This window comes from Dipteris shenzhenensis, chromosome 23 (genome assembly GCF_047967505.1).
Source record: "Dipteris shenzhenensis isolate YYH24624 ecotype China chromosome 23, Dip_SZ_1.0, whole genome shotgun sequence".
Lineage (NCBI taxonomy): Eukaryota > Viridiplantae > Streptophyta > Polypodiopsida > Gleicheniales > Dipteridaceae > Dipteris > Dipteris shenzhenensis.
In genome coordinates, this window is record NC_141618.1 from 48,568,262 (window position 1) to 48,640,350 (window position 72,089).

Genomic DNA, 72,089 nt, shown 5'->3' on the forward strand with positions numbered 1-72,089 from the left:
TGGGAGGCTAGTTGGAACTCCGATCTAGATCCAGGTTCCCTTGGATCCCCATGTAAAGGGGGGACTCTTTTGTCATTTTTTAAAGAATTAAAATAGCATTTGTTGCATGCATCATTGAAAGAATCTTTTTTGCATTGAAAATTATTAGATTTTGAATCGATGCATGATCATTCATTTGCATTTCATGTAATTAAAAAAAATTAAAGAATGCATAGGGTGGGTATGCAAGATATTAGAGTTGATAGATAGTTGTTAGTTATTGTCACATGCCTACTTGCTCACTACTATGTGGCAAAATTTAGCTCTTTGATGGTGGTAAGCATTCAAGCTTTTTGCACACATAGTAAGATATGCTTGAAAGCATGGCCCCAACCATCGAGACTAAGCAAAAAGTAGGAGAAGAGTTGAGTAAGAGCCAATTCAAAAGAGTGATGAAAAGCATCTAAAATGCCTTTTACGATTAGGTTGTGCAATATGGAGAAGAGTGAGATGGAGTCAACCATGTCTAGTCTAGAGCGAATCAGTACTATGAATAGGGGGATTCTTCATGATGCTAAGAAACACTATATTAGAGAATTTGGGAAAATCCCAATTCCCACGAAACAAAATATAGTCACTTCAAAAGTAAATTTTGATATTTTTTATTGAAACATTAGCTCCATTGAGGACCCAAGTTTCAGTTATGTTGGGGGAGACTAGACCATGCACAATACTTTCCCAATTCCTAGAACCCAAGCAACAAGCTTCCATATGTTGCTATGGCAAAGGCCCTTAATAGATGTGAACATGGTCCCATGGCCAAAACATTTGTTGATTTGCTAGTGAAAGAAAGATGTTTGTTGTTTCATATACATCAAAACCACAAACAAAAGCCAATTTATAGATGTTGCGTTAGGAAGATTCATTGGAGTAGATTAAATTGCAGTATTGATATATGCAATAGGATTGTTATAGAGCTTTGACATCCATCATATAAATGTGTGTTCAAAAACAAAATTAAACTTGCAACCAGTTTTCATTTGGTATATTAGATGTATCAAATTAATGCCATATGCATATGTTTATATGTTGATAAATTGCACTATTGACATATGCAATAGGATTATGGTAGAGCTTTGACATCCATCATATAAATGTGGTGTTCAAAAACACCGTTCCATCACAATAGAGCTCTGAAACTCTCCATCACAATAGAGCTCATGAAACTCAGAGACATGGTCTTGATAAAAACCTTTTTTTTAATTTCATCAAAGCCATTGACACATAGCCAAATTTGCAACTAAATTTTGCATCACATCATTTAACATAATCATTAACAATTCCATACTAGTATTCATACTCACAAAGTAGCTCATCTCCGAAGGAGATATCCTTTATGGTTTGCACACTAATGTAGCCATGGGCACTCAAATCTCCTTGTGACTTTTGAGCCCAAGGTGGTAGCTTAGGGATGTATACAAATATAACATTTGTTCTTTCTTTATAATACATTGAGCTATTTATATATCCAGCAATGTTTCCATACAATACATCTCCCACAATTTATTTAACATCTGTCAATGGCTCAATGAATGGATCTTCAAACATTCCATAAGTCTTCATCCTTGGGAAAAACTTGAGGAGAGATCTCCAAGTATCATAATCATACTTTGGACCATTGTATACCATCAAATCTTGTTTCTTCTTGATGCTCGTATGTACAAAAAGACCATATCCTGCCCCAGGTATTGTTGATTTCTTTACTTCATAATGGATGCCATTCATTTCGAACACGTGCTCAATGGGTATGGGCAATTCATGTTTCCATAAACCATTGGATGCAGGATCAAAATTTGTAATAAGATAGCTCTTCAACTTTTTAGGACAATCTGCAACAGCTATCATATGTTTAAAATCAAAGAATCATTCTTTTAGTGGAGGAATACAAACTGACACCGCTAAGAATGCCCTTGCAGCATCAGCAGTGATTCCCCTTTCCTTGCATCCAAGAACCATAGCAAAGCGTTTTGCCTCACTATCTTTCAACGGCCCCATTTTGCCAATTTTTCCTAGCATGCATTCTTCCTCTTCATTCAATGTAACATGTTGAGCATGCACCATACTTCTTGTAGTAGGACAAGTCCCTCTCACTCTAGTTTTGGTTATAGGTGAAGCAATACCTTTCTCTGTGTCTTTTTTTAAACTACGAGTAGACATATGAGATTCGACATTCATCCTTTCGAGCACTTCTTTGTGTTTTTCTTTGAATTCAAGGATCACTGGTTGAAAATAATAGAACATATCATGCCCTTCGACAATCGGAGCTTGACCAAATCTGTTAGAAGAGATGGCACTGCGCACATCTACTGCATCATCTAGCATCTGTAGGTACGGCAATAACTCATGAAGAAAAATAGAATCACCACAATCTATATCAAATTTTGTAGGGAAAATGCAATTTTCTGCTAGATTAACACAACCCGTGTAAGCTGAAACGTCAATGAACACTGTTCTTGCTGGTTTGCATTCCTCTTTGAAACAACACCACACTCTCATTAATGGTTTAAACTCTGTTTCCACATTCATCCTATCTGGTCGAATGATTCTACTCTTTGTATGCTTGTGGCATGCCATCGCACCCCAAACCATGAAGAAATGTAACTTTCTGTTAACATGATGCTCCAAAGTGTCTAGCATGTGTTGCACCATGCCCTTTTCTCCTCCAGTGGACCAAATGCCAACATGGCAGTGATTGAGCAACCATTGTAGAAACTCTAAACACCCAGGACGGAGAACAAGCCAATGCTTCCCATTGTGCAAGCTCACATGTTTGTTTGACTTCGAAAAACAACGCTCGAGCAATAACCCTTTCAAATCTATTACTACTGCTAGTCTTATTTTTGTTATCACCTAGTCTTTTGACATTATTTCTGAGGGTGACATTATGTCTTCTCCTTTATCTTCTAAGATTTCTTCTTGTACCTTGGCTTCATACAATGACATTGCATCTTCTCCTTTACCTTATAAGCTTGCATCCACATTTGTCAATGGAAAATTAACTCCAGACATTGCATCCTCAACATTTTCAATCAACCATGTTGAGCTTGGAACTTGCATGCTAATGTTCAAATTAGGCACATAATGAATCATTAGATCAGGTGTCACGTATACAGGCAATGCTTCTAGCGATGTGAAATTGAGATGGCCAAGATCTGTTGATAAACAAGGAAATGAAATTCATAAGTAGAAACAAACTGAAGATTGAGTTGGAAAACCAAATTGTCAAACTTTAGGTTGTGTGCTCTCAATGAAATTTGTTTGAGTGAAAGCAGTCATGTTTTTATTTTTCAAAACAAAATTGGATTACTAAAAAAAAGAAAGCATATGCATAGTATATCCCTAAAGTTATTGAATCTATACCCATTCAAGTTATTTTAATCCCCAAAACTACATATCCTTACAATGCCAAAAACCTTTGCATAATAGATAGAGTGGAGTCCAACATTATCTAGCATTGCCCAAGTGTTCCCACTAAGAGAAGATTTGGCCAAGCGACCAAAACATAATTGAGCATTCATATGAAGTGAATAAGGATAGAAACAACAATTTACACTAATTCATTCATCACGAAACATATTCAAGAATACATATGTTCATGTTTGAATTATGGCAATGAGATAGAAGAAATTTCCAAGTAATATTAAAAGATCCTTGGAACAAAATTAATACATCATATGGAGAATATAGCAAGATAACATATGGAAAACATGAACACCATATAAAAGGACAATTTCAAGGACCTATTGCTTCCTCTTCTGTTTCCCAAAACTTTGAAGCGTGTTTTTGTAAATGCTCACATTGCTCTTCATTGAAGGGTTGAAGCTCTTTTTGTCCTGGTATGGTATCAATTTCTTTATTCCCTCCACCTTCAGTTGTATCATCTTCTTTGGGTACCCCCTCTATTGCCAATATTGGTTCTTGCAAGCCAGTCCATTGTCGAATTTCATGATTACTGTAAGCATACGTGCAACAAATACTTTCCACCTTTGCTAACTCCTCATAAGTCTCAACAACTAAAACAACATGCCTCTTACAAGAAAGAGACTCTATTGCAGCAAGCCCCTCAGAGAACAAGTCCAATACATACTCATCTTCTCGATAGAAACCCATGATCATGTCTTTCATGATACTTGAACGTTTTCTTTTCAAGGACAATTCAATGTCAAATTCATCATCATCATCCTCGTCATCATCATCCTCATCACCTGATTCTTCTCCACCACTTGATTTTTCATATTTTTCATCTGCAACATATATTGATGGCTTACATTGTGCATTGGTATAGCACTCAATATCGTTGAAATGCTTTTCCTTGCTTACCAGTACACAGGCAATTAAGCCATCCATAGATCCAGTGACAAATATATCTGCAGTTTCAAAATTAAGGCAACCAAAGTGTATTTTATATTGTCCGCATGTCTTATTTAATGCATTCTTCAAACATGATACATGATCCATGATCAAGAACACTACAAGAAGGAATTGCACTGGGGGAGAAGCGATTGTCATCAAGCTTTTCACAACAAACACTCAAAGTGATCCTCGTTCCAATTTCTACTTGATGGGATATCTCAAGGTGTATGCCTCAGGCACACCTTATGTTTCTATGTGTGAGTGCTAGAGGCACAGTTAGGTGCCCACAAGCACAGTTAGGTGGTGGAGAGCCACATAGGATGATTGAGAGAATCTAGGAGCAGATTGAGGAGATGATTGTGGAGCTCTGAAGTCATCAGTGATGTCAGTGAGCATGTATGAGGTGCCTACTTAAGGACCTCACTCTTCTTCATTCTACAATGGAAGTAATGCAAGTATTCTGAGTTTGTGTCCACTCTACTCTTTTCCTTCAGTTTTCCAACATGGTATCAGAGCCATTTGATCCCCCTTGAGCCCATTTCTGCCACATCATCATCATCATCATCTTCTTCTTCTTCACCATCTCTCCCTCTTCTTCCCAAAATTTTCTTAAGCCTGTTCTCCTCAGGTTCTCAACCATTTCCCACGCCCTTCTTGTTGGAGATCCATCTTGAAGGGGTGAACTTCCGGCTGCAAGGAATTGAAGAACCTCCATCTCTGCTGGTCGCCATTACACGATTTTTGTCGATTTCTCTTCCTGCATTTTCTCTGTGCCTGCTCCTTCTTTATCTAATTCCTTTCAGGGGAAGCTTCTCCATACCTTGGGCTACCTTGTGCTGAAATCTGAGTAGCAATGGCTGCATATTGAAGGAGAAAACAAAGAAAAACCAGTCAACTTTGTAGAAGGAAGAGAAGGCGACCTGACGTGTTTTTGCACCTCTTCTTCCCAGAGGATCTACTGTGGTATACCAGATTTCTTTTGCCTTAGAAAGCCCCCTTTCTTTTGCTTTGAAGAGTGAGCTATAAACCCTCCAAGTTCAGCTCTTTAGGTTTGATAGTTTTGATAAGCTTTTGAAGATGATGCTACATAAAATGCTACTCTAGCATTTTTTGTCTTTTGAAGCTTTCAATAACTTCAGTACAAGTGTGGCTTCAGTTTTGTTTTGAATTGCTAGACCTGGTATTGATTGGAAAGTATTCATTTTAGCCACTTCTATGAAGCATGTAAGTGAAAGCATCATTGTTTGAAATTTGGTCACAAGACTTTGCTACATTAAATGCTTATATTTTGAAGCATTTCAGTTGTTATTCTAAGCCCTGTAAGAGAGAAGACACTACCCAATACCTGGGTTAGAGCCTCTCATGGCTTGCTTATGCAAAATATGTGAAAAGCCAAAACATAAAGCAATGTCTTGTTATGCTACAAAGGATGAAAATGCCAACCTGACTTCCTTGTTGAAGATTGCCAAGACAATGGTTGCCAAAAAGAAAGCAACTACAGAGATCTACCCTCTCATGGCACTTTTATTTGACTCCAAGTACAAGAAAAAGATGAAGGTTAGATACCTAAGATATGCTTCTCTACACAACTATGGAGACGACAAGATAATTGTTCTCTTGAAGGATATGATTTTCAGATCCACTTGTTCTATCATAGTACCATCTTATAAGGCATTAGACACTGCCCATGTGGTAAGACCTTGCCTTGACATGGATATTTTGCCTCCACAAGATGAGGCATCCCATGAAGATTATGCATTTTAAATCATCTCTATGTATGCTCCAGATCTCTCTTTTTATGTCAAGGTACTCAGCCTGGATAGTCCTCCAAAATGAATGAAAATAAATTATTGTGTTTTGTGTGTTTTGTAAACACCTCTGGTCACCTTATGATGTAGGCCATGTGTATGTTTTGCTCCATGGTACCTCCTGCAGACATTGTGTGCATGTACATGCAGGGGAGATAACCATTGGAAGGTCTTTTTGTATCCCTTTTTGTTTACCTTACACCCATGGGAACCCTTGCTAGCATGAGAACCTAGCCATAGATTTATCCTTGACCACCATGAGATGGCATGAGAAACTATGAGACTAGATGTATCCTTGACATAGCCTGAGGCATTCCCTTGAGGGGGGGTTTGATGGGATATCTCAAGGTGTATGCCTCAGGCACACCTTATGTTTCTATGTGTGAGTGCTAGAGGCACAGTTAGGTGCCCACAAGCACAGTTAGGTGGTGGAGAGCCACATAGGATGATTGAGAGAATCTAGGAGCAAATTGAGGAGATGATTGTGGAGCTCTGAAGTCATCAGTGATGTCAGTGAGCATGTATGAGGTGCCTACTTAAGGACCTCACTCTTCTTCATTCTACAATGGAAGTAATGCAAGTATTCTGAGTTTGTGTCCACTCTACTCTTTTCCTTCAGTTTTCCAACACTACTTCTGCTTGGTTCATACATTACGTCCAAAAAAGCAACCCCTATTGCCATTGGCTCTTGGTACACATTATGTATAAATTCCATTCCCTCCATGTTTGAACCGACTGTGTAGAACCTCCAAGGTCGGGTGGAATTCGGTCCATGACTTGAACCTTCACTTTGTCCCATAATCCACCTTAGATACCCCTTTGCAGCATCAGGCAATGGTGGAGTTTCCTTGCCCTGCTGAAGCTTCAGTTTTAACCATGAATCAGAGCAACCACGAATCCGATGATACAATTTTGGAGTAATTTTAAAATGTAATTTGCACTCATCCCAATTTTTTAACATTAAAGAAGGCCGTTCTGCCGATATAAACATATAAAGTTCTTCTTGTAGTGCAGCATCTCTCTTGATCTGCATAGCTCATCCTTCAATATCAAGAATCATGGCATCAATCTTTGTTTTAGTTATGACTACTCTACCTTCCTTAATGTCATTTTGAATTTGACCAATTTGATCATCACTCAATCCACGCAAGCATCTAAACATTGAGGCTGTGGGTTGCCTACAACATTTTCCATCTTGTGAATATTTGCCTGCAATGTAATCCTCAAGGATGGAGATCCAACCATCATAAATGGCATCGCTTGTATATGTACATCCTTCGTGGCAAAGCTATTGCCCAATGTTACCTTGCCAGTGTCAATGAAAGCCTACAAGATATATGAATCCATTAGAATGCAATAATTAAGAAAACATTCTTGTAAAAAATGATTCATAATTAAAATATGTACTTACATCCCAATTCTCACGATCTGGATGTCCTTTTGCAAGACCTTGTTGTGCTTTCTTGGGTTTGTTAAAGAGAATCCATTGTCCCCTCACCTGCTTAAGTATATCAATGTATGGAGATTGTCTCAAGATATTTTGAGACTCTAGGTTTGCCATCTTTGATATCTCCACACAAAAGCATGCGGGACAATTCACTACAATCCTCGCCTGACGGGTTTGGTAGTAGTTCTTTCTTTGGGCCGTGCTGTTATCATCATTAGATGTGAATATTTTAGCAACATATATTGAATGTTGTCTAGATAGTATCCAATAGTGGCACTTGGTTAATCCTTTTTATCTACCCTTTCTAGGGGTTGCTTTGTTTCAGGATTGAAAGGCATTAAGTCCGCTACAGCAGCAGGAGGCCTAGAGTTATAACCGAAGTCTGTAGCAAGCTTCTCCACATGCTCTTTGTTCAACCCTCTATATACATAGCTTGGAGGAGCTTTTTGACATCTTGCAACTGGAATTGGAAATGTTGCATGCAACCCGAATGGGTAGTATTTTTCATATTCCACCAAGCCTGATGGTTTCTTTTGCCCTTTTTTTCCTATGACCTTTCCACTTGGCTCCAATTCACTACCACTGCTTCTTTGCACAACTGCTAGCATACCCTCTAGAGGTGTTCCTTCCTCTGGTACATCAATTATAGTGTGCTTTCCTTTCTTTGCCCCTTCTCCACTACCACCTGGTGCTTGAACCATAGTCAACTTTCCTTTCTTTGTTCCTTCCCCACTATCTTCCCCACTCTTGCGCTTCTTTAATGTTGCTGAAACTTTGCGATATGATTCAATGATTGTTGTCACTGTGTTGATTTCATTTCCATCAATTGATTCAACACTTATCCAGCCTCTTGAGTACATGTTGTCATCTACATCAGACTTCATACGAGATGCTTCATAATCACTAGGATCCAAGAGAAATTTCTTATTTTGATTTATAATGATTAACAATCCAATATCTCCCTCTTTTCCAACCACATCTTCTGTGATTTGATGTACCGATCCAACACAAGTGTATGCACTTTTGTTAGGTAACAAAACAAATAAGTGAACTCGTGTCAACTGTGCTCCCTCAATACTGTATATGTCAAAGTACCATGGTATGCTTTTTTCTCCAAATCCACTTACAACTTTCGCAACCTTCTTCACATTTGTGTCTTTCCTATAAAAAATCCAAGCAATATACAAACTATCATCTTTATAATCTTTAATGTTAGACAAAACACATTATCAATAAACATATCTGAAATAGAATCGAGAATTAACAGCAAACATAGTGGTAGATTTAAGAAAGCACCAAGGTCTAGGGAGATTTCTTATGGGCTTCTTACAGAGCACTGGAAAGGGAGGCTTGGACATGTGGCAAAATCTTATGGGCTTCTTTCAAAGCACCAAAGTTTTGGGAGATTAGCCTTGTGGCCAGATCTTGTGGGCTTCTTTCAAAGCACTAGGTCTGGAGAGATTTGGCCGTGCAGCCAAATCTTACTAGCTTCTTTCAAATCGGTCAAATCTTTCTAGCTTCTTTTAAATCATTGGGTCTAAGAAGATTTGGCCATGTGGCCAAATCTTGCTAGCTTCTTTCAAATCAGTCAAATCTTTCTAGCTTCTTTTAAATCATCTGGTCTAAGGAGATTTGGTCATGTGGCCAAATCTTGCTAGCTTCTTTCTAATCACAAGGGTTTATGGAGATTTGGCCGTGCGGCCAAATATTTTCAAAGCAGCAGGGTTTGGGGAGATTTGGCCGTGCAGCCAAATCTTTTCAAAGCACTAAGGTTTGGGGAGATTTGGCTATGCGGCCAAATCTTGCTAAATTCTTTCTAATTAGGAGTGTCTAGGGAGATTTGGCCATGTGGCCAAATCTTTTGAAAGTAGCAAGGTTTGGGGAGTTTTGGCTGTGGTGCCAAATCTTCCTAGCTTGTTTCTAATCACGAATGTCTAGGGAGATTTGGCCGTGTGGCCAAATCTTTTTAAAGCAGCAAGGTTTAGGGAGATTTAGCTGTGGTGCCAAATCTTCCTAGCTTCTTTCAAATCACCAAGGTCTAGGGAGATTTGGCCGTGTGGCCAAATCTTTTTAAAGTAGCAAGGTTTAGGGACATTTATTTGTGGTGCCAAATATGCCTAGCTTATTTCTAATCACGAGTTTCTAGGGAGATTTGGCCGTGTGGCCAAATCTTTTTAAAGCAGCAAGGTTTAGGGAGATTTAGCTATGGTGCCAAATCTTCCTAGCTTCTTTCAAATCACCAAGGTCTAGGGAGATTTGGCCGTGTGGCCAAATCTTTTTAAAGTAGCAAGGTTTAGGGAGATTTATTTGTGGTGCCAAATCTTCCTAGCTTGTTTCTAATCACGAGTGTCTAGGGAGATTTGGCCATGTGGCCAAATCTTTTTAAAGTAGCAAGGTTTAGGGAGATTTAGCTGTGGTGCCAAATCTTCCTAGCTTCTTTCAAATCACCAAGGTCTAAGGAGATTTAGCCGTGTGGCCAAATCTTTTTAAAGCAGCAAGGTTTAGGGAGATTTAGCTGTGGTGCCAAATCTTCCTAGCTTATTTCAAATCACCAAGGTCTAAGGAGATTTAGCCGTGTGGCCAAATCTTTTTAAAGCAGCAAGGTTTAGGGAGATTTAGCTGTGATGCCAAATCTTCCTAGCTTCTTTCAAATCACCAAGGTCTAGCGAGATTTGGCCGTGTGGCCAAATCCTTTTAAAGCAGCAAGGTTTAGGGAGATTTAGCTATGGTGCCAAATCTTCCTAGCTTCTTTCAAATCACCAAGGTCTAGGGAGATTTGGCCGTGTGGCCAAATCTTTTTAAAGTAGCAAGATTTAGGGAGAATTAGCTGTGGTGCTAAATCTTCCTAGCTTCTTTCAAATCACCAAGGTCTAGGGAGATTTGGCCGTGTGGCCAAATCTTTTCAAAGCAGCAAGGTTTAGGGAGATTTAGATGTGGTGCCAAATCTTCCTAGCTTCTTTCAAATCACCAAGGTCTAGGGAGATTTGGCCGTGTGGCCAAATCTTTTTAAAGCAGCAAGGTTTAGGGAGATTGAGCTGTGGTGCCAAATCTTCCTAGCTTCTTTCAAATCACCAAGGTCTAGGGAGATTTGGCCACATGGCCAAATCTTTTTAAAGTAGCAAGGTTTAGGGAGAATTAGTTGTGGTGCTAAATCTTCCTAGCTTCTTTCAAATCACCAAGGTCTAGGGAGATTTGGCCGTGTGGCCAAATCTTTTCAAAGCAGCAAGGTTTAGGGAGATTTAGCTGTGGTGCCAAATCTTCCTAGCTTCTTTCAAATCACCAAGGTCTAGGGAGATTTGGCCGTGTGGCCAAATCTTTTTAAAGCAGCAAGGTTTAGGGAGATTTAGCTGTGGTGCCAAATCTTCCTAGCTTCTTTCAAATCACCAAGGTCTAGGGAGATTTGGCCGTGTGGCGAAATCTTTTTAAAGTAGCAAGGTTTAGGGACATTTAGTTGTGGTGCCAAATCTTCCTAGCTTGTTTCTAATCATGAGTGTCTAGGGAGATTTGGCCATGTGGCCAAATCTTTTTAAAGCAGCAAGGTTTAGGGAGATTTAGCTGTGGTGCCAAATCTTCCTAGATTCTTTCAAATCAGCAAGGTCTAGGGAGATTTTGCCGTGCAGCCAAATCTTGTATGTTTTGAAAGAAGCTAGGAAGATTTGGCCATGCGGCCAAATCTCCCCATTTAAAATTCAAAATTCAAATCTTAAGATTCAAATTTCAAATCCAAAAATTCAAAATCTTAGATTCAAAATTTAAAATTCAAAATTGAAAATTTGAATCTTAGATACAAAATTCAAATTTCAAATTTCAAGATCTGAAAGTCAAATCATATACTAAAGACCCTACTTTCAAATCACACTTTGAGATTCGTACTTTTAGAACTCTTGCTTTCAAATCATGGTGTTTTGAAATGGAAAAGATGGAGAACATGCAAGAGTCAGGTACACTTTCTATTTCCTTCGTTTTCTTACTTGGATGATTGAGTAGCCATTGTTGTTCATGAGCTTGGGTTGGATTTCAAGCAGGCACAGGATTGTGCTTCTGTGAAAAGCTAGGGGATTGTGCTTCCGTTTGGATGGTCGTAGTTCTAGAAACTTAGAGAAAAAGTTTCATCCCCTAGTAGGGTGGCCAAGATCCACTCGTGGAAGTAGAGATGCCAGTGATGGAAGGAGAAGAAAAGCCACGATCCGTGCACTTAGAACAATAGCTTCTCCAACGGAAGGAGCCGAGAAGTAGCTTTCGATGGAGATTATGGTTATTGCATTACAATAGCTTCTCCAATGGAAGGAGCTGAGAGGCGTAGTAGTGGAAAGGAGGGAGGGGCATAGTAGTTGAAGGAAGGGGCGAGGGACGCAACAGTGGAAAGGAGGGAGGGGCGCAGCAGTTGAAGGGAGGGACGCAGTAGCGAAAGGGAGGGAGGGGCGTGCAGGCAGCAGTCATGCAGAGAAGGCTCTGCGACGATGACGATGGGCAGCAGCACAACGACAGGGCACGGCAGTGGAAAGGAGGGAGGGGCGCAGCAGATGAAGGGGGGCGTCTGCGATGATGATGATGGGCGGCAGCGCGACGGTGGGGCACGGCAGTGGAAAGAAGGGAGGGGTGCTGCAATCGAAGGGAAGGACGCAGTAGTGGAAGGGAGGGAGGGGAGCACAGCAGCCGTGTGGAGAAGGAGACAGCCATGTGGAGAAGGAGACGACGATGACGAGGAGGAGAAGCATTCACCCAAATAGCATGTAGAGCGAAAACGATGAGGATGAGGATGAGGGTTAAAAGGATGAGGATGAGAGGGAAAAGGAGGGGGTGGTGGGGAAGGAGGAATCCCCCAAAAAAGCATGCACCTCCCAAATAGCATGTAGAGGGGGGAAAAAAAAAAGACCTCTTTCTAATCCAACTATTGAGTGTGGAACCTATGGAATGTTTAATTGGTTATGGAATTTTAAAATCTACATAGTTAAGTGCACATTGTTAGGACAAATCTAGGATGGGGAACCTCCCGGGACCTCTCATTTTGACATAGTTTTGAATTTTTTTGCTTGCAATTAGCTAAACAAGGGTGGAGGAGTGTTTTCCAAGAGCTACCCCATCTAAAACATTGTCCTAAGGCTCTCAAACCACCCTAGTTACACATTTGAGATCTAGGAAGGGAGAGAACAAGGTGAGCCTAGCACTTGATCCCCATGAAGATGAATTCAATTCCTTCTCATAGTTTTACTTTTTATGCTTGGTTTAAAAGGTTTGTTTAGCTTTGCCTTTTAAAGTTTTGGTTTTTTAATAGTTTTAGATTTTTAGGTTTGCTTTTAAAGTAAAAGTATGATTTTAAAGTGTAATAGCATGAATCATGAAAAGCATGTACGATGTTTTTGAAAGTAGGATCTCTAGATACTAATTTCAAAATTTGAAACTTGAAACTTGAAATTTGAATTTTAAAATTTAAAATTTAAAATTTGAATTTTGAACTTTAAATTTTAAATTTTAAAATTAAATTTAATGTTTGAATGTTTGAAGATTTGGCCATGTGGCCAAATCTTCCTACTGATTTGAAAGAAGCTAGCAACATTTGGCAGCATGCCAAAATTTTCCCAAACCCTGGTGCTTTGAAAGATTCGGCCACATAGCCAAATCTCCTAGAACCTGGTGATTTGAAAGAAGCATGCAAGATTTGGTTGCACGGCCAAAATTCCCCATACCCTAGTGCTTTGAAAGAAGCCTACAAGATTTGGCCACATGACCAAATATCCCCAAGTTTGAAAGAATGCCACAACCAAATCTTCTCAGTGCTTTGAAAGAAGTCACCAAGTCTCAAAGGATTTGGCCATGCATCCAAATCTTGCTAGCTTCTTTGAAAGCACCAAGGCCTGAGTAGATTTGGCCATGTGGCCAAATCTTATTGCTTCTATCAAAGCACTAGTGTCTTAGAGATTTGGCCATGTTGCCAACTCTTGTTGGCTCCTTTCAGAGCACCAGGGTATGGGGTATGTGGAGATTTGGCTTCTTTCAAACCACCAAGGTCTAAGTAGATTTGGTTGTGTGGATAAATCTTGATGGTTTCTTGAAAGCACTAGTGTCTTGAGAGATTTGGTTGTGTAGACAAATCTTGCTATCTCCCTTTCAAAGCACCATGGTCTGTGAAGATTTGGCCATGTAGCCAGATTTTGCTGGCTAAAATTCAAAGCACCAAGGTTTAGGAAGATTTGGTCATGTAGTGAAATCTTGTAAAGCATTTTCATCCTAAGTCACACCATCAGATATCAATATTGAACTATAACAAATGTTATGTATGCAGGTGCCACATTGAAAGTGGGGGTTAAAGTCAACTTGCTTGTCAGTGGAAAGATTGTTGCCATTGGGACAATATTCTCTACATCACATGATGACATGTGCCAAGGTGTGCCCTTGGGAGAAAACAATGTATCAGTTGCGATCGATATTTGTATGGATGAAAGTGCACTTCTTCCATTTCCTACAATGGATGCGTTCTTAGTCTATGAGGCTTTGGGTAGTGTTGTTCGTTGGAAAGCACGATCAATGAGTTGTGTGGAAAATGTCAATGGAGCTATTTCACCAATGAATGATATAACATCAGATACCATTGATGTTGAACCTCTATGTGAATATGATGAGTTTTCCATTCGAGAATCATGGAAGGACAAGAAAGTTTTAATATGGGATGAGCAGAAAACCAAGAGCATTGCTGAGGGTGTTGTTTTGTATGTCTACCCATTTGAACCTATAAACTTTGAGATGCTTGGTGAAGGTAATTTGGGTGTGGGAATTGAAAAGTATCATAGTGATGTATCAGGCATCGATACCATCCACTTAATAAAATGGCCCATTGCACAAATAACCTTTTTAGATGGAACTTCATTAAGAATCGATGACACCATGAATTTTCCAAGTGGTTCTAGGCAAAAGCACATGGAAGATGAGGACCCAAATGAAAAATCCACAAAAAAGAGGCGTTACTGCATGATAAAGAGGAAAGCTAAAAAACATGGCATGACATTAGCATCATCTAGACTCACAAGGGATGCAGTCACAAAAGTATCTATGATTGATTGTTGTAAAAAAAATTGTTGTCAATTAGCTAATCGTCAAATGATATCCAAATTACGCATAGAGTATTGGGGCCAAAGTTTGGAGGCTCGCACCAATTATGTATATGACACTCTTGGGGTTGCTTGTCGAAAAGATGACAATGGGTAGTTCAAATATGTCTTTTCATTGAATGGTATTCAAGTTTGTTGTAGAGCATGGTATGAAATGCATGGTATTCCAAAAACAACATTTTATTGATACAGGGAGCAATTTGAAATTGGTATATGAAGGTGCATGCGTGGTAATAAAGGAATCGTGCGGAGAGGTTGGGACCACACAGAACTGGGTAGAGCCATAATCCAAGATTTTGTGGATAACAATTCTAAGCGTATGCCACACAAAAGTAGAACACTTCAAGATGGATCAAGGGAAACATAGCTGGTGATACCGGATGTATACAAGCAAGTTGATATTCTCTATGAGGTTAACATGCAATTAAAGCATAGTTTGGGTTGTAAGGAGATGTCAACTTCCACATTCAACTGTATATGGAACTCTAAATTCAAGCATGTAACTTTGTCAAAAACAAGTGAATTCTCTATGTGGTTTATGTAGTGCAATCAAGGCTCAGCTTGCAGTGACAAAATGCCAAAATGAACATAATAAGTTGATGGAAGATAGAAGAAAGGACATGTTACAACAAAAAAGTTGTAGAAATGTGTACTACACTTGGCGCAAATTTTCTAAAATGTATCCTCAGACATACTTGTGCATTATCCATGATAAGATGGACCAAAAGAAGACAGCCATCCCTAGATTATGCAATCGTTCAAAGGACACAGACAAATCCTTTTAGCTCCCAGTGGCTTTGACTGTCATGATAACACATGGACATGGTCAAGGACGTTATGGTCACTTTTCTTTATCCTTGTGGCCATCGGATCCTAACTTCACAATCAGTTCATTGGCTTTGTGTTTGAGAAATCTTGAAAGATTTGATAACCATGCACTTGGAGATTTGGTACATGATGGGATGCCAAGGTCTGATAACGCTCTGCTAAATGCACTAACCTCAAGACAAGCATTGGATTCTCACTATGTTTCTAATGAAAAGAAACAACTTCATCTTGGAGCAGTGGGTGGGACATTCAAAGACCTTGGACTTGGAAGTTCCCATCAAGAAAGTCCTTATAAGAAGCTACCCGAACACCTATTGTTGCAGTTGGATAATTGTGGTTCTGAAAACAAGAATAGGTACTTGTTTGCTTACCTATCATTACTTGTTGCTCGAGGGATTTTCAAGTCAATTCAATTGGGATTCTTGATGGTTGGGCATACACATGAGGATATTGATGCAATGTTCAGCAGGTTTTCAAAGAGGTTAAGAACTAGCCAAACATTGACATTTGCACATCTCATGGATACTTTTAGACAATGTGAGGAGTCTTCTCCAACGCCACTTTTGGTAACGGAAGTCCCTGATTTCAAGAGCTATGTTGATGGATGCCTATGCAATGGGCAAGATGCTTTAGTGGGACACTCAAAGCCTCTCCAATTTCAGTTCTTTATGCGAAATGAAGTTCCTATCATGCAATATAAAGTGCATCCACGATCATTAGATTGGCAACCAAGTGAAGGTGGCATTGAGTTGTGGAAGAGACATCCGGATGGTCATCCAATGCTACCAAGTGGAGAGCCACCTTGTGTACCCATGTTCGAGTATGTGAAGGATCACTCACATGTGATAATTGGTATCAAGGAGTATGTACACTTTTGGGAAAAATGGGCACACCTGCAAGGTCCAGAAGCATCTTTCACAAAGTTTTACAAGTCGGTAGTGAAGTACTAGAAGAACATGATTGATGAGCTTCATAAACCAAACAATAGTGTAGAGGGTATGTACGAGAGATTTTGGCCAAAGACGCAACATATTGATTGTGTGCAAGTAGTTGATAATGAAAACGATGAGTTTCAAGGAATTGAAGAGTTGAATGATCACTATTGTGGACCTCAAAGAAAAAAGCAAAAACAATCATTTGATCCAATGATTGATGTACAGAAAGGAGACTTTCTTTTGGTCCGCCGACCAGCAGAAAAAATTTACCCAATTTGGCTAGGCATTGCTCAAACTGATGTACAAAACTATAATAAATCTAAAAATTTCAAGAAGGTTTTCATACAATATTGGGCACCTATATGCAAAAGACGTAATGCACAAATTGAGGAGGTGTATGCAGATTGTTGGACCAAGATTTGGATGTGCAATAAAAGTGATCCTCCACATTGGGAATCTGTTGATGCTATTGTATGGTCATGGGTTCCAAAAGGTAACCTCTCAAAGAAGGTTTCCTCAAAGAGTAGCAACCTCCCCATCAAGGTGAAGATACCAACCATTGCATGCAAGCAAGCTTTATCTAGTTTGTCTCATAGTACAGATTCCAACTCTGATGTTGACTCCACAATGGAGTGAAGATACTTGAAAAGCTTGACTTTTTTTCCTTGCACAATGATAATTTAATTGAATACTGACAAATATTTGGAAGGTATGACATTGATCTTTTTTCTTTATCTTTTTTGTTTGTAGACCATTGCTTTGTGGTTGCAAGTTATGCACACTTGACAAAATATCAAGGACTAGTGTTGCATTCTTACTTTTTCTCCAACTAAACTAAAATGGTGTTTTTGAACACCATCTTTTTTCGAGAAGAGACAAACCATGCTTCGTTGAACTCAAACATATGATGTTTTTTTCTCGGCTAATGTAGAACATTCACACTCCAAACTGTGAGTTTTATATACACGGCCAAATCCAATGAGAAAGTCAATGGAGTGCACTCAATGCATTGTAATTGCAACCCCTCAAAAACTACCATGCATTGGTTGAAACCTCAACATTTGACATTTTATTTATGTTGATGCAAACCATGCACATTTGTGAGATTTGGATGGACTTCCAAATCTATGGGAAAAATCAATGAAAAACATTGAATGTTACATAATTACAACCCCTCAAAAATTCCCAAATCATCAGGATTTTCCCAAATTCTCTAATATGGTGTTAAGAGGAGTTTGTATTCTGAAGGTCATGATGCCATGCTTAGGATTGACATCTTTATTGAAAATGTAGAGACTCGCTCCATCAATGCATGCACCAGTTCTTGCACAATATTTTGATGTCTTAAAGTTAACACAATGGACGGCACAAGAGTAAGGTGCTTGCATCATATTGATGGGTCACAATGGCTAAGAGGTACGACAAGAATGCTGCAGTTGTTTTTGGCCGAGCTATGTCTCTTATCACTAGTGAAGAGCAGGTAGCCTTTGGATCCTCTTAGCCATTGTGAGGTAATGGTTCAATGAGCACAACCAATGTGTCACACTTGTCATATGTCATAGAGAATGAGAATCAAAATATAAGTTGGCAAGAAAATTGCCTCAAACACCTATGGTAGTGTATTTAAAGTGCGCTTGGTAGGAACTGTAGGGTTCCCATATCATGTAGAATTTTCCATAAAGAAGTACAAGGGCAATATTTGGACACACACATGAGAAGAAAGGAGAGAACAACTCATGGATATTCTACATCCAATGCTTGTCTCTGTGATTGTATCGACCCAAGAAGAGCCACTATGGACCATCATGCTATACTCTGAGTAGGCATCATAGATTGGGGGATGGCCATGGACTTCTTAGATAGTCAAACGTCATTCAAGCATTTGAAGAAGCAATATTTGGAGATAGATGCTGACTTTACCAAGCAAGTTTGAAAGAAAGAGGAAGAGCGTAGGCAAAAAAAATAGTTTGCACCTGAGCTACATGAAGTAGCACTAAGAGGCATATATATGTACATGCCATGTAGATACATACACACTAGGATGGATCATTATTTAAATGATCCAATTTATCAACTCTTGTGTCCGTCTCTCTCCTCTCTCTTCCTCTCAACAACTTTTATTGGTGATTTTATGTCTTCTACATCGAAAATAAGTAATATTGTTTTCTATAATGTTAAAAAGTATAAATCTTCTTTCAATGATTTAATGTTTTTCATGTTACTAGGCTAAATAGAAAATTAGTAGATGATGATCTTGTTAGAGCTATATATAGCTTGCCCTTACTCAGCCTAGTCCTCAACTATATATATCCCTATGATCTATGAATAGAATCACTTTCTTGGGAGCAACTCTTGTGTCGGTCTCTCTCCTCTTTCTCTTCCTCTCAACACAACTCTTGTGTCCATCTCTCTCCTCTTTCTCTTCCTCTCAACATGGTATCAGAGCCTGGATACACTGTAGCATGACTGTGAGGAGAAAGCAATATGTTTTTTGTCAATTTGACAATACTATCATTTGCAAAACATTCTTTCTGATCGTTCTAAGGTTTTGAGTTGATATGCAAAAGTTACCAAAGATGCATTGCAAATAAGCGTTATGGTCATGATTGATGAAAACTGCCCGCGTTGGCTTGTTGAAGCATATGCATCGGTTATTTTGACTGGTTGGATAACTATATTCTGATTTTAGGTAAGAAAGTTATGATTATTTCTTTTTACTACCTACTATCAATAAACTAGTAGAAGAGTGTTTGGACAAGAAGATGAACACTCATAATAGAGAAGAATTGATCAAGGACATGAGGATGGAAAATGTTCATACTTTCATAGAATCAACAATATTTGAAGCAAAAGCAAAAGCAAATAAATAAATAAATAAATATATGTATATATACTTAATGATAAGAAGCATCCTAATACAGTGTCGCCCTCCCGCTTTCAGTCGATCACAACATCTTGCACTCAATATTTGTGTTCCCTTGGATTGAAGACACTGGCATATCATGCTTTTACATTCCCACATGAAGAAATAAGATGCTCAATCATATAAAGCAAACTTCTTTAGCTATAGGACTCCATAAAATTTAGGTGAAGAGGAGACCCAACACCCATCGATCATATCCATAAAAGCCAAGAGCGCATGGTTGTTGTTGTAAGCATAGTCAATCTCACTACAAGGCAAAGGCCATTTTTTGACAAAAATACGATGTTTTTTACACTAATTTTTTTTAAAAAACGGGCGCAAATGTCGTTATAAGCGTCGGAAAAGAACGGTTGCTATATAAGTGTCGCTATATAGCGACACTGGTAAACATTGCTATATAGCGACATTGATAAACGTCGCTATATACGACAATAGTAAATGTCGCTATATAGCGACGATTAACAAAACTTTAAAAAAAGCATTAGTGGGGCTAAACAAGACGATAGCAAGCCCTGTTTTGCCCCACTAATGTTTTTTTTTTAATAATTACAAAAAAAAGTTTTTTATTACAAAATTTTCCTTGCGAAAAGGGTGATACAAAATCGCTCAAATGAAATGATCGAGCAACAAAAGCATATACATGTCGAAGATATACAACTTTGTTTGTTACAAAATTACCCTTTCGAAAAGGGTGATACAAAATTGCTCAAACGAGCCGATATACAAAATGATATACATGGCAAAGTATATGCAAACTACTACTACTACTACTACTCATTTGAATCGTCGTCGTTGTCCTTCTCATCCTCGTCTTGTTGGCCTGATCCTTGGTCCTCGTGAGCTGCACCTGCTCCCTGACCCTTGTCAGGTGCGCTTGATCCCTGGCCCTCGTGATCGCTCACCTCTGGTGATGGGATGCTTGAGCTTTGACCCAAAGAGTGTAACCATATTAATTGAAAATTAGATTGGAACTTAAAGAATAAAACAATTTAAAAAGTGAGATTACAAGTAGGAGTAGACTTATACCATGTGAGCAGCCACCTCAGCCCAATGGACTGTCGCTCCCATTGCCTTCTGCTCAATAAACAACGGCTTTGTTCCTATGCAAAATGCACGTTGTGTCTCTGCATCTGTAAGAAGACGACCCATTGATCGCAGCTTGCTGTGGATCCAATTTATGAGAGTTAGATAAAGTGCATGTAATATGTAGTAAAACAAATAGAACAATACATTAAATGAGAAGAAGTAGACTTACCACGGTTTCCTCGAATGCCAACTGTCCCCCTGCACCAAAGTGCAAAGTACCTACGGCATCCAATCATCTCCTCACAGCCCTCCTCTGACCCTCGAACATTTCAGGATGGTCCCTATTCTACTTCTTGAAGAACTTCCAATCAGCTTTGTCTGCCCAGCTGGGTTTAGCCATCCCCTTTGAGATGGAAGTACGCAAGGTTGATCTATGATGCTTCAAAACCAAACCCATGCGCTCTCGCATGTAATTCTCATTGAACTCCTAATTTGGCGGGTTAGGGTATTTTTGTTTTAATACATCGATGACCGCCTGCTTCTTTTGGTCATCTTGATACCGCCAATCAGTAGCAATGCCACTCTTGAAGTGGTGGCTCATCAAGCGCCTCATGGTGGACATCAATGATTTGCCATTTCTATCTTCTATTATGTCTTCAGTAGCCGTGATTTGATAGGAGAGGTCCCCAACTAGGTAAGGAGGACTCATGGTAGTGGCAGAGTTAGAGCGAGTAGAAGCTGTGCGAGTGTTTCCGGAGCGAGGAGTAGTAGTGAGAGTAGAAGAGGGCAAGGGACCTGACTGATACTGTGTCTCGGGACCAAGTGGAGACCTGTAAGGATGTGAGTGTGCTGACTCGTCTACGTCTCCCAAGTCAGCACAACATTCTACGTCCCCCAAGTCAGCACAACATAAGCGGCCCCTCCTACTCTTCCTTCCCTTAAGATAGGCACACATAGGTGATGACTCCTTGATTGAAGAGGCACAAGGGGACGGCTGGGCAGTAGGTCCAACCATCGGTGTAGGAGAGGGAATTGCTCAGGTCCTCTAAGATAACAGAGAGAAGAATCTTGTTACCTCCTCATCGATCATCTATGCTACAAACTCATCGGGACTCCCGACAAAGCTATGGGCTACTAGCAAAGGAGTTCCCTGAGTGGTAGTCATAGTGCTATGTTCGAGAGGAGTCGGAGGCCCCTAAGGTGTCGCCAAAGAGGAATCAAAGTCCTCTAGACCATAGAGATCATGATGTCTCCTCCTATGAGGCTATACGTACTCGTCGAATGTGCGACATGATTCCATGTCTAATGTAGACACAAACACGAAAACAAAAAACAAACATAAGCATAGGCATAAGCTCATGAAAAGAAGACAAAAAGAGAGGAAGAGAGAAGAGAAAGAAGACAGAAGGAGAAAAAAAGAAGAGAAAGAAGAGAGAGGGAAAAGAAGAAGGAGAAGAGAAAGAAGAAAGAGAAGGAGAAGAGAAAGAAGAGAGGAAAAAGGAGAAGGGTAGGCATAGGCATAGGCATATGCTTATGAAAAGAGATCGAAAGAGGGGGAAGAGGGGGAGAAAGCTTATGCTCATGCTCATGCTCATGCTTATGCTTATGCTTATGCATGAGCATATGAGCATAAAAGAAAAAGAGAGAAAGCTTAAGCATAGGCAAATACATATGCTTATGAAAAGAGATCGAAAGAGGGGGAAGAGGGGGAGAAAGAGAGAGAAAAAGAGGAAAATGAGACATGCTCATGAGAGAAGGAAAGGAGGAAGAGGGGGAAAAGAGATTGAAAGAAGGAAAGGAGAAGGAGAAGGAGAAGGAGACATATGCTCATGCTTATGCTTATGCTTATGCATGAGCATAAGAGAAGGAGACATATGCTTATGCTTATGCATAGGCAAATACATATGCTTATGAAAAGAGATTGAAAGAGAGGAAAGAGGGGGGAAAAGAGAGAGGAAAGGAGGAAAAGAGGAGAAGGAGAAGGAGACATATGCTCATGCATAAGAATAATCATAAGAGAAGGAGACATATGCTCATGCTTATGCTTATGCTTATGCATGAGCATAAGAGGAGACATATGCTCATGCTTATGCATAGGCAAATACATGTGCTTATGAAAAGAGATTGAAAGAGGGGAAAGAGGGGGGGAAAGAGAGAAGAAAGGAGGAAAAGAGGAGAAGGAGAAGGAGAAGGAGACATATGCTCATGCATAAGCATAAGCATAAGAGAAGGAGACATATGCTCATGCTTATGCTTATGCTTATGCATGAGCATAAGAGAAGGAGACATATGCTAATGCTTATGCATAGGCAAATACATATGCTTATGAAAAGAGATTGAAAGAGGGGAAAGAGGGGGGAAAAGAGAGAAGAAAGGAAGAAAAGAGGAGAAAGAGAAGGAGAAGGAGAAGGAGAAGGAGACATATGCTTGTGCATAAGCATAAGCATAAGAGGAAGAAGAGGGGAAAGAAACAAAGCATATGCTTATGCTTATGCATGAGAATATAAGCATAAAATAAAAAGAGAGAAAAAGAGATCGAAAGAGGGGAAAGAGGGGGGGAAAGAGAGAGGAAAAGAGGAAAGGAGATTGAAAGAGGGGAAAAAGAAGAGGGGAAAAGAGCATAAACATAAGAGAAGGAAGAGGGGAAAAGAGATTGAAAGAGGGAAAAAAGAAGAGAAGGAAAGGAGGGAAAAAGAGATTGAAAGAGGGGGAAAAAGAAGAGGGAAAAAGAGATTGAAAGAGGGGAAAAAGAAGAGGGAAAAAGAAGAGAAGGAAGAGGAGAAAAGAGGAAAAGAAGAGGGAATAGGGGAAGAGTAGGAAAGAGAGGGCTCCTACACCCATCACTGCAGCTAGCACTTAAGGTGCTAGCTACAAGCCAATGCAAATAACAAAAATAACAAAAGAAAAAAAGAGGAAGCACTTTCTTACCTGGAATAGTTTCGCTCGGTGTTTTGTGGCCTGGCCCTACAAAAGAGAGGAAATATACAATTTTTCAAATAACTAGTTAGAGGAAGGAGGAGTTTAAAGAAGCAACTTCTCAAAGGGATTGGATTGAGGAGACAAGGAGAAAGAGGAGGAAGAGAAATACAAAAAAAACTAGAAGAGGTGAGTCTTCTTTCTTTCACAAAATCTCATTTTTTGTCTTTAACCCTTGAAAATCAACCATGAAAACTAGCACATAGCCTTAGCAATACAAGGAGAAACATGCTTCAACACTCACAAAAGGAAATCTCACAAAAAACAAACCTACATTGCTCAAAGAGACTCACCTTCTTGAAAAACTTCTTTTCACACAAGCAAAGAGGGAGAAGGGTAGAGAGGGAGCACAAGTATTAGGAGAGGGGTGGAGTAGTAGTAAGGAGTGGAGAATAGAGAGGAGGAAAGCGAGGTCCTCGAATATGAGGTGGGAGGAGAGATTACTTTTTCCACAATAGAGATGTTAAAGAAAGTGTCGCGTCATGGGATTTCGAGTTTTAGCCCATAATGTCGCTATATAGCGACACTGGTCAGTCGCTACATAGCCACGATTATATTTAAAAGCGTTGCTATAAAGCAACAGAACAGAGAAAATCGTCGCTATATAGCGACAGAATAAAGCAAAATGTTGCTATATAGCGACGCTTCAAGGAACTTATTGTTTAAAGCTAAAAAAGAAGCCCATAGGTGGTTATTTTATTACTGTTAATATATTTCCTTACAACTTATGTTTTGATTTTAGAAGTGTGCAGATGAAAGGGACGAGTGGAAGCTCATCGGATGATGTACCAATGCTCGAGAGCACAAAGTGGCTTACGGAGAGATTGTATTGTCATTACACTCATTGCCAGCGAGAAGTACGACATCGTCGTATTATCATGCACCACTTACGGATGTATGGGAAGGAGTCCAAACCAGTACCTACCATTGGTGTTGCACGTGTTGATGGATTATCGATAAGTCAAAGCTATTTGAGTTCGTGGTTAATATTGGATACCATTATGATATGAAACCTTGAGAAAAGATCTTATATTTACATGAAATCTTAAAAGAGGGAGAAGGCTTTGAGCAAGACTATAGTCTCTATGACACTCCAATTTTGTATATGAAATATTTTGGAATATATATCACAGATAGTGTTCAAAAAGGATGGTTTTGATGTTTTGAAGTTTTTGGGAAAGTTTGGTATTGGTCGAAAAATTTGGTTTTTGTCCATTATGATGTCAGCTAGATTTTGCGGCTTGATTTTGAGTTGGTTAGAGAAATAATTTGAAGAAACTCTGTATGAGAGAAATTTAGATCTTGTTGAGTAGAAAAACTTTGTCCTAGTGAAAAATTTGTGGTTCACTCGTTTGCATGCCTGTATGGAGGTTAGAAGTTGCTAACAAAGTGGTTTTGAGCTAAAAGTGCATCTAGATTTCCATGTTAAGAGTTGCAGGCATTAGACGGAGGTCGAGATGGAAGAATTAGCCATGAAAGGTCATGCAAAGGAAAGAAGAGGGTCCGATCTTCGAGATGAGCTATTGAGCTTGTCCATTGGATCTACGAGGCAGGCGTGGTGATGCTCCGAACAGGGCCGTTTTCATGCCTTTAAAAAAAAAAAAGAGACGTCGAGATTCCGTACATGTTTACTATCAACAGAGCACGCTAAAAGAAGGTGAAAAGTACACGCACGCTTTTCGAGAAAAGCTATGTTTGGCCGAATTTGGGGGCTTTTGGCTGTCTTTTTTTGGAGTCCTGAAAGGCTATAAAAGAAGAGGAGATCTTGAGAAGGAAAATACACAATCCCAACACACACATATCGAGGTTGCACGAAAGAGAAGAGAAGGCATGCATATCGAGGCTGTGCGAAAGAGAAGAGAAGGCATGCATATTGAGGTTGTGTGAGCGAAGAGAAGGCACACATATTGAGGCTATACAAAAGAGAAGAGAAGGCACACATCTCGAAGTTGCGCGAGCGAAGAGAAGGCACGCATATCGAGGCACTATGAAAGTGACAATAGCACACACGAATCGAGGCAGCGCAAGGAAGAAGATAAGATCAAGATATTTTGAGAGAGAGTGAGAGTGTGATTGAGATTTGATCATTTGATCATCTGATTTGAACATCTTCATGCGAGTGAGAGTGAGAGTGAGAGTGTGATTGAGATTTGATCATTTGATCATCTAATTTGAACATCTTCATGCGAGTGAGAGTGAGAGTGAGAGTGAGATAGCTCGGGGGTGGACGGGTAGTATCGAGCTCCTTCACGGAGTGATTCTTCTCCAAAATTATTGTAAAGACTCATCAGTTTGATTCATACTACAATCTCTCTTCTTGTTCATTCATGATTATTATATTGCTACAATTTTGATCATGATTGTGAAAGAACAGTGTGTGACAGTCTCTCGGATGATGACGAGGGTATGGTCGATATGATGGATTCTATTTTTAGAGGCACTACATCCCATGTACATGTGATGTCAGAATCTGAGGTCAAAATGCGAGAGTTACAATCAACACAGTTGTATGAGGGTGCTAGGATGTCTAAACTACATGTGTGTCTCTCAATCTTGAATTTGCAAGTAAAGTATGGGTGGTTGGATACAAGTGTCTCGACCTTAATGAGGTTAGCTCCTGCATTAATTTGACTCATTATTTGGATATTGTTTGTTTTGAGAATCATCATGTATGGATTAGTGTACCAAATCATCATTATTCGAAGCCTATGTATGTTTGAATTGTGATAGGTTGCTCCAGAAGATGTTGCCTGCACCAAATACCATGCCCGCATCAAGAGATGAAGCGAAGAAGATGCTAACAATGGTGGGTATGGATTATGATACCATCCATGCTTGCTATAATGACTGTATTCTCTTTCATCATGAGCATGGAGATTTGGCTAGTTGTTCAAAATGTGGAGAACAATGATATAGATATGACTTGTAGAGTGAGCAGATACCAGTAAATGTCTTGAGACACTTTCCCATCATTACAAGAATACAGCACGTGTTTCAATGCAAATCCATAGCAGAGTTGATGACATGGTGGCATCTCATTGGTCCACTGATGACACATTGAGGATTCCTGCAGATTGTGTAGCTTGGAAGCACATAGACAATCAGTGGCCAGACATTGCGAGGGAGCCACGCAATTTATATCTTGGGCTTGCCATGGATGTCATGAATCCTTTCAGGTTACGCTCGACATCTTGGTCGACATGGCCCATAGTTGTGGTGAATTACAATATCCCACCATGGCTAACAATAAAAAAAGGGACACCTCATGCTTGCACTACTTGTGCCAGGGAAGTATAAGGCAAAAAATATGGACGTGTACATGGCACCTTTTATAGACGAGTTATAGATATTATGGAGAGGAGTGCGGGTCTTTGATATTTCCAGAGCTCCTAGACATACCAATGATATTTTGGTCAGGGGTATCTTGATGTGGACCATGCATGATTACCCAGGATATGGAGAGCACGCAGGTACGTGGTTGTGTCTCTACATGTATAATATAGGATTATGCTTTTATGACTCTCTTTCACATGCATGTCTTATACTAACACATTCATGCACGTGTGTAGGACCTGTTACAAGTGGGTACCATGCTTGTCCTATTTATGGATTGGGTTTGAAATCACTTGCACGATACTCCAAACATATGAGGAAAAATGTTTATGAAGGTCATGCTCGATACAATTATTGTGGCATAATCCAAGATATTATTAAGCTTGACTTTCGATGCTTCTTTGTGTATATTTTGGATGTCAAGTGGTTTAAGGACGTGTTGAAAAGAGGCCCTAATGCAACAATCAAATGCCATACAAGTGGCTTTGTAAAACTATTAACTCCACAAAGTTTTGGCAAAGTAAGAAGGACACACTAGTACTACCACAACAATGTGAATAGGTATTGTACACACATATAAAAATACTCACTTTTAAATATTTGATACCTTCGATGCAAGGAAAATAACATGATTGTATATGTGTTTGAATTAGGTTGTCTATCAACCAATGGTGGATAATAATAGGTGGTGGCATGTCATACCTATTACGCCATGTTCCAAAGTGATGTATAGTACATTTACTAATATGGAGTGTATGGAGGGTGATCATGGCCATGGAGGTGATGATGATTGTGATATGAGAGTGGAGGATGATAATGAGATAGGAGATATAGACATTGAGAGCCATTACCCATGAGGATGAGCCTATCATTGGTGATGCTGATTTCGATGAGCACATGAGCAGCACGAGTATTAGTGGGCTGAATGTATTTGTAGATCTCAACATTGGTTTGGATTTTGAAGTAGATAGTTTGGCAAGGGTTGATCTCATAGAGGATGAGATCTAGCCCATCATTGATATTGGCAAAACTATTTTACATATTGTCTCATTCTCCTCACCTCACTTAATTTTTGTATATGTGGGTTTGGCAAAAAGCATTGATATTTTTATTAAAATTATGTGCTTTGGTAATCATGGGCAATGTTTGGAAAGCAGTGATGCACATTTATCAGCCTGCAACAAAATATCACTCTCTGTATTCTTTCTTCCATATTTATAAAGGTGTCTAAATCCACATCTAAATCACAGTGCAAATGTGCTATTACACGTGCTAATAGACGCACTATTAGATGCGCTAATAGATGCGCTAATAGACGTGCTCATAGAGGTGCCCATATTTTCACTATTCTAGCTATGCCTATAGACATGCCTGCTATTTTGCGCATCTATCAGGCACGTCTATAGTTGCTTTGTGGTGTTGTGTATATGATACTCCTTGTAATAAAGTGATGTATGTTCTATGTATCAAATGTGATTAGAATCGCAATGTCTCAAAGGACTTTTGCTTTTGTTGAGTTCAAGTTTCAACTGAGAAAGTTGTCAACGATGAAGATAATTTGTTGTTTACATTGGAAGGTTCGTGGGACTTTCATTGTGATGGACATTACTTGTGTGGCTGATTCTTGCATAGGTAACTTGATGATAGATGCCAAATTTCTCAGTAAGGAAGGTTCTTGTGTGGCTCCCAATGTGGATTCAGGTTTTGTCTTGGCAAGTTCTTGTGTTACTGTCTCTTTTTTCAAGACAGGTTCTTGTGTTACTGCCAGTTGCCTTGAAGATATTGATGCAATAAATTGACATGCCTTTTGATAGACTTGTGGTTGAGCAAGTTCTTTTGTTATTGTCTCGCTTTTCAAGATAGGTTCTTCTGCAACTACACGAGAAGAGGTAGATGAATTGCTTGTTTATGATCCTCGTGCATTGGTTCTTTTCCCTTATCCTTGCAAGCAAGTTCTTGCTATTCTTGGCATCTTTGTAGAGTAGATTCTTGTGTGACCACTGCTAGTGCATCTTCACTCATTCATGATTTTGTAATGATAGAGTTGGGGCTTCGCTCCTACTTTTGCGATGGTGTACATTTAGGCTTAGGGCAAGCATGGATGGGTTGTTGATTGTTCTGGGGGCGAGGCTGGGGTACCCATATATAAGAGTTGCTAAGGTAGTATCCATGGGCATCCAGTAGACATGTGAGAACCAATTGGTAATGTATCTTCCTTGTTGGATGGCGTCTTCTTCTTCTTTGATGTGTTGAGAACACTGATTTCATTAATTTTTAGACTTGTCAATGTATAAATTCATTTTTATGGATACTTTTGGACTAGTTTTTGGATAAAATTTAAGGAGATTTTTATGAAATTAAAACCCAATAGTAATCCAAATTTGAGAGTTTCTTAAAGAAAATAAAACTAAAATTATGAAAATTAATGTAACATCTTACATAGACTGGTGCATGGTCTCGTTTAATTTTTGTACTTAAATTTCTATTCAAAAAATCTTCTTTATGAAAATATACTTTCCAAACCAAAAGGTGGCACTACCCTTTTGAAATAAAGAGTTTATTTATTACACTATCATTTTGTACTAATATTACAAAAACTAAGAAACATAATTCTTACATTACTCTATATTGCAAAAATCCTAGTATAAATTTTTATTTTAAAGAATCCTCATTTAAAATTTTAACTTTTCCTTCACTTGTTAATAACTTAAATAAACAAAATATTTTAAATTCATGGACAAAATATGTGTGTGTGTGTGTGTGTGTGTGTACACACACACATATATATAGGGTCAATGTTTGCTTGGGTGTAACCAGTTGCGGAACTATTTTTGGGGTCATTTTGGGGCCACGACGCGATGTGCTCCTGGGGGAATATTTGAATTTTACGCGGACCTGGTCTCATCGAAAATTTTCTTGTGACATCATGAAGGTGCACTGGCATAATAATGAGACACAATCTTTTTGTTTAGAGCACTGCATAGCTATTTTTGGGGCCATTTTGGGGCTGTGACGCGATGCGCTCCTTGGGGAATATTTGAATTTTGCGTGGACCCGCTCTCGTCAAAAATTTTCTCGACATCATGAAGGTGCACTGGCATAATAATGAGACACAATCTTTTTGTTCAGAGCACTACATAGTGCAACACATGGCATCTCTGCATTGTTTCACGTAGTGCAGTCTCTGGCCTATGCCACCTAGTCATTATCATTGTGCAACCTTTTGTTGTAGCTTTGCCACCTGTCACTGGGCATGCACCCATGCATATCATTAAAATTGAAGGTTGGCTTGCAGAGACAACCGCATTGGTTCTTGGTGTAATAATTAGATGCAATCCATCATTTTGAACACTGCCACAATGCAGTCTTTGGCCTGATCATCTGTCATCATGTAGCCTTTTGTCACTTCTTTGCCCGCAACCCATGCAAATCATAGGTTGGCTTGGAGAGACCACCACGCTAGTTTTTAGCATAATAATGAGATGCAATCTATCATTCTGAGCATCGCCTCAGCCTCGGGGGGGTCACTCATCATATGTAACCCTATCACGTGAGTTCAACAGAAGGATATTTTTTATTCCTAAAATTTACAGAAATAAATATACATAAGGGACTATTTAAAATAGTTTTGGAAAAAATTTACAGATTTGTATAGAAAAGGGTTACATTTTATTAATGAAAAAATTTACAGATAAGGGATTTTAAATATAGGCCTTGAACGCACGTGATATAGAGGGTTTATACATAGTGACCCCCCCGAGGCCTCAGCACAGTCTCTGGCCTATTGATGACCTACCATCGCCCGGAATTCAAGGTTGTCTTAGAGAGACCACTATGTTGGTTCTTCGAGTTATAGCTCTGTTACCTATATTTATGTATTACAGGAGGAGGTCTATGTGATAACAGCATGATGGAAAACAAAAGGAGATATATGAAAGCCACCACGCTAGTTCTTTGAGCTATATATTTTCATACCAAGAAAAATGTTTTCTATTGTGCAACCAAGCAAAATGTAATTGATGATATGGCCCTTAAGGGGTCCCCTTCAGGGGCAAAGGCCATATCGACATGCCATTTCTATCTAGTGGGATCTTGGATATTGTATAATGCATGTTGATATGGCCCTTGCCCTTAGAGGGGACACCTCAAGGGCCATATCGTCAATTGCATTTTCTGAAAGTTTAATTATATTTTTCTAGATGTATCTCTATGCAACCACAATGGTGGGGTTGTTGTTGTTTTAGCGCTATTTTGGTCATAAACCAAGGAATTTGTAGTCCTTCTTTCCTGGTATTTTAGTCCTTGTTGTTGCAATAAATATAAATGAGGGAAAAAGTATAATTTATCGAGTGAAAAGTAAGCAAAAGAGATTACATACAATATACATCTACATCCAATAGCACGTTATCTAAAAATTATCAACTTATACCGAGCAAAAATTGAACAAAGGATCTTATTGTTGCTGAGGGCCTTAAAGGCCAAAGGATTACAAGTAGCGGCCATAACCATTCAAATACAAATATAAAAGTTAACAACAGTGCATACTGAGAGCATCAAATTGAACAAAAATGAGATTACATAAATACATTAGAGAACCAAACATTTCATCCAATGAGCCAAACGATCATTGAGAGCCCAAAAGATTGCATCCAGCCATTGCTGAGAGTCTTGTCTGAGCAAGAGGGATTTTGTACAACTCAATTTTCTGCCAGTCTAGCTTGTTGCATTAAAAATTTTTATGGAGCCAAAGGAGGGTATGATGGAGAGGTGGAATACCATGCACATTGCTAGGCTCAAATTACATCCCCCACAACAAGTCGAGAGTACTTTGCTATGAAAATACTTTGACCTTCGTTGACATCTAGGGGGAACCCATACAACATAGCCATAAAGAGGCCCTCTCTGAGCATGTCATATAAGGTGATGACATTTAGATGTGTGGGGAATCACCTGTGGGAATGAAGGGTCTCCACTAGTGCTAGCATTTCTACTCTAGGTGAGTGCAATGCAATCACCTTATATGAGAAGGTAGATATTATCTGGATCATAGAACATTGAGGGGAGGTAATAGTAGGCATGCTAAAGATGAGGGTGAGTAGTAGATGACAAAGGGCATAGATGAAGTGACAAGAGTTGGACGGATTATGGAGCAAAGTAGAGTAAGGGCAGAAAAGAGCTAGAGGGCTGTGGAGAAAAGTAGCAGAGCATGTGCTAGTAAAATGCCAAATGCCATGAATATTATACATATTATAAAGTTCGAGCCACTACAGTGGCTGGATCCCAGGGTTCCATCCATATTAATTGTAGTCCACCACGGTGGAATCCCCCAGACGGTCTAGTAATCATGAAGAAGATGCCATGTGGTGCCACTCTGATGGTTGATAATTAACTACCATCCCAGTGGAAGCTTAGCCATGATAGATGTGGTTGATGAGAGCCACCACCACCGGGAGTAATTTCCACAATGGTAAATCATGAAGCTTTAATCACTTATTACCATGCACTCTAGTTCTCTATTGAAAGTGTGAGCTCGGTGACTAGTAATTTTTATTGCACTCATAATAGTCCTGCATGCTAAAGCGTGGTGGTGGTGGCTGAGCAGTGGCTCAGTGGAATCATAGCCACGAAAAACGTGGCTGATGACAGCCACCACCATCAGGTATTTTTCCCACAAAAGTAAATCATGAAGCCTAATCACCTCTAATCCCTCATTATCATGCACTCTAGTACTCTCATGAGCATGCAAGCCTGGTGACTGGTAATTTACTACACTCATAGTAATCATGCATGCAAGCCCGGTGGTGGTAACTAGAAGCTAAATAATTGCGGGCCACTGTGGTGGCTAGTAATTAATTTCCAACCGTCTTAGCCGCCACCACAGACATGGCTTGGAATCTTAGATGCCACCACCTCTAATCATTCATTACCATGCAAGTCAGTCGCCTTGAATTATTCAAAATTCAGGCCAACCACCATGGTGGCTCTCACCTTGACAGTGTAGTTGGGCTATTTAGCCATTTCGTCTTCTATCCCTCTCACAAATTTCATTCTCCCTTGCAATCTCGAGCCTCTACTATTCCATTTTCTTCATTGCTTCATCTTCTATCCCTCTCGACCATTTCTTTCTCCCAAACTCGCGATAAAAGACTAGGGGGGAGGAGGTGCACTCAAAAAACCCTAATTTAAAAGAAAAACCCTAAAGTGCCTTAAAAAAGACTATATAAAGCACTTCAAAACCCTAAAATCCCTCATTTCTATGGTAGGAGTTAAACAAACTGCTAGACCCATTGGACACCATTTAGATGCTACCCGTTTTCCTCCTCACAACTGTTGAGATATCGAGCTCCACTCGCGATATGCCAGGGTGACCGTTGTGTATTTATGTCACCGACTTGTTAGCTGGAGATGCGGTTGGTACACCGCCCACAAATAATAGCTGGATGATAGCTATCCTTATCTACTCTAGTTTGTGGCTCAGTTAGTAAGCCACCTTAGCTAGTTGAGTTTGGTTTGAGACCCACATATAGGGTTCTTCTATTTCTTTGTACTAGAGTTCTTTTGGCTTTCACAACTAAGAAGAGGAAAACTATTTTCAACCTCCACCTTTGTGTGTATTCCCCCATTATGCATGTGAGAAAGCCACAAGTGAGACTCCTTCCCTCTCTCCCACTATCTTCACATGGTATCAGAGCCTTGTTCATGGTAAGGAGCTCAAGCAACACTTGTCCTGGTAAGAGGACAAGTGTTGCTTTCCTTTTTCGAGTTTGGGAGCAAATCTTTGCAGGTAGCACAACCGGAAGTGCAAGAGTGCACTGTCTCAGATTGAGACGCCCTTTGCGGTGTGGCGAGAGGGCATTATATGCTGCGGGGTCATTTCGGGGCCCGTTTTAGAGGCGAAAGTTCTCCGCAGGCACTCAGAAAAAGGCCCTATTTTGGCTGTGCGACCACTATTCTGCAGGTCGGTGAAAAGTTGCCGTAGAAATTGCATCGTATGCCTGTGCGCAGAGACATTGGGAGTTGCAGAATCATCCTTATTGCCTGTTGATGCAAAATCGTCACTAGGAAGTGACTGTGTGGTAAAATACCACTTTCGTCAGTTTTGCAGATCTGCCCGTGTGAGGCAAAAGCTGTGTTTTTTGCAGTGACAGAATATTTTGCGGTGTCCTAAAATGGCATCTGATTCTCTTTCTCAGATTGTCACTGAAAAGCTTGACAAGAACAACTCCAGGCATGGAAGTTTAGAATGATGAATTTCCTTATGGGAAAAGGCTATTGGGAGTTCATTACAGGAAATGAAGAAGAACCTGTTCTTCCTAATGTTCCCAATCAACAAGAAATGCAGGCATTTAAAGGATGGCATGAGAGAGCCAGGAAAGTTATGTACTGGCTGTCTATTAGTATTTCGGACTCCATGATTGTGCATATTCAGGATGCAAGTACGCCAAAGGAGGCATGGGATACTTTGGCAAAAATGTACATCACAAATACGCAAGCCAGGAAAATGCAGCTCAAGCAAGAGCGGCACAATGTGCAGAGAGAAAATATGAGCATCAATGACTACCACATGAAGGTGAAGAAAATTGCGGATGCACTTGCTTCCATTGGGTCGCCAGTGGATGATGATGATTTAGTTTCTGTGACCTTGAATGGTCGAGGAAAGGATTATGCACAGTTCCGGACATCCATCCGTCTGTGAAAAATTTCCTGATTTTGAGGAGTTGATTGCTCTTCTAATTTCTGAAGAGCATAGAAATGGTGGTGCATCTTCTTCAGCAGGAACTTCAAAAGAAACTGTCTTCTACTCAAATGCTGGTAGAGGTAGAGGCAGAGGTAGAGGATGCCGATCTGCAAGCCGTGGTAGGAATCAGAATATGCAGCAAACGCAAGAAAACCAGTCCTATGCAGGAGGACGTGGTAACTCTAGAGGCAGGGGGAGCCAAAGAGGTCATGGTGGATGGCAGAGAGGCCAAAATGCAAACAGCAATGTTGAATGCTACTACTGTGGTAAAATGGGGCATATGGCTAAAGACTGCTACAAAAAGCAGAATGACATTATGAATGAAAAATTGCAGAAAGGCAATTATGCATCCTCTAGTAGACAGGGTGATGATAGAAATGAGCATTTGTTTATGGTGCAGCATACGAAAAATTCTGTGACAAGTGCAGAAGAAAGCAATGATGTGTGGTATGTTGACTCAGGTGCATCAAACCACATGACAGGTCATGCTGAATGGATGCAGGATGAAAGGAAAATGAAAAAACCAGGATTTGTGGAGACTAGTGATGATACTGCACATCCTATTGTGCGGATTGGCAAAATTCCTTTGTCTATGCAGGATGGGAAAAAGAAATACTTGTCTGATATATTTCATGTCCCAAACATCACCAAGAACCTGGTTTCTATTGGTCAGATGGTTGAGCAGGGCTTGCAGGTCAAATTTAATCCTCATGGATGCTTTGTTGAGGATATGAAAAATAATGGTCGCTTGACAGCAAAAGGAAAGAAGAAGGGCAGGATGTTTACGTTGGATGTGGACATGCCTGAATTGAGTGCAGCAATGTTTGCACATGGGACTGGTGTAGTTGCAGATATTGATATCTGGCACAAACGCATTGGTCATGTTAATATACAGCGACTTAAATCAATGCAAGCCCAAAATATTATTGCAGGATTGCCTAAATTCAAGGTTGCAGAAATGCACAAGGTTTGTGAAGCCTGTCAATTTGGAAAACAGGCAAGGAAGCCTTTTCCTAGGCATGTTCAAAAGAGTAAAAAGCCATTGGAATTAATCCACTCTAATGTGTGGACTACTAAAGCTGCATCTATTGGTGGCTGTCACTATTTTGTCACATTTATTGATGACTTCAGCAGAAAACTTTGGGTATATTTTATGAAAAAGAAAAGTGAAGTGTTTGGGCACTTCAAAGCTTTCAAAGCTATGGTTGAAAAAGAAACAGGCCTGCAAATAAAATGCCTAAGGTCAGATGGAGGGGGAGAGTACCTCTCAAATGAGTTTGCAAGGTTCTTGCAGGAGCATGGTATAAAGCAGCAATATTCATGCAGTCATACCCCACAACAAAATGGAATTGCAGAAAGGAAAAACAGGCATATTGGAGAGGTATCTCGGGCTATGCTAAATGAAAAAGATCTACCAGATTATTATTGGGCTGAAGCAGTTGCCATAGCAGTTTATATAATGAACAGGACTCCCACTACAGCAATACATGGCATGACGCCAGAGGAGATGTATACTGGTAGGAAACCAGATATTTCTCATTTGAAAATTTTTGGTTGCATTGCCTATGTCCATGTGCCAGATGAGTTGAGGTCCAAGTTGGATCCAAAAGCTGAGAAGTGCGTCTTTATTAGTTATTCTCTGCAGCAGAAAGGGTATAAATGCTATAACCCTTCTACTCGTAAGTTTACAGTGAGCAGAGATGTTGTTTTTGATGAGATAAGCAGCTGGTATAAACCAGTAAATGTGATGATTGATGTAGATGCACAAAATGGTAATGCTGCACAGAATTCACAGCAGCAATCACAAAATATTAGTGGACTTGTAGTGTCCTCTAGTAGTGGTTCACATACCTCACCATGGACAAGTAGATTGAGATCAAGAGAATCTCCTCAAAGCAATGCAGATAGTGGTATGCAGGTATCACGAAAAGGAAAAGAGAAGGTAGATCAGCCCATGTTTGATGTGAATGCAGGTCACTCTTATGTGGATGGTGAATCCAGTGGCTCAGAACAGAGCATTGATGATGAGTTGGGTATTCCTTCTGTTGTTACACCTGGAGTAAGGAAGACCAGGGATGTTTTGAGAGCACCTCGAAGCGAGCCTATTTTGCGCAGGTCTACAAGGGTTAGGTATCCTGTGGATAGGCTGAAATATGATGGATTTACAGCCATTCACTATGCCTATATGGTCAAAGCGATACAGGAACCAAAACCCACTTCTTTTGAGCAAGCCATGGGAAATGAAAAATGGGAGAAAGCCATGGATGAAGAAATGGATGCCTTGGATGCAAATGCTACATGGGAATTGGTGCCTTTGCCTAAAGACAAGAATGCAATTGGCTGTAAGTGGGCTTATAAGATCAAGCACAATGCAGATGGTTCTGTGAATAGATACAAGGCAAGATTAGTTGTCAAGGGGTATGCACAGACATATATGATTGATTATGAAGAAACTTTCAGCCCGGTTGCAAGGATGGCAACCGTAAGAGCAGCCATTGCTATGGCCGCATCAAAGGGATGGTCTTTACATCAGATGGATGTAAAGAATGCCTTCTTGCATGATGGTGATTTGCAAGAAGAGGTCTTTATGGAGTAGCCAGCAGGTTATGTTCATGCTATTCATCCTGACTTTGTTTGCAGGTTAAAGAAAGCCTTGTATGGCTTGAAGCAAGCACCTAGAGCATGGTCTGACAAGATAGGATAGTATCTTGTCACTATTGGCTTTCAGATTTCCAAGGCAGATTTCTCACTCTATGTGAGAAAAACAGAGAAAGGGATTATGCTACTTGTCATTTATGTTGATGATTTGATCATCACAGGTGATAGTGATGAAGATATCCTTCATGTGAAAGTGCTATTGAGGCAGAAGTTTGAGATGAAGGATTTGGGAGAGCTGCGTTATTTCTTGGGCATTGAGGTGATTAGATCACCAAGTGGGATACAGCTCTTGCAGAGGTAGTATGGACTGGACATGCTGTCCAAATATGGGATGACAGGCTGTAAGCCTATTTCAGTTCCTTTGGAGCAGAATGTGAAGCTGAGCGCAGATGCAGGTGAGCTTTGGGAAGACCCTACTATGTACAGACGCATAGTAGGAAGTTTGATTTACATGACTATTACCAGGCCAGATTTGAGCTATGCTGTTGGGTTGGTAAGTCAGTTTATGCACGCTCCAAGGAAACCGCATTTGGATGCGGCTAGACACATACTCAGGTATGTGAAGTCCACATTGCAGTATGGACTATTTTATAAGGCTGGGGTTCAGATACAGTTGCATGGATACACTGATGCTGATTGGGCTGGTAGTATTTTTGATAGACGATCTACCAGTGGATATGTGTTCTCTTTTGGGAGTGCTGCAGTCACTTGGAGCAGCAAGAAACAGCCTACAGTTGCCTTGTTGAGCACAGAGTCTGAGTACAGGGGTGCAACAATGGCTGCATGTGAGGTAGCTTGGTTGCATAAGCTACTCTATGATATGCATCAGTCTATAGATGGGCCAGTTGTCATTTATTGTGACAACATGAGTAGTATACACTTGCCAAAGAACCCAGTATTTCATGCTAGAACAAAGCACATTGAGGTGCATTATCACTATGTGCGGGAGAAGGTTTTACTAGGTCTTATTGATCTAGTTTATGTCAGCACAGAGGATCAGGTAGCTGACATATTCACGAAAGCATTGGGCGCAGAGAAGCTGCGCAAGTTCAGAGACTTGCTTGGTGTGCAGGAATTGGGATTGAGCTCGAGGGGGAGTGTTGAGATATCGAGCTCCACTCGCGATATGCCAGGGTGACCGTTGTGTATTTATGTCACTGACTTGTTAGCTGGAGATGCGGTTGGTACACCGCCCACAAATAATAGCTGGATGACAGCTATCCTTACTCTAGTTTGTGGCTCAGTTAGTAAGCCACCTTAGTTAGTTGAGTTTCGTTTGAGACCCACATATAGGGTTCTTCTATTTCTTTGTACTAGAGTTCTTTTGGCTTTCACAACTAAGAAGAGAAAAACTATTTTCAACCTCCACCTTTGTGTGTATCTCCCATTGTGCATGTGAGAAAGCCTCAAGTGAGACTCCTTCCCTCTCTCCCACTATCTTCACAACAACACTATGGCTTCCAGACACACTACAAGCCCCAGTGGCCAAGAGAGCAATGATCACCAAGGATCTGAATGCAGTTCTCATCATCAAGAGTCCAAGCAATGCGAGTCCCCACCATTCAACTCTCATGGGGAATCCCATGGATCTCAGCACCATGAGGAATCCCAGCATGATGAAGGATCCAAGCAGGATGAGGGGTCCTCTCAGTCCTTCCACACAACTAACCATGGAAGTAGAGAGGTCTCCCGAGAGGGGAAAAATAGTCCAATCAATCTTGATCAACTGCCCCTCCCTCCTCCATGGGGTCTTGGCATGGAGCATCTAGACCAACAAGTAGAGCAAGAAAGGCAAAGAGAGGAGAAGGAGAGATTACAGGGGCCACAACAAGAGGAAGTATTTGGCGGGCTCGTAGATATAATGAACCTTGGCCCCAATCCTCCAACCAATCAAACAACACGGAAGAGCACAATCAACCTTTTGTGCCTCGAGATTATCAGATATGAGGAGCCTCTAGACGAGCTAAGCAAGAGCCTCAGCCTGCTATCTCGTAGCCTCATGAAAAGGAAAAGAGACCAAGGACAAAAGCAAACCCCTAGTCATGAGAGGCCACCTCGAATGACCCAGCAGGCATAAGAAGAGGAGTCTGAAGAGGTGGTTGCAAGGGAGGAGAGGAGAAAGAAGTTCAAAGTAGACAAGCGGCCATAGAGACATCACCCAGATGGTGTTTCCATCTAAACTCAGCCTTCTCCTTTAGTGCTAGCCTTCATCGCAGCCACCAACCCTAGGGAAGGGGGGAAGGGGGGGTGGAGGGGGAAGAGGGTGGGACGGGGGCGGGGGCAAAGGGGGTAGGGGGGGAAAGGGGGTGGGATGGGGGTAGGGGGAAAGGGGGTAGGGGGGCCGGCAGCCACGGCCGCCAGCCCTGGGGAAGGGGGTGGGACGGGGAGAGCAGAGGGGGAAGGGGGTGGGAAGGGGGTAGGGGGGGGGAGGGGGGGGCTAGCGGTCGCGGCCGCCAGCCTAGGGAAGGGGGGATGGGGGGGAAGGGGGTGGGACGAGGAGAGCAGAGGGGGAAGGGGAGGGGGGGAGGGGGAAGGGGGGGGGCAGAGGGGGAAGGGGAGGGGGGGAGCAAGAGGGGAGGGGAGGGGGGGGAGGGGTCGAGGGGGGGAGCAGTTTTAGCGATGGAGGGAGGGGAGGGGAGGGGAGGGGAGGGGAGGAGGGGAGGGCGAGGGGTCGAGGGAGGGAGGGGTTTTGGCAACAGAGGGAGGGGAGGGAAGGGGAAGGGAGGGGAGGGGAGGAGGGGAGGGCGGGGGGTCAAGGGAGGGAGGGAGGGAGGGGAGTGGAAGGAGAGAGAGGAGAGAGAGAGGGAGAGGAGAGGAGGGAGCAGAAGGAGAGAGAGGGGAGAGGAGGATTTGACTTACTATCACGAGCAAGAGCGACAAATAAGATTTGACTTACGAGAAGAATGAAAAGGACTTATGAGAAGAAAGTATCAAGAAGAATGTTGAAGAAAGTATCAAGAAGAATGTTGAACACAAATTTGAATTCAAAAGGAACGTGCGAGAAGAAAGTATGAGAAGAATGTTGAACACAAATTTGAATTCAAATTTCCCTCTCTTTTTTGAAAATTCAAATTTATGCGTAGGAGGAGTGGGCTAGTTTTTCTTATATATACTTTTCTTTCCATTCATTCATTCTAACTCTCTCCTCATTTCATTGAAGCAACCAAGAGCGGAAGAGAAAGGATAAGCGGAGCCTTACTTTTTTCACTTTTTCCAGGTACTTGCATTCTTTTTCATTCATCTTCTAATTCTTTTTCTTTACTTACAATTCTTTTTCAATTAGTTTCTTGTTAAAGTTTTTGAGTTCTATTTCTTAAAATTCGTCTTGTAATTCTTTTTCTTTACTTACAATTCTTTTTCAATTAGTTTATTGTTAAAGTTTTTGAGGAGGGGGGTCTTTTAGAAGGCATTACAATTCTTTTTAAATTAGTTTCTTATTTGAGTTTTTGAGTTCTATTTTAATTAGTTTTTTATTTATATTTGAGTTTGTAAATTTGAGAAATGAGAGAATAGGGAGGGAGAGAAAGAGAGAGGAGAGAGGGAAAGAGAGAAATTAAGAGAGAGAAGAGGGGCTCTTGGCGGCTGTGGCCGCCAAAGGGAGAGAGAGAATAGAAATGAGAGAGAGAATGAGAAATGAGAGGAGTAGGGAGGGAGAGAAAGAGAGAGAGGAGAGGGGGACAGAGAGAGAGAGAGATTCACAGAGAGAAGAGGGGCTCCTTATAAGAGAGAGAAGAGTAGGGAGGGAAAGAAAGAGAGAGGAGAGAGAGGGAGAGAGATTGAGAGAGAAGAGGGTCTCCTGGGGGCCGTGGCTACTTGAGGGAGGGAGAGAGTAGGGAGAGAGAGGGAGAGAGAGAGAAAGAGAGAGAGGAAGAGAGAGAAAGAGAGAGAGAGGGAAAGAGAGAGAGGGAGAGAGAGAAAGAGAGAGAGGGAGAGAGAGGGAGAGAGAGAGATGTTTATCAGAATGAAACATGGCGAGAGGAGAGAGGGAAAGAGAGAAATTAAGAGAGAGAAGAGGGGCTCTTCGAGGCCGTGGCCGCCAAAGGGAGAGAGAGAATGAGAAATGAGAGAGAAGAGTAGGGAGGGAGAGAGACAAGAGATTAAGAGAGAGAAGAGGAGGGAGGGAGAGAAAGAGGGAGAGGGAGAGAGAGAATGAGAAATGAACGAGAGCAGCCGTGGCCACCAAGGGAGGGAGGGAGGAAGGCTGAGAGAGATTAAGAGAGAATTCAAAGAGAGAGAGAGACATAGAGAGGGAAAGAATGACAAATCCTAGCAGCCAAGAGGATAGAGGTAGGGAGGTAGAGAGGGTAAGAGAGAGAGAGAGAGAGGGAGAGAGAGAGAGAAGAGGAGAGAGAGAGAGAGGAGAGAGATGGAGAGAGAGAGAGAAATAATAACAAATCCTAGGGAGAGAGAGAGAGATAAAGAGAGAGAATGAAAAATCTTAGCCGCCATGGGAGGGAGAGAAAGAGAGAGTTGAGATAAACTAAGAGAGAGAATAAGTGGGATGAGGATAGAGAGGGAAACACCTAAGAGTTGTTAGAGAGAGAGAGAGAGAGATTAAGAGAGAGAATGAGGTGTCTTGACTATGGCTACAGAGAGATTTAGGAGGAGAGAGAGAGAGAGAGAAACAAAGTAAAGAGAGTTTTATATATTTACATGTTTTATATTATACTTTTAAAAAATTATAAAAGAGTGAATTTATGGTTTGTTTTGAAGGTGAGATAATATTTTTATATATATCCATCTTTTAAATTGAAAAATGTTAACTTTTCTTTAGATACTTGTTCTTCATTTATCTCACATGCAGGTTTAGCCTCTACATCAAAACCCCTTCTTTTGCATATTTAAGCCTCTTAAACCCTAGCACATTAAAATGAACACAGAAAAAGAAATTATTTATTGCTTTTCTTCGCTTCGACGGTTGGTTTAGCATAGTTTAGCATAGATTAGATTGCCAAAGAGGAGAGACAATTCTCCAAGTTTCCAATCGAAGCTATGCTCAAATTTTTCTAACTAGTTCCTAATTGTTGTCAGTCCCTTCGCTCACATGCAGTTTAACACTCATAACATGCTATTAAATAAGACCTTTTACCATTTACCAAGAAGTTTATCAGTGGACAGATTGCATGAGCAGATATCAGTGGACAGATTACATATATCAGTGGACAGATTACATGTCATGGGACATATTGGAGCTTGATGATTATTGGTTATTTTTATTGCATTTGTATAAATATTTAGGCTCCTTTATTGTCATAAAGACCCTTGTAAAGCCTTCTATGCTATTTTTTACATTTATTGTCATTTGAAGCGCCTTGTAATAAACCCGACCATCCCGACCATTCACTATTGAACGAGTATCAGTGGGATGCATAAGTGGATATCATGTGGGCTGCATAAGTGGATACCAGTGGAATAGTTTTTAGTGGGTAGATTGCATCAGTTGGGTATCACTGGACATATATCAATGGATGGACAGATTACATGTCATCATGAAGATTGAAGCTTTATGACTAGAGGGCAAATCAATGGATGGACAAATTACATGTTTTCACGAAGATTGAAGCTTTATCACTAGACGACATTTTATATTACTTGTAAAGCTTTATTGGCTAATTTTTTTACATTTGTACAAATATTTAAGCCTTGTAAAGCCTTCTAGGCTATTTCCCACATTTATTGCCATATGAAGCCTTGTACAGCCTTTTGGGCTATTTCCCACAGTTATTGTATCAAGGGTTGTATATTGTACTTTACTTGTATGTATCTAAATTCTTCATTATCTTTTCCTGTAGGATTATGGAGCAATCAACTAATGTCGTGGCTATCCTAAATGACTCTGAGATCAGAGAATGGGTTTTCGATGTCACTTTGAATTTCAAAGGAAAGGAATATAGCCCCAACAGCTTTTGTAGGTGGACTCGATATCACATGGGCACAAGAGCTTGGTTTCTTCATCAAAAGGAAAAGAGACTCTTTCTACTTATGTCAAAAAGGGAGTTCAATGGTGTTGAAGATCCATGGGATGCTACTTTCTTCAAAAAAGATATGACTTCAAGCCTTGTGGTAAGCATAATATTAGAGCAAAAAGACACCTTTGTGGATATTTTTACAAGAGTTCAGATCCTGAAGTTAGCGGTATTCATATTATTGTGTCAAGGAGAGACTCAAAGATCTTTGTGATGCCTCCTCCTCAACCATCAAAGTTTCCAGAGCTGCAAAGTGCATTGGAGACTCTTTCATATACTTGGGAGCAATTTCCTAGTGTGGTGGCAAAAAGGATGCATGTAAAGATAATGTTTGAGTACTTTTATGATGTAGAATATGCTCCTCATATTCAAGTATGTTCACATGAAGGAGATAAAAAAGCTCAGACTTCGATGCAGGGACAAGAAGAACAGGCACACTGTCACAAATGTGTAAAGCATGAGTGCAAACTTCTAGAGCAAGAAATGATGGATGTAACTAAGGATGATGAAACACAAGCCTTGAGTGCACGGGAATAAAAAAAAATTGAAGAAGATCAAGGTCGATCCACTGCAGTTATGCTAGAAGCTCTTGCTAGCAAACCACGACGTGAAATGCAAAAGGCTAGTACTATAAGAGCTACGGTTCGAAGCAGTAACAAAAGACATCGTCCCACTGTAGAGAGAGATAATGTGGACGAAAAATGGTTAAAAGAAGAGAAAGATGAAGAAGACTCAGAACCTGAAGCTGAAGATGATCAAGATGAGCTCACATCAATCAAAAATCTTAATCTGCGTCTTAATGAAGCAGTTACAGATGATGATGTGGGATATATCTGGGGTCAAAGGACATGGTTTGTGAATGCCAAAGATGTGGAAGCTGTAGCTCTCTTTACTAATAGCTGAAGCCTTGATATATCCTATGCAATGCAAATATGCGAGGCTTTGAGAGATGGTAAGAAACCTGTGGCAAGCAATGTGGTCTTGTGCCCAATAATATTTTGTCCAACCAAAAATAGTTTTCTAGATCAAATAACATTTACAAGGCCTACACATTTCGAGGAAACCTTCAGTCGATTCTTTAAAGACACTCTTAAAAATATTCCACATGAACAAGGCAAAGAGGCACAAGGTGAGAATATGCTAAAGGAAGCAAAGAAGGAATTCCTCCATTGCAAATTCCAGCCCATTGATGGTCAACATTGGGCTTATGCTTGTAATCAGATCGCAACGGAAGCAAAGGAGGTCAAAAGACTCACTCCAGAACAATTTGCAAAGATAAGTTCATTCCATTATTATCCTGCAACAATCTGTATATTCAAGCATGAGATCAAGTATTTGATTGAGACCAAAAGACTTAATCATTATGTCCATGGAAAGCGTAAGATATCCTCAACATCAGAGGTCTTATAGAAGGCAAGGGTTATATGGACAACATTTGGTTCTCCAAATCTTGATTTGAAGCGAAAGGTCACAAAAGCAAATGCCGACACACTCACAAACTTCTATACTTCTTTGAGTGTAGTTGTGCCTAGGGGAACTCAAGAGTGAGAAGAAAGTATGACAAGCCTCAAGGTGGTAAGGGATAGATGTGCTGACTACACTTCTATCATATTTCGTCCTATTGAAGTGTTCAATGAGATGCTTGAAACGTGCATTGCTTGTGAGCGTGGACAGTTGACCTATGAAGCTCCTTTGTTTATCTCGGGAAAGTCAAAGGTAATGGATAAGAAGGAGTTGATGGCAAGGATGTGGAGGCCTATAAAGTACTTACCTGATAAGTATGCATCCATAGAAGCACAAAAAATTTTAAAGAAAGAATGGTTTTTTGGAAAAAAATACAAAGACCACTGCATGGAAGAATGCATCAATGTATAGGTGAGGCGTGATGCAGTGCATAGTGCCATTAAGTATTTGCTGTCAGAGAAACAAATTCCACTTACTCATTGTAACATTGACTATAATGTGGTGAAGCATATAGCTTCTTTGTCAACACCCAAGGTAAAGCTATGGGCAAACAGGTGGATTAAAAAGAATGAAGATGGGTCAGAAATAGTAACCTCTTATATGAGAAAAGAAATCCCACAACAGGTGGTTGCATATGTGGAAAGATTAATCAACGAGATAAGGATGCCGACAGATATGCACCAAAGCTTTCAATTCAATGTAGAGGTTACAGCAGAGTCTGGGAAGCTTTTGTGAACTTTAGGGGAGTCTCAGAAGATGACTTCTTCAAGAATGAGTCAGCATGGGATAAGCCACAACTATTCTTTATCAATGAAGCTTCTAGTGATGATATCCATAACCTCATTGATAGAATAGTATATACCACCATTAGCAAAGTGGAAATTTGCAACATTGTCATTTTTGTTGATAAAAAAGACAAAGAAGCCATGCAGGTTACTCTAGAGCGAGCATATTCATCAGATTTGAAGATCTATAGTAGTGTTTATGCAGCAAAGAGAGGCAAGAGAGAATGTGGCATAGCGATTCAATATCTTGAATCATTCTTTTTGTGTATGCGGAGTCCCCTCCCTGATCACTCCTTACAAAAGAACATAAGAGGGAATTCAAATAATTTGAGATTGATGCTAGAAGAGCAAGATATTCCCAAGTCCATACATTATCAAAAAAACAACTATGGAAGTCCTGCAAAAAGTGGGAGTCTCTTACTTACCATGATGGAGAATTTGCTACCGGCAGGTTGGGAGGTCACCTTGTGCAGGATGGGATATTTATTTGAGGATCTCCTCAGAAGAAGGCAACTCCACAAATATTATTGAAAATAAGCATTTCATGGCTTATTTTCAACTTCAAGCAGATCTAACCATAGGCTATGAAAAAGAGATAAACCACAAGGACACCAATGACATGGATGATTACCTTGAAGAACATAATTTCCCAGTTGATGATGATGAAAAGATGGACTTACATGACCCGTTCAGAGAGAGGTTGGTGGATGAAGAGAAAGATGATGATGCCTTCTTTGATAATTATGGCTCGCAGGGTTATGAAAAAAGGCCACTACAACAATACTTAGCGATATGAACTCTCTATTTCTCAACTAAATACAATTTTTTAAATAAGATTTAAATTTAAAGATAATGAATCTAATCTCTCATATTTGTTTACAGGCAATAGAGGGAGAAGAAATGGATGAAGTCAATGCGGAGGCACTCCCTTCTACTTCAACAATGCAACCACCTCTGAATTTGATTGAAGAATAAAATTTAGCTGCATTGGATAAAATGGAGAGCTCATTTGAAGTTAGGATCGTTTTGAAACGAGAACCTCAGTATTTGAGCTTTGGTAGAGAGGAGGTTTCAATCCTCTCCAATCCTTTAAAAGAGGTTAATGACAATGTTATCTTGGCCATTCTCAGGTAACATTTGTTTATTTGCTGCTACTTCAATGAGCTAACATTTGTTTATTTATTCACAGTGTAGTTATATATCAGTTTCCTAGTGCAGAATGCAAATCCATTCTATGAGCTAATGTTTGTTTATTTCTTGGTGCAGTGTAGTTATTTCTCAGCTTCCTAGTGCAGTGTAGCATCGTGTCTACATGCTCGATGCTCTCCTTTCTTCTATTCTTAGCTCTCCTCAAAAGACTATAGAAGATGTTTGTACCTGGTTAAGCCCTTTGAATTTAGATGGGGTGCGAGTCATCTTAATGCCTTATCATGAGGCGTAAGTATCAACTCTAACCTTATTTTTACTATTTCTTTGGCAAGTTTGTGTAAAACAATAATCATTTTTATTCTGGTCGTGTAGCTCACATTGGAGTCTGATCTTCTGGGACCTTGAACTCAATCGTTTATGGTTTGTGAATTAAATGGAAGGCTATCATGCCAACTCCCCAAGGTAATTATTCTCTTAATATTTTTGATACTTTCTTATTTTGTATTCTTTGATCATGACATATTAATATATTTAATATGTCATGATGGACAGTGCTGCATATCGGCTAGTATCTACTATCAGAACAACCACGGAGCAACAAGATCAAGTAGAATTCAAAAGACGTCTGCCAATGGAGCAAAAAGATGGACACAGCTGTGGGTGGAGAGTTGCCTACAACTGCATGTTGTTTCTTAGAGAGATTTTTGATTTGGAGTTACCAGTCAAAAGGGAATCATATACAGAAGCCAATCTGCTAGCATTTCGGGCTGAGAGTATTCAACGTCTAATTACTACCATTGGGAAACAACCTGAAAATATGACTACATTGCAGCATGTATAAAACCTTATCTTTATACTTGTATGCTTGTTCAAGCCTTTAATTGGGATGTGTAAATCTCATAACTTTTTTATATTTTCCTCCAAGAGGAGAAGAGACTGAGTCTAATGAAAGCATGCTATCTTTATACTTCTATGATTATTTAAACCTTTATTTTTATTTGGGATGTGTAAATCTCATAACTTTTTAAATTTTTCCTCTAAGAGGAGGAGAGACTCACTCTAATGAAAGCATGTATGAAACCTTTTTAAATTTTTGCTCCGAGCGGAGGAGAGACTCACTCTAATGAAAGCATGTATGAAACCTTATCTACTTGTTTAAGCCTTTATTTGGGATGTGTACGTCGCATAACTTTTTTATATTTTTATAGCAGAAGGAGGATGTGGAGGACATAGCAAGTGAAGAAGAATACGATGTAGACTACTCTCTCAATAAGATGAGTCATGAAAATATGAATCTATTGGAGTAGATTGGAAGTTCATTCACCGCTATGTTGTTAATTCGACAACAACCTCATTTTTTTGAATTTGGTGAAGAAGAGATTTCAATCCTCTTGAATCCTAAGAAAGAGGTTAATGTCAAAGTCATTACAACCATCCTCAAGTTTGATGCAACCTTTTCCTTGGCTTTATACTTTGCTTATTTTGATTAAACCCAAGAAGCTAATACTTTTTTTTTTCATATAGTAATGTTATAGCAAATTTTCTGCAAAATATACAAAGCGTTTCATATATGCTCAATCCTCATATTTCGGAAGTGCTTAGCAACAAAGAAGAAACCATAGAGGATGTTTGCAAGTGGTTGAAGCACGTTCCTATGAATGACGCACGAGTTATTTTTACAGCATATTATGAGAAGTAAGCATCAAACCCTACTTGTTTTTCCCATTGCATTGCTAGAATTGTCTCAAGCACAGTAATTATTCTTTATTGATAATGCAGCTCACATGGGAGTCTGGTAGTCGTGGACATCCTTGCAAAGAAGTGCTTCTTTGCCAACTCAATGACATCCGTCCATGGCAATGTGTTAGAGTAAGTATAGACTACACTTGTTGTCACTTCTTCACATGTAGATTGATATGCAATGCACATATTCACTGTTGTTATATGTTTTGATGTGCAGATCAACTCGAAAGTTAGTAGGTGCTATCAACATAGTAATGCGGCAATGTGACTTGGCACAACAAATAGAGTATATAACATGTCAGGTATCACATTAAGAGAATAGACATCTATAATTGTGGATGGAGGGTGGGCTACAATTGCTTTTTGGTACTTGGTCAAATTTTTGAGATACAAAATGACACCACTCTGTGAACATATACAGATTTGCATCTCTATGCATTTATAACATGTACCATCCAAGCAATCATTGAGTGCGAAATGAATGCCGTCAAAGAGTCAAAGGGGATAGAAAACCTCAACTCTACAAACATGGCTTCATTGGAAGAATTGGGAAGCTCTTTTAATGTTAGGATTATGATTTTTCATAGACCTTAGTATCTTGAATTTGGGGGAGAGGAGATTCCAATCCTCTCTAGAGCTTCAAATGAGGTCAATAACAATGTTATGATGGCCATTCTCAGGTTTGATACAAACTTTTTCTCTGCTTGATAATTCAATATTTTGATTAAATCTAATAAGCTAATATTCATTTATTTGTTGGTGCAGTATAGTTATCTCACGATTTGGTAGAGCCGTACAAAATCGTGTGTATATGTTGGATTCCCTCCTTTCTCCTATACTTAGCGATAGCAAAAAGACAATAGCCAATGTTTGTAAATGGTTACAGCCTTTACATTTACATGGCATGCGAGTCATATCACGAGATGTAAGTATCATGGCAACCTTTATTTTCATCTTATACTGGCAACATTGTGTTAAATAATAATGGTTCTTAATTATTCATGTAGGGAACATTGGAGTCTGGTGGTTTGGGACCTTGAAGACAACTATTGTTGGTTTGTTAACTCGATTGCAGGCTTTCATGGCTCAGTGCAAACATAAGTATTCTATTAATCTGTTGTTACTTCTATATTATGTGAGCAGGAAGATGGGCGTAGTTATGGGTGGAGAGTTGCCTACAACTGCATGTTGATTTTCAAAGAAATTTTATCACTTAAGCCATAGATCTCATCGGAAGACTCTTTGGAGCTCAAACATTCAGAGGAGGATATACAATTGTTTAGGGCTGAAATCATTCGAGACCTAATTGCTGCCATTAGAATACAACGTGCAACTGAAGCAATATCAGAGCTTGCATTTAAGGAAGAGGAGACTGAGTCTACTGTGAAAGCACTGCACACTACAGAAGAAGTAGAGACCCAGTGTACACCTACAACACCACAGCCTCCACTGGAAGCATCAGAAGAGTTGCCACAACCTTCGCTTGCATTTAAGGAAGAGGATACTGAGTCTACTCTGGAAGCACTACATACTACAGAAGAAGTAGAGATTGAGTGTACATCTAGAGCACCACAGCCTCCATTGGAAGCATCAGAAGAGTTGCCACAGTCTCCACTAGAAGCATCAGAAGAGTTGTGTGCACGTATGATGTTGTGTTTGTATATATGCATGAGGAGCATATTCTCATGATGTTGTTTACTCCATGAATATTATGGTTGACATTTATTTGTTGCAATGTATGAATCATGATGTAGTTTTTGTTGATTATACACCAATTTCTAACTTATTACTTAAGTGGCATTTAGTCATGATATTTATATATTTATTTCATGCACACAATTTTATGATATGAATGTGTGATGATGTGATTATTAGGAAATATAACCTTCTGTGATGAGAATTTTGATATGAATATGTGATGATGTAATATTTGTAATATATTTCATGGCAAAGTATCAATTCTCAATGCTCCACTCACTTAAAGTACAGCATTCCCAATGCTCTGCAAAATTTTATTCAGTTGGACAGTCTCCACTCACTTAAAGTAGAGCATTTCCAATGCTTCTCTCACTTTATTCCAACCCTTATCCTTATCATAGCGAACACATCGTGCCTTAGTGCACTTGTAATCTTCCATCGTAGTCCTTCCACAAACACTCTCTTATTTCTTACATCCTACTCCTTTTGATTAACTTGTATTCATCTTTCACTTTACATCTTCCCTCACTTTCTATCACTCTTGAAGGAGGGGCAGCTCACTGTGCATCCCTCGCTATTGCTCCCTCACTCTCCTTCTCCCACTTTCCCTCTAAGACAATGACTACTTACTACCCGACTTTATTTAGTGAACTCAAATTCTATCTTAGATCTCTTTTGTATGGACCAATGAAGGAAAAATCATTCGAGGAGGATATGTTACACACATGGCTGCTTGATTTGAACTCAGCAGAAGAGGTGAATATCCTTAGCTTTCTTTTCTGCTAAGTCTTTTAATCACGTACTTCTTATGTGAATGAGTTAAATTTTCATACAGGATATGGCGGTGGCTAGAAGCTGTATTGAAAAAAATGGTGAAGATGAGGAAAGCCAAGAGAGAAAAGAAGAGTTGTTGAATGCTTACAAGTCGGTGGAAGATTCGAAACAAGTTGTGAACAGAGTCTGTGAGGAGATTTGCGATGCCAGCCCTGGTTACGCATGGCCTACAAGTTTAAAGTCTGCTTGTTTTCATGAAGCCAATGCCATAGGAGGCACTTTCGAGGACATATGCTCTCTCTAATGACTTAATAGTCAAGTGATGGAAATTTAATTCCATAGAAATTTAAAGTAACTGTGAAATTTAATTCCATAGACTTATGTGTTTTCTAAAGTACCTGTAAGAGACAAAGATGACATCTTCTAGGCTGAGCTAATGAAAGGTGTTTTCTAACACCATATGGCTTTGAGTTATATGATCTACTTCTTGTACAAATGTGTCATGCTTTTTTTTTAATGTACTCTAGTTTTTAAAATGTACTCTAGTTTTTTTTCTAATTTGATTTTTTAAAATCTTACTTTTTGTCTCTTTTAACAACATGAAGTCCTCTTTTTTTAATGTACTCTAGTTTTAATAACATGTCACATCATTTTTTCTAATTTGCTTTTTTAAAATCTTACTTTTTGGCTCAAAGTTTTGTTTTATAAGAGCCTCTTTTTTTGAAATGCTTTATCCAAAATTATCTCACAAAACAAACTTGGACAGTGCACTAGTCCAAAATTAATGAAATAGGTGTTCATTATGTAAACTGCTGTAGTAACTGCTTCAGCCCAATAATAATCTGGCAGGTCTTTTTCATTTAGCATGGTCTGAGCTACCTCTCCAATATGCCTGTTTTTCCTTTCTGCAAGTCCATTTTGTTGTGGGGTATGATTGCATGGATATTGCTGCTTTATGCCATGCTCCTGCAGGATTCTTGCAAACTCATTTGAGAGGTACTCTCCCCCTCCATATGACCTTAGGCATTTTATTTGCAGGCCTATTTCTTTTTCAACCAAAGCTTTAAAAGCTTTGAAATGCCCAAACACTTCACTTTTCTTTTTCATAAAATACACCCAAACTTTTCTGCTATAGTCATCAATCAAAGTGACAAGTAATGATAGCCTCCAATAGATGCAGCTTTAGTAGTCCACACATCACAGTGGATTAATTCCAATGGCTTCTTACTCTCTTGAACATGTCTAGGAAATGGTTTCCTTGCCTATTTTCCAAATTGACAGGCTTCACATACCTTATGCATTTCTGCAACCTTGAATTTAGGCAATCCTGCAACAATATTTTGGGCTTGCATTGATTTAAGTCACTGTACATTAACATGACCAATGCGTTTATGCTAAATATCAATATTTGCAACTGCACTGGTCCCATGTGCAAACATTGCTGCACTCAATTCAGGCATGTCTGCATCCAATGTAAACATCCTGCCCTTCTTCTTTCCTTTTGCTATCAAGCGACCATTATTTTTCATATCCTCAACAAAGCATCAATGAGGATTAAATCTGACTTGCAAGCCATGCTTAACCATTTGACCAACAGAAACCAGGTTCTTGGTGATGTTCGGGACATGAAATACATCAGACAGATATTTCTTTTTCCCATCCTGCATAGACAAAGGAATTTTACTGATTTGCACAATAGGATGTGCAGTATCATCACCACTCTCCACAAATCCTGGTCTTTCTATTTTTCTTGCATCCGGCATCCATTCTGCATGACCTGTCATGTGGTTTGATGCACCTAAGTCAACATACCACACATCATTTCTTTCTTCTGCACTTGTCACAGAATTGGTCATGTGCTGCACCATAAATAGATGCTCATTTCTGTCATCACCCTGTCTACTAGAAGATGCGTAATTGCCTTGCTGCAATTTTCCATTCATAATGTCATTCTGCTTTTTGTAGTATTCTTTAGCCATATGACCCATTTTACCATAGTAGTAGCATTCAACATTGCTGTTTGCATTTTGGCCTCTGCCATCCACCACGACCTCTTTGGCTCCCCCTTCCTCTAGAGTTACCATGTCCTCCTCCAAAGGACTGGCTTTCTTGAGTTTGCTGCATATTTTGAGTTCTACCATGGCCTCCAGATCGGCCTCCTCTACCTTTGCCTCTACCTCGTCTAGCATTAGAGTAGAAGATAGTTTCTTTTGAAGTTCCTCCTAAAGAAGATGCATCACCATTTCTCTGCTCTTCAGAAATTAGAAGAGCAAACAACTCCTCAAAATCAGGAAATTTTTCACGGATGGCAATGGATGTTCGGAACTGTGCATAATCCTTTCCTAGACCATTCAAGGTCACAGAAACCAAATCATCATCTTCCACTGGCGACCCAATGGAAGCAAGTGCATCTGCAATTTTCTTCACCTTCATGTGGTAGTCATTGATGCTCATATTTTCTCTCTGCCAATTATGCAACTCCTGCTTGAGTTGCATTTTCCTAGCTTGTGTATTTGTACTGTACATTTTTGCCAAAGTATCCCATGCCTCCTTTGGCATACTTGCGTCCTGAATATGCACAATCATGGAATCTGAAATACTGATCGACAGCTAGTACATAACTTTTCTGGCTCTCTTATGCCATCCTTTAAATGCCTGCATTTTCTATTGATTGGGAACATTAGGAAGAACTGGTTCTTCTTCATTTCCTGTAATGAACTCCCAATAGCCTTTTCCCATAAGGAAATTCGTCATTCTAAACTTCCATACTTGGAAGTTGTTCTTGTCAAGCTTTTCTATGACAATCTATGAAAGAGAACCAGATGCTATTATAGAACACTGCAAAATATTATGTCATTGCAAAAAACACAGCTTCTGCCTCACACGGGCAAATCTACAAAACTGATGAAAGTGGTATTTGACCACACAGTCACTTCCTAGTGACGATTTTGCATCAACAGGCAATAAGGATGATTTTGTAACTCCCAATATCTCTGCGCATAGGCATACGATGCAATTTCTGTGGCACTTTTTCATTGACCTGTAGAGCAATGGTCGCATAGCAAAAATAGGGCCTTTTTCTCAGTGCCTGCAGAAATCTTCTGCCACCAAAACGGGTCCCGAAATGGCCTCGAATCAGAAAAATAAAGTCACCAAGGACTTTGCCCTCTCCCACAACATATATTGCCCTATTGCCACACTGCGAAGGGCATCTCAATCTGAGACAATGCACTCTTGCACTTTCGGACTATGATACCTATAGAGATTTGCTCCCAAACTCGAAAAAGGAAAGCAACACTGGTCCTCTTACCAGGACACCGCAAACTTGGTTTGATTTCTTGAGCTCCTTACCATGAGCAAGGCTCTGATACCATGTGAAGATAGTGGGAGAGAAGGAAGGAGTCTCACTTGCAACTTTCTCACATACACAATGGGGGAATACACACAAAGGTGGAGGTTGAAAACAATTTTCCTCTTCTTAGTTGTGGAAGCCAAAAGAACTCAAGTACAAAGAAATAGGAGAACCCTATTTGTGGGTCTCAAACCAAACTCAACTAACTAAGGTGGCATACTAACTAAACCACAAATTAGAGTAGATAAGGATAGCTGTCATCTACCTATTATTCATGGGTGGTGTACCAACTGCATCTGCAGCCTCTGCATCTGCAGCTAACAAGTTAGTGACATAAATGCACAACGGTCACCCTGGCATATCATGAGTGGAGCTCGATATCTCAACACAAATGTCATGTGTGATGTCCATGATGGTAGGCTATCTCAGCAGGAGGAGGGTATCTACCCACGATATGAAGCTACAAGATGACACAATTTGAGAGGGGCTAGTACAAAGGAACAACCTCCTAATAAACCACATAAACACATTATAATTGGAGATCAATACTTACAAATTGGGCCTCCCATGATGCAATACCCCTTGCTCCAAAATGGATGTTTCAATATCTCTCTATTTAGATCTGTTGTGCCTCCAAGTGCTACAGATTGGGATCCTCTTTCATTGCTGTCATGGCTTTCTTCCACTCGCACTTATGAGTGGTGTGTGGATGGCCCTTTGGTGGTTGTCCTCCCTCTCTCTTGGAAATCTTAGCTAGTGGCTGTCTCTTAAGAAAAGACCTCCGATTAGCAAGGATAGTGGTAATCTTTGTCTTTGCCCATTTGTCAATGAAATCACGAGGTTTTGAATTGGGATACCTCCTACGTAAATTATTGATGGTATCCTCAGCCCAACTTTCTTTTTGCTCTTTGAAAGGAATAAATCAATCTTTGTAGTTGTTATGAAGTATAGAGTGGATGGACATGACGTCCTTTCCTCCTACAAGATGCCACCCATCTCTAAAGTGATATCATAGTAGAGTATACCATCACCCTCTGGCATGTCTGCATCTAAATCATCCCCATCCCCAGTGTTGCCCCAAAAGCAATGTGCCATGCATCCTGCCAAAGCTCTCCTTGCTACTACGTCTGCTGTCACATCATGAGATGAGCTACTACAATGGGCACTCACCTCTAGAGAAGGGGCTCCCAACTACACAGGAGCAGGATGGTGGCTCTCTGACTTAGAAGGGACACCTCCACTACAAGGCATAGGCTCTTTTCTAATGAAAATACCGACGCTTTTTACATTAAATTTTTTTTTAAAATGGGTGCAAACATCGTTATTAAAGTCATTAAAAGTGTAAAAAAAGAACGGTCGCTATAAACCATCGCTGTATAGCGACGCTGATAAACATCGCTATATAGCAACACTAGTAAACGTTGCTATATAGCAACGATTAATAGAACTAAACAAAAAACATTAGTGGGGCTAAACAGGGCCATACCAAGCCCTGTTTTGCCCCACTAATGCTTTTTTTTTTTTGTAATTACAAAAAAAGTTTTTTATTACAAAAATTCCCTTGCGAAAAGGGTGATACAAAATCGATCAAATGAAATGATCGAGCAACAAAAGCATATACATGTCGAACATATACAACATTATTTGTTACAAAATTACCCTTTTGAAAAGGGTGATACAAAATTGCTCAAACAAGCGGATATACAAAATGACATACATGGCGAAGTATATGTAAACTGCTACTACTACTACTACTACTCATTCGAATCGTCCTCGTCGTCCTCATCCTAATCCTCGTATTGTTGGCCTGATCCTTGGTTCTTGTGAGCTGCATCTTCTCCTTGATCCTCGTCACATCGTTTGATGATCCCTAGCCCTGGTGATCGCTCGCCTCCGGTGATGGGATGCTCGAGCTTTGACCCTAAGAGTGAACCATATAAATTGAAAATTAGATTGGAACTTAAAGAATAAAACAATTTAAAAAGTGAGATCACAAGTAGAAGTAGACTTATACTATGCAAGCAACCACCTCAACCCAATCAACTGTCACTCCCATTACCTCTTGTCAATAAACCACGGCTTTGTTCCTATGAGAAATGCGCATCGCGTCTCTGCATCTATAGGAAGATGACCCATCGCAGCTTGCTGTGGATCCAATTTATGAGAGTTAATGTTAGATAAAGTGCATGTAATGTGTAGTAAGAAAAATAGAACAATACATTAAATGAGAAGAAGTAGACTTACCACGATTGCCTAGAATGCCAACCATCCACCTGCACCAAAGTGCGAAGTACCTATGATGTCCAACCATCTCTTCGTAGCCCTCCTCTGACCCTCAAACATTTTGAGATGGTCCCTATTCTAGTCTTTGAAGAACTTCCAATTAGCTTTGTTTGCTTATCTGGGTTTAGCCATCCCCTTTGCGATGGAAGTACACAAGGTTGATCTACAATGCTTCAAGACCAAACCCATGCACTCTTGCATATAATTCTCATTAAACTCCCAATTTGGCGGGTTAGGGTATTTCTGTTTTAATTCATCGATGACCGCCTACTTCTTTTGGTCATCTTGATACTGCCAATCGGTAGTAATGTCGCTCTTGAAGTGCTGGCTCATCAACTGCCTCATGGTGGACATCCCTACTTTGCCCTTTCTATCTTCTATTATCTCTCCGACAGCCCTGATTTGATAGGAGAGATCCTTGACTGAGTAAAGACTGATGGTAGTGGCAGAGTCAGAAGGAGTGAAAGCTGTGCGAGTGCTTTCAGAGCGAGGAGTAGCAGTGGGATTAGGAGAGGGCAAGGGACCTGACTGATACTATGTCTCCAAACCAAGTGGAGACCTGTAGGAATGTGAGTGTGATGACTTGTCTACATCTCCCGAATCAGCAAAACATAAGCGGCCCCTCCTACTCTTCCTTCCCTTATGAGAGGCACGCATAGGTGATGACCCCTCGATCGAAGGGGCACGAGGGGATGGCTAGGTAGTAGGTCTAGCCATCAATGTAGGGGAGGGAATTGCTGAGCTCCTCTGAGATAGAAGAGGGAAGAATCTCACTGCCTCCTCATCAGTCATCTGTGCTACAAACTCGTCGAGACTCCCGACAAAGCCATGCGCAGCTAGCAAAGAAGTTCCCCGAGGGGTAGTCGCAGTGCTATGTTCAAGAGGAGTTACAGATATTATGGAGAGGAGTGCGAGTCTTTGATATTTCCAAAGCTCCTAGACATACCAATGATATTTTGGTCAGGGCTATCTTGATGTGGACCATGCATGACTATCCAGGATATGGAGAGTGTGCAAGTACGTGCTTGTATCTCTACAAGTATAATATAGGATTATGCTTTTATGACTCTCTTTTGCACACTGTATGTCTTATACTAACACATTCATGCACACGTGTAAGACTTATTACAAGTGGGTAACATTCTTGTCTTGTTTGTGGACCGGGTTTGAAATCGCTTGCACAATACTCCAAACATATGAGGAAAAATGTTTATGAAGGTCATGCTCGATACCTTCCGCTGGACCATCTCGCATGTGGAGGTCAACTTGATCCACCACCATCATATTTGAGAGCAAGTGACTGGATTCAAGCTTGGAGGGCAAATGGAGAGGAACGTCCTTCTGGTATGAAGAGGCTATTGATCTTTCACGAGCTTCCTTATTGCGGTCAGTTACAAATCAATCATCTCTTGGATCCCATGCATATCTTTAAGAATGTGGGGGATACTGTTTGGGCACACTTGGTTGGTTCCAAAGACTCAAGAGGAGTGCGAGAAAACTTGCGTGCTATGAATAGGATGTCTCGTTTGTGGCCCCAAGTGCATGCTTCGGGAAAAGTTGTCCTCCCGAAAGCAACGTGGATCCTCTCTACGAGGGAGGAGGCAGTGATCAAGGCAGACATTGCCTCTTTTCAAACACCAACAGGGTACATGCATTACTTGAAAGGAGCATTTTCAAAGGACAATAAGGTTAGTGGGCTCAAGTCCCATGATTGGCACAAGGTCTTACAGGTATTCTAAGCTGTAGAATTAGTGTACCAATAATTATGATGCATTAGCGTAATTATGATTATGTTGTATTGTTGACATGACCTCTTTGTTGCTTTGATAGTTCATCCTCCCAATTACAATAAAAGGGTGCTTACAAGAAGATGTTAGAAATGCTATATTCAAGATCTATGGTATTGTGAGGTATGCTTACTATCAAATCGCATTGATTGCATTTTCTTCAATTTAAGCTGATTAATCTGTAGAGTGATTATGAAAACATCTTACATGGACATGTGAAATAGGTGGATATCTCAAAAAGAGATCTCCATATCGAGCATCGAGAAGGCTAGGGTGGAATCCATCAAAGCTGTATGCTTGCTTGAGAAGCACTTTCCCTCGAGCATTATGACAACTCAAGTCCACTTGCTTGTGCACATAGTTGATGAGTTGGCTATTCCAGATACTATTTATAGTCGATGGATGTCTTTTCTAGAGTGGTTTATGAAAACTTTGAAGGGATTTGTAAGACAAAGAGCAAGACCAGAAGCAAGCATGGCAGAGGGATGGCTTGTGCAAGAGTCATTAGTATATATCATGGAGTTTCTTGCATCCATGGATCCCGATATGCCGCAAGCTTGGCATAACAAGGATGATGATCGCATCTTTGGTGAGGTTCCCTAAGAAAAAGGGATTGAAAGAAAGATGAGCGAAGAGCAAATGGAGAAATTCAATAAGTTTTGTATCCTCAATAGCCCTGAGATGCAGAAGTGGATTGAGAGATATGGAGTGGCCAGAGTAGAAAGAATAAATGCAAGGATGAGATTCAGAGTAATGTACAGGTGATCGCAACCATATCCACGGGATCTGGCTCTTCTCCCCACTCACATGTCACTTGATTGGATACAACTGGCTCTACGTAAAGCTTTTAAGGCCAAATGAGTAAAAAACCTCTCTGGAAGACGTCGCTATAAAATAGTATCTCAGTGTCGCTATATAGCAACACTTAAAAGTTGCTATATAGCAACTTTTTTAATAGTCGCTATATAGCGACGTTTGCCTAAAGTCGCTATATAGTGACACTTTACGAGACGCGCTTTTCATACCGATGATTAGTGCCCCACGTATGCTAAACATCGGTACTTAACCGTCACAATAGGATCCGTGTATAGTAGTGCTCATTGCATGGGGGAAGGTTTATGATCTAGAAGGGACTCCTAACCGCACGAGAGAAGGGAGTCTACCCACGATATCAAGCTCCAAGATGACACAATTTGCAACGTTGCTAGTACAAAGGAACAACCTCCTAATAAACCACATAAACACAATATAATTGGAGATCGATACTTATAAATTGGGCCTCCCAAGACCTAGTACCCCTTGCTCCAAAATGTATGTTTCAATATCACTCCATTTGGATCCATTGTGCATCCATGTGCTGCAGACTAGGGGTCTCTTTCGTTGCCTTCATGGCTTTCTTCCACTCATGCTTATGACTGGTGTGTGGATGGCCCCTTGGTTGTCCTCCCTCTCTCCTGGCAATTTGAGCTAGTGGTTACCTCTTAAGAAAAGACCTCCTATTGGAAAGGATAGTGGTAATCTTTGTCTTTGCCCATTTGTCAATGAACTCATGACATTCTGTATTGGGATACCTCCTACGTAAATTCTTGATGGTATCCTCAACCCAAATTTCTTTTTGCTCTTTAAATGGAATAATGCAATCTCTGTAGTTGTTATGAATATAGAGCGCATGAAGGACATGATGCCCTACGTCCGTGCATCCTACACGATGCCACCCGTCTCAATGATATCATAGTAGATCGTACTATCACCCTCTGTCATGTCTACATCTAAATCATCCCCGCCCCCAGTGCTTCCTTGAAAGCACTGTGCCATGCATCTTGTGCCAAAGCTCTCCCTGCTACTGTGCCTGCTGCCATGTCGTGAGATGAGCTACTACAATGGGCACTCGCCTCTAGCAAAGGGCCTCCCAATGACATGGGAGTAGGATGGCGGCTCTGTCACCTATAAGGGACACCTCATTGCATGGGGGAAGGCTGGTGGCTCTATGATCTAAAAGGGACTCCTAGCCATAGGAGAGACGGGACTCATAGCCATAGGAGAGATGGGACTCCTGACTTTAGGGTAGAAGGCTGATGGCTCTGCCACCTGTTGGGCTATCTCGAATCTATAGGAGTAATCTCAAGTGATATGTGTGTTGTGTGGTTTGGAGTGTATACTCTCGAGTCATGAGGGGTGTTTTGAGTGATTGTCATGTATGTATATAACTCTTGTAGAGTGGAAGGGTGTCCCAAAATGTTATATAATTGCTATAAGAAGGCATCTCGAGGGTCAACGGGAGAGAAGATCTTCCTTGCCACATGATGAACTACAAAGAAGAAGAGAAGAAGATTACAAGAGAAGAGAAGAAGGGTTGAAGATAAGAAGAGTAGAGAAGACAAGAGAAGAAAGAAATAAGATAAGAACATAAGAAGAGTAGAGAAGAAAAGAGAAAGGAGGAAAGAGAATAGACTAAGAGTAATAAGAGAAAGAAGAGTAGAGAAGAAAAGAGAAGAAAGAAAGAAGATAAGAACATAACAAGAGCAAAGAAGAAAAGAGAAAAAAGAAATCCCTCATGCAATCCTTTATTTCCATCATGCAATCCCTTCTTTCCATCATGCATGCCCTCTTTCCCTATCAATGCCATGCTTTATCCCCATTTCCCTCATGCAATCCCGTAATTTCCATCATGCATTCCCTTTTTTCCTGTTCTGCCCTCATGTTTTATCCCAATTCCCCTCATGCAATCTCTTATTTCCATCATGCATGCCCTCTTTCCATATGCATATATAACATAGTTATGCACATGCATAAAAGAGTTATGTTGTATGAAACATATGCATCAAATATTTATTCATATGAATTGATCCTATGATTGTTACTTTAAATTTTTTAAGCTTCATGCATGAAGATTCAATGCATTGCATGACCATCAACTAGAAGGAAGGAACAATGCGTTGCTACCTACCCCATCTCATGAATGCTTAAGACATTAAAAATTCAACTTAAACATGCATGCAAGGGAAAGGAGAAGGAAAGGATCAAGAAAGAGAAGAGAATGAGAATGAGAAGAAGAAGGAATGAGTATGGGAAAAAGGAAAAGAGAAGGAGAAGGAAAAGGGAAAGGGAAGGAGAAGGAGGAGAAGAAGGAAAATGGTAAAAAGGAGAAGAGAAAATGGATGGGAAGGAGAAGGAGAAGGGAGAATGGAAGGAGAAGGAGAAGGGAGATGGGAAGGTGAAGGAGAAGGGAGATGGGAAGGGGAAGGAGAAGGAGAAGGAGGAGGATAAGGAGATGGGAATTAGATGAAGGGATGAAGAAGAAGAAAACTATCGCAGTGCATTTTCCCCAAAAATAAAAACAATAAAAATTATCTCCCCCCCCACCCACGTCTCCCATCTCCATCTCCCACTCTCGCTCTCAATATCTCCCTCTCCCTCTCTTTATATATCCCTCTCCCTCTCTTTCTGTCCCTCTCTCTCTCTTCCTCTCTTTCAGTATCCCTCTCCCTCTTTGCCTGTCTCCATCTCTCCCTCTCCATCTGTCTCTCTTTCTATCTCTCTCTCTCCATGTCTTTATGAACCTCTTCCTCTCCCTCTCTCCTTGTCTCTCTCTCTATCCCTCTCTTTTTGTCTCCGTATCCCTATGCTGCTCTACCTCCCTATCTGTTTGCATCTCTCCCTCTCCCTCTTCTTCTCCCTTTCTCTATGTCCATCTCTTTCTGTCTCTCTCCCCCCCTTTCTCTCCTTGTCTTTATGAACCCCTTCCTCTCCCTCTCTCTCTCTCTCTCTCTCTCTCTCTCTCTCTCTCTCTCTCTTTCTACATCCCTCTGCCTTTCCCTCTCCCTCTCTCTCTTTTTCTATCTCCATCTCTCCCTCTCCCTCTCCCTCTTCAACTCTCCCTTTCCCTTTTTGTCTCTCTCCCTCCTTTTCTCTCCCTATCTTTATGAACCCCTTCCTCTCTCTCTCTCCCTCTCCCCCCCTCCCATCTCCATCTTTCCCTCTCCTTCTCCCTCTTCCTCTCTTTATTCTCTCTCCCTCTCTTCCTGTCCTTGTGTTTATGAACCCCTTCCTCTCTATACACATAATTCCATACACAAACATCTGCACATGATTAAAATTACAAAGATTTAGATTTATAAATTTGTCCTTCATACACCATAGAGAGCCATCAACTCAAAAGTTTAAATGATTTAACACAATGAAAGAAAGATTTCTTGTATTATTTGTCCCAATTGTACATCCCCTATGGCCAAGTGCATTGTTGAAGCATGAGGATCCAAACAATTTATTGGAAATCTCTAAGACAAAGAATGTGAATTCCTACCATCATGTCTCTATTATTTCAAGAGTATGTGGGGGACAACAATTCTTACAAAGGATGTTTGTCTCATTTCTATATCTAACTTTGCGATTGTCAAGTCTAAAATATTAGTCTTGGTGGGGAGGGCTTGCTGTTGCCAACTGCATTTCTTCTCTGATGAACTGCATGGTCCACTCCTCTTCCAATTCCAACATTACAATAGTCTTTCCTTGCCAAGAAATAAATACTTCAACGACAAGACTATGAGTCCCATCATGCAAATCATCATCCATCACTTCCCATTGCAGATTTCTCGATCTAGACCTTCTATATGTGAAAGACATGCAAAGATTTTGCCTTCCAATGAAAAATCTATAAAAATTGGAATCTTTCAATACATGCTATGTTATAATATCATCATTCTTTATACAAACAAGACTTATGAGACGTGCTGACCAAAAATGTCACATTCAAAGTGTTTAGTCGACATTGTATCAAGTCCTCACTATGACATGTTCTTGTTGTCCATCCATGGTCAAATAATTTAGACAACCAATCCTATAGTAAGATCTTGCAAGTATATGTTATCTTTGTTTTTCTCAATTGCCTAGAACTACAGAAGAAATCAACAAAACATGGAAATGGAAGAAACTAGCTCGGCCTAGCATTTCTTCCACCAGTAGTTGCCTTCATAGCATTTCTCACATGATTGAACATCCCTATTGAACTATATGATTCACTAATCTCTATGCTTGGAAGTGGCCATTTTGGACCATCAAAAGAAGGCAAGGGAAATGATTCCAATCTTCCATACTAGTCTTCTTGATCTAGAACTATGAACATTGAGTCATAAAGAAGGTCTCATCCTTCTTCAATTCTAATAGTGTGCGACCTTTGTACTAAAGACTCCTAATCTCAGGATGGCAGACATGCAACACCCGAGTGATACATGCGACAAGATCCCATTCTTTGTAGGTAGATGGATACAAATCTGTAAGACAAATGCAAGACACAAGATAGACACCAAACAAATGCAAATACTTTGAAGCATGACACTAGTACACTTTGGAATAATTACAATTGGTCTTGCAATATGGAAGGCCTGCATGTGGATGCACATAATATATGTTTGCATGAGTAAAGACGTGTTGAATATATACTTGCGTTATTGTTTTGCTACTGGGAGACATCTCAAAGTCCATTATCCTCCCCTTCCAATGTTTGGATATATCCATTATATCCTTTTGAGCCACTTTATAGGTCCCACGATTAGTGGGTTGCATTGTTATCCATGAATATTTCTGTAGAGCTGAGGAATCCATTCCCCATGCTTATCCTTGATGCTCTTTAGTATAACAGATTATAACTTACCTCCATATCTATCATTTTCCATGTCCATAGTCCCTATCTGTTTCATATGATTAACAATAGCTCTCTTCCTCTCTCATTTCACCCATAAACAAACATAGTAATCATTCCTAACAATTCCTAACAAACATAGTAACCTTTTGAAATTTCCAAAGGTGCCAGATCGCGTTTTGCTGCAAATCCCACTTTTCGGCGTTTTTTGGCCGTTTCCGGGCCTTCGAATGTTCGATTCCAGCATTTCCAGTGTCGTTTTTGGGGTTTTCGGCCGTTCCGGACGCGTCTGCGGTGTCAGAATCACCAAATTCTGCACAAAAAAGTGTTGCTCTTATATGAACATTGAATGTAAAGCATGTGAAAGAATATATTTATTCCTTTTCACACTGACATTTTTCACGCAAGTATCCATATTTTCTTGCTTTTGTAGAGAGAGAAAAGAGAAAATAGTGAATTTCTTATAGGGCCCCAAAATGAGCTCCCTTTTTTCCTAACAATTCTCTCTCTCTCTCTCTCTCTCTCTCTCTCCAACTCTTTTTCCCTCTCCCCTCTCCCCCCCTCTCTCTCTCTCCCTCCTCTCTTTATCTCCCTTTCTATTCTATCTCCCTCCCCCTCTCTCCTTTAACCTACACCCTCACACAAACAAACAAAATATTATTTCAAAATACATAGATTACCCCTCTCTCTTCCTATCTATAATGGTGTGCCCCACAGTTTGAACAACTAATCAAATCCTTGTGTCCACCATACCCTCATCATCTGTCTCTCTCTCCCAAATAAATAAGCTAAGATTGTTCCCCACATAAAAAAACAAAACATTATCAGGATCATCTCTCTCTCTCTCTCTCTCTCTCTCTCTGCCTCTTCCCCTCCTAGCCCCCTCAAATAAAAAGAAATAGCAATTTGAAATATAATCTCTCTCTCTCTCTCTCTCTCTCTCTCTCTACCTCTTCCCCTCCTATCCCCCTCAAACAAAAAGAAATATTAATTCAAAATATAATATCTCTCTCTCTCTCTCTCTCTCCTCTCTAAAAATATTCAAAAATATAACAGCTTACAATTATAATCTCTATGTATTTGTGTGTGTGTGTGTGTGTGTGTCTCATCCCCTCCTACTCCCCTCAAACAAAAAGTAATAGCAATTGAAAATATAATCCCTCTCTCCCCCCCTCTCTCTCTCTCTCTGTCCCTCCCTCTTCCTCCATCTCTTCATCCCTCCTTACCTAAAAAGAAACAAATGTCGAAATAATGATCTTATGGCTCTAATATCATCCACCTCTATCTCCTCCTCCTCTATACCTTTTGCAATAAACATGTAGACAAACTGCTAGACAAAAGGGTTATAAAGATACACTTTTCAAAGTGAAATCACTTGATATTTACCTTGAAACTATGTGTTCGTGTTTGTGAAGTTGACTTTCTACACTCCATTGAGGCATAGAAAGAGGCAAAAATGATAGAGCACCCTTTTTTAATACTCCTTCCAAGAAGAATCAGGTCGCACCTTTGGTTTCTAAGAAGAGAATATCAATGTATGAATGAATGGAAGTGATAACGAAATGGGAGGGAAGAGGGGAAAATAGAGCTTGGATGGAAGTTTTGTAAGAAAAACATGAACAAAGACGAGGGAAAATGACTAAGGAAGAGTAGATAGATATAGTTTGAAAGAAGGTGCTAGAAGATTGTGGGAATTCATTTTCGGAGTGTATGGAGGAGGTGAAACATTTTGTAAGAGAAATAACAATGAGAGAGTTTATTTGAAATTTAAACTTTGGTTGAACTAGAAAGAAAACATGAGCATAGTTTTAGTTGGGGGCTAGTTTGGATGGGATGAAAAGAAGGAGGCCTGACATGGTAGGCCAGCCCTACCATAGGCAGTATTTTATTCTGAAGCACCAATTACGGTTTTGGGGTGTTTTGGGGAAAACCTGGGATTTCCCCCTAGATTTTGGGAGCCTTCGTTATAGAGAAGTCCACATGGCATGATCTCTTTGATGGATTCCAAATTCCCTTATCTACGCCTCTAATATTTTAATAATTCTCTAAAGGGCCCCTTTTTTAGTCCAAATTTTTTGTAATGAAATATCGATATTTGCCAATAGAGCATAATTTTTTGAATGATCACGGTGCACATAGATGCTTACTTGACAGAGAGAGAGAGGGGTGTTCCTTCTCACACCTATATTAATAGGCATATTACCATGTTCATGATCATCCAATCACATCAAGAGGGAGCAAGACAATTGAATGATTTCTCTCTTTTTAGGTCTAGCAAGCTTACATGAAATTATACCCCAAGCTAGTTTTGCCACACCTATTTTCTGGATGTGCAATTAGAAACAAAACCAAAGACTACTATTTGTCTTGAATTTTAAATTTTATGTTATAGAATAAAAATTAGAAAGATATATACATCACTCATTCTAATTTTCTAATGTTTCTCTTACATCCCTATTAGCAACAGCCATAGCCCCAAAGCAACAAGGATGAAATCTGACAAAGGCTCAAGATTTTGTTACAATGCCAACTAGTAAAAGGTGAGAATGTAGCATGTGACAATGAGAGAATAGATGGTCTGGCACAAAAATGAAAAGGCATATCTTAGGTGATCGTTAAAAGAAAATTGGAAAATGCAAGGGCCTAGGACTTGAGAGAATTATCGCCATTCTAGCTTGAGATGTACCTAGAGGTGTAGACAATCAAGTGGATGATATAGTAGTATGCCAACAACCCCAACCCCCAATCGACAATATAGTCACACCTCAGAGATCCCAAGGTGTGTAGTTTGCAACTGTATATTATTCTTCACATAATGTGACTGCTTGCAATAATGGTGTAGGTTTATGACACAAACAATAAGCTACTCCATAATGTACAAACAATGTAGCAATGTGTCTCATCCACAACCACTTGTGTCTCATCCACAACCACTTGCACGAGTGTACCAAAGATCATTGTAATCCTCTTTTAAATAGCAACAAATAGAGAAAGCATAGCAAGGCATCTTCAATGCTATTTGTCACATTGTGTATACTTTGAGCATCGTGCCAAACCCACATTGGAAAAGAGCAATGACTCTGTAGTAAGGGAAGGTCTAGGTTTGCAATTCCAAGTTACCACGTCATCTACAAAACAAATACTTGGATGCATATTATGAGAGAATGAAAGAGGAGATGCAACAAGTTGTATATGATGGTATTGAGAGAATAGGGTGTACTATTGTAAGGGATGGGTGGAAAAACATTGCAAAAAGGCCTCTAGTTAATACCATGGTTGTAATGTTTAAGGGTGAGAGCTTTCATTAGTCCATTGATTTAAGTGGCCATGCCAAGAAAAGTGACTCACAATGTTCAACAGCTAAACAATGGAATTGTGGATGTGGAGCCCTTTAACATTCTTCAAATAATCATTGATAATGTGAAGAACTATAAAAAATATTGGAAAAGTATAAATAAAAAATAAGGCATCTCCATGCTCTTTTCATTTTTTTGATCTTGTACTTGAAGATTGGTCCAAATCACCAAAGTCTCCATGGTTCAAAGAAGTGGGTAGGGCTAGCAAAGTAGGGTTGTACTTTGTTAACCATGAAAGATTATTGGGAATATTTAGAGGCCATAAACCTGTAGAGAATCCACACGAGTTTTTGAATCCTAGTGAAACACAGTTTGGAACAGACTATATAATGCTGGAGTATTTTCTCAAACTACAAGGGGTTGTAACCAAGACATTGTATAGTGTAGAATCGGTAGAGTATATAGTTGATTCAACTTCACAAGACTGTCATGTCAATTTCAATGTAATGAAGGTTCTCTTAACAATCCCAGCTTTTTGAAGAAAATAGAGAGTGCAATAGATGCAATAAGACCCAGATGGTTCACCATCCAAAGGCTAGATATGAAAGGGCCAACCTTGGATCAAACCTTGGGTCATGCCTACATGGCTTGATGGACTACTAATGAGTGGTATTTGTTGAAGGAAAATGCAATCACTAGTGGCACTGCCACTCATCATGCGATCTTGTGTAATGTTGTAGCTATATATAGCTCTAACTTTATGCAATGATCTATTCTAGTGATTGTATATATTACTAAACTATTTATGTCTGGCCGGTGCTTTTTCTTTATCTACATCAGTCTTTTGTATGCTTCAATTTGGCCTTCCTTGTATGGAACAAAAATTGATTATTAAAATATTTGTTTTATTAGATCCCGAGAGCTATCAACAATGAAGAAAAGTTGGATTACTAAGTTGGATCCTCCCGTAGTGCTTACCATATGAGCAACATTGCAACCATGTTTATGCTTTCATTGGTCGTTCTAGCAGTTTGCAATCGGGGAAAGTTCTCGGATATGGATCCAATGCTTCTTCATTGTTATGGCTCCAACGCTTTAGCCTTTGTAGAGCAAGGATGTTTCTTGAGAATTTACCCCATGAATTAGGGTGGATACTACTATTTAGAAACTATTTTTTGCATTGCATGTGTCCTCACTAGAGCACTAGTAAAATATCATCGATTTCTATGCTACTACTCAAAATATCATTGGTTTCAATTAACTTTGACAATGTTTCTCCTTTACATATTTATGCTGACAATTGCTCCCAAAACATCATAAAAATTGCATTGCTCTCCGCAATCCCAAACTTTCATTGCTTTTGGATAACCTTCACCATATTTATCCTTTATATCTTAAAGCGTGACGAGTACTTTCTGTTCCCAAAATATTGGTTATAATTTCATTGTTTTTAGTTAGCTTTTTTTAGCCTTTATATCTTAAAGCATGACCATTATCTCCTGTTCCAAAAATATTGCTGAGAACATTGTTGCCTTTTCTATCCTCATTCATTAATCATTGAATGCTTCTTGGAAAATTGCAAAAGATGAGAAAAAACACGTGATATGTGGATAATACAAACTAAGTCCATAATTACACCGTCATTAAAAGTCCAAGATCCATTTATATTTAGAAGATGTTCATTAATACCCCCTTTGTTGTGGAAATTCGTTCATAGTGATGGTTCCATCAATGTTAGGAATTTTCTTATTGCAACGGAATGCTTTGTGCTCTCTCTCCTTTGCATGAGATCCAGTGTTATCTCTTATTGTGGTGCTTCTCTCTTTAGTATAAGAATATCTATAATGGAGAAGGAATGAGGTTAGAATTTGTTCAATAGTGTGCATCCTAAGCATCAAAACACATTTTTTAGGGGGCTTTCTATTGAATAGCTTTTGGATTCTCCCATGCTTTTGTAGCTTTTTCTTTTGCTTTTTAGGATGACCTTCAAAATGTATCCATGCTATTCCATGGCAATGAGATCTCCAAATAAGCTAGCGTTAGTCGAGGACAAAAGAGTATAAGAACTATTGCCACAATAGAATATCAATACAGCTCCAGCTCAACTTGAATTAGGTGGTAAACTTCATTGTTGTTATTGGCTGATTGATCACAACAATGGCAATGCATTATAGAAGTGAAAAGAGATACATTGACACTATGAATGCTATGAAAGTAGCACTAAGATTCGACAGTTTCTTGAAATTCTCTTTACAAAATTTGAATCTAGTTTTGGAAGTCTGTGTAGATTTTAATAAAAGAGAAGCCAATTTTTAGTAACAACCATAGATTTTTGTTTGCTTTCTTAATGCCTACCAACATTTTCAACATTATCACCCACATTTGCTATAGGATTTATGAGTTATTCTAGTGCTAGATTTGTTATAGGATTTCTCTTAGTGATATCTCTTGTATGAAAAACACATTTAGTTTGTCCATTTCATGGGGTTGCATTTCAACCCTTTGATTGTGGCTAGTTTTACAACAATGCTTCTTTATTTCTAACCACATCCTGATCTTACAATTTAGCATACATACATGCCAAATATGTTGGATGGGCACAATTGCTGCATGGGTGGTGAGAGCCACCATTTGATTGAGTACATGCTAGCTTACTCTTTTTTATACCATGATGGGAGTCGATTGTGACATGACAAGCATTTATTTGAGACTCACTAATTGTTCCTTGTTAGTAATTGGTTCTCCTACATTTCTTTTTTTCTTGCAGAATGTGGGTTTATATTATAAAGCCAAAAATATATACAAGTTTTTTACATAAAAAATCTCCTACCCCTACAAGGGGGAGATTGTACTAAAATCTAAAACTCTATCAACTAATCTTGGTAGTCTGGCAGCTAGTTCACTTAGCTTGCTTTATAGACAACTTTTTTCACTCTGTCAACATAGTTGTTGCATTTGAAGGGTGGCATATGTTCTAAAGAGTGTACATATTTCATGTCTTCTATAATAAAGTTACCTCTCTCCAACATATCTAATAATATATTACCTACTTTTATATTATATTTCTCTCATAGGGTGCACTATTAAGAAACCCTAGATACAACGTGTGTTTAAGGGGTATTTAAAAAACCCCTTACCTATAAATTTTTCTTGGATAAAAGTACCCCTTTTTCCATTCAAACTTATGAAGTTCTTTCAAAGTTCAATTTTAAAACCCCATATGTAAATAAATTTCTATAAATTTCCAAAAAATATTTAAATTAAAGAACACCTCCGTTTGAACCACCCTGTATACTTACGTATTTCTAGGTGAGGTCTATCTATTCCTCTTTTGGATTCTATTTGTCTTTTTGGCCAAGGTTGAAAGATATCCTTAGTAATTAACATGTGGCACATGGATTTAGATAAGCATTTTGGATACTACATGTAGTTTGCCTAAGCTGGCCATGCCTAACAAGCATGAGCACAAGTTGACCAACTAAAATTTCCTCGAGTTTGCATAATGAATTTGATAGATTACATTATTGTTCACATGTTTGTACAAATTATTATCTTTCCAGTTGGAAGAGGTTCTTTTAATTACAATTTCTATTGAAATAGGAACAAGGAATGAGAAATTGATTTGAAACATGTTATGGGACATCCAAAGCTAAGTATTTTCTTATGATAATACATTTTTTTTTGTTTTGTGCCCAATTGGGTGAAGCACTTTGATGGATTATGTTATTATTTGCATATGTACTCAATATTACTTAAGAAGTGGTGTTACTCTATCATTTGGTATTTACAAAAACAAGCGTGGTGGTTTTTTGGGACACATGATGAGGATCTAGGTGGCCTACACATTGCACATTCATCGGGGAGACATGGGGATCGATCCCCATGGAGCAATGCTCTAATATGATTAGATCTAAGTCATTCATAGCTTGCTTTCATAGGTCAAACCCGATGTGTGTTTAGCAAATTGGCAACAACATTCTTGTCTTTGATTTTCCTGACATACCAGAGCTTCCAATGCTCAAAGATCCTCTACCCAATTGAAATTTCAGGAATCTGATCCATAAAACTGAGATATAATCCGTATGCTGACCCAACATGCAGCCCCCCTTTTTGCACTACAAGGAAAACAAAACAAAATTTAGTATGTGCAAAAACAAAATAAAGTATGTGCAAATTAAATTTAACTAATTTAAGTGCTAAGAAACATAGCAGTGTCAACCACCAAGCTGGTCAACCACAACTAATGTCTGTTCAACAACATTAGTGTTTGAGCTAAACTAGCCATGGTTGCATGATGCTCCAACCACCGGGCTGGTTTAGTAAAAGTAATAATATATTGTTATTGTATTGTGATATATATTGCTAGTTACTTTCTATTCAACCACAATAGTTCAGGACAATCACATAACTGGTGTTTGAGCTGACCCAACCATGATTGCATGATGTTCCAACCATTGGGCTAGTTTAGGAGAATCACATTAAGTCCAAGCCAACCTAGTTTTGGTGTTTAATTTGAGCTGAACTAGCCATAGTTACATGATATTCCAACCACTGTGCTAGTTTAGGACAATCACATTAAGTCCAAGACAGCCTAGTAAACTATCCCAAAGGTCAGTCACAAACAACCATCGAGCTAGTTTAGGCAACCATTGACATTGTATGAAGAAATTAAAAAAGTAAACTATCCCAACACTCACAATCACAAACAACCATTGGGATGGTTTAGGCTCGGGGGGTGCACTAGTAAGAAACCCTATATATCATGTGTGTTCAAAGGGTATTAAAAAGCCCCTCAACTAAAATTTCTCCCACAAAAAAAAACTCCTCTTTACTTATAAACTAAATGAAATTTTTCAAAAATTTAATTAAACAGCCCCTCCTGTTATTGTAATTTTGTTAAATTTTTCAAAAAATTTGGTTTAAAATGCATGTGGTACACTAAATTGTTTTAGGTGAAACCCTCGAGGCTTTTGCCAACCACTCA